Source organism: Theobroma cacao, chromosome 2 (genome assembly GCF_053813885.1).
Source record: "Theobroma cacao isolate CCN51 chromosome 2, ASM5381388v1, whole genome shotgun sequence".
Classification (NCBI taxonomy): domain Eukaryota; kingdom Viridiplantae; phylum Streptophyta; class Magnoliopsida; order Malvales; family Malvaceae; genus Theobroma; species Theobroma cacao.
In genome coordinates, this window is record NC_142640.1 from 12,865,139 (window position 1) to 12,937,227 (window position 72,089).

Sequence of the window (72,089 nt, forward strand, 5' to 3'; positions counted from 1 at the left end):
TTGTTTTCACAAGAAGGTTCCTTTTTCCTTTGAACACTGTCAATTATGACATGATATTTTATCATTTCTGTAGTTTGTTGCTCATTTTATGTATTTTGCTTTGTGCATATTATGCTTGCATCATGAAATGCCTTTTTTCCTTGTCTATGTTGTCATTATTTGCATTTTTACTGCTTTCTGATTAACAGTGCTGGTTAGTCTGAGTAATTTCTTTACTACTTTTAAACAATGATTAGGAGTTTAGATGCATCGTAGTTTCAACTTCAACTGAAAGAAGGATGTCTTTATCAAATCAACATATTCCAGATTAATGACAAGAAAACCTCTTTTAATCTTATTGCCTCAAATATTATGGGTATGTTTACGAAAAATGCTATCATCCACCCAATCCAGGAAGATTTGAGTTCATACCTTGCACGGTACATTAATTTTGTATCCATTGATCAACTCAATACTTGAATATGCAATGACACAATTTTGACAAGTAAGCTACACTTCTAAAGTGCTCACTTATACTCTTAATTTCATGTCCTCAATAGTTATTATTATTCTTATTTTTATTCATATTTCTGTTTTTGGCAGATTTTATTAGAGCTTTTAAGCCAATGACCACCATCGAAAAGGTCCATTTGCAGAATTGGATAAATGAAGTCAAGAAATGTGACCTCTATATTGAACACCTCAAGTATAAAAAAACACAGACATGTTTTTTACTAATCAAAACACTCCAAATTGCAATATGTCTTATCAATAGTTTATTTTAATTACAGTGATAAAAGCATTAAAGTTATTCTATATGGAGATAAAACTGAAACGATCGATCAAGATCAACTTTTTGATGATGTCATCAGTTTGATTATCATTGTGACTATAACAATTGTGAAAAAATACATGAGAATATAATACATATAAGGATGGTAATGGGTACCTTGTTACAGGGTACCCGCGAGTACCCAATCTGGTTACTCGCGAGTATTCGATCTGGTTATGTAAGGTTAACGTACTTTATAATTGGGTTCAGATAAAGTTCGTGTAGTAATTTTATTACCTGTATCAGGTTCGGATATCACTCTTGGGTACCCAATACTCAAACTCCATTATGGCTTTTTTTAATTTCATCTAATTAAACACAAAATCATATTATTAATTAAATTAATTCATGAAATTGTGATTATTAATTAACTTCTAATTTCTTTTAATACGTATGGTTTACATATTGTGCTAATTTATAAGGAATATAATTACTATTATATATATACTTTTAGTATATATACTTTAAATATAAAAATATTTACTTTCTATTTTATGTTAAAATTATAAAAATTATAACTTATAAAATTATTATTTATAATATATATTTTTGTGTATATAAACTTATAAAATATATACCTAAAAAGAAATTGTGAGATTAGAATAATTTGGGAACTTAGTTCTTTTTTTTTATTTCATGGGCAAACCCATATAGTTAATTAAATTTGTAATGTTTAAGTTGTTGTTTGAATATTGTTTTTAGTTATTTAAGTTGATATTTGAGATATTTATTTTTTATTATTTAAATCTAAATTTTATTATTTGTGTGTTTTTATAAATTTAATTATTGGTGAATTATATAAAATATGTATAAAAATATTATTATATATAGATACGGGTACGGATTCGAGTTCGAATAATTGGATACCCATGAAGAGAATTTTAATAATTTTTTATATAATCAGGTTTTTAAACAAGTTCGGGTAATTATTGGAGGGTGTGTATGAATTAGAGTTTAGGTTAAGGTAGTAAATTTAAAAAATATTCGAGTAATTATAAGGTTCAGGTACTCCATTTATTAATCGGGTTTAGTTTGAGTACCTCAAAATTAACAAGTATCTTACTCGTTGACATCTCTAAATACATACCAACACTTGAATTGATTCATCTGAATCAAGATGTCTTTAATTTTTTAGTATTTATGTGGAGACGCTTTACCTTACTTCTTGCTCAGCCACCAAATTTTATGTTGATCTTAACATACCAGAAACTATGCTCAACAAATAAAAGTAATATTTATATCTAAAATGATTCAAATTATATTACAACTAGACTATTATCTAATAACAAATCAACATACAGGTATGAAAAAAAAACCATTCAATATCTAGATTATTGATATGCAAATGCTTCCCCACTAGTCAATGGCAAAAGGAAATGAAATCAAAGCTCAACTAAAGCAGATATCAATTCTGCTGACCGAATAAAAGAATAAGTAAAAACAATTTTCCTCGTAGCATTAGAAACTTAACTATTTAATAGAAATATACTAACGACTCACACACATTCCAAGAAACTAAATACAAAATCAAAGTAACAATTATTGACATTGATTGCTTTAATGATTGGTACTATAATTTCTGTAATGAATGTGGAGCGACACTAGAATTCTATGCTAACAAATAAGCAACATAAGCAAACCAAGATCCTTTTACGTATCTTATTCCTATCATATAATAAAAAAAACATCATAGCACCTCATTCAAATGTTTACTATCCTTTGATTGTCAACACTAGTACAAACTTGGTTTGATGTCCTGAACTGACTCCTTATAATCTTTCTATTATCATTTATTGCACCAATAGATTATACAATAATCTAATATGATTGTCTAGAAATCTATTATTGTCTTATGTGTTTAAGATGAAGCCTTGTAGAAAAATTGGTTTATACATTGATTGGTATGTTTATACATTACCTAATGGATTTAAAATAAAGCATGATTATTATAAACTTTAACATAAATTATGCATTACATCTGTTTGGTTCCAGATACGAAGGACCATACTGGACAAATGGACTTGGTGGCCTTTGGTAGGCCAATAGAGAAGTTGGTTGGTGTGACAATTATTAAACTTGTAGCATTGCAGGCTATCAGCCGAATGACGCTACCTAGACCTGTTAAGGCATTGATTAGCTAAGTAAGAATTTTTACTGTGGGGTTAACAAGCAAGGCAATCAAAATAGGAATTGCCAACTACAAAATGTTTGACTGTGATGAACTGCAACATCAAGAATGGTGCACTGCAATTTCTAGTAATGTCTCGAGATCATTAACACCTCCAACTGTTAACTCAGAATCATAGACACCCATAGCAACAATAAAACAACCAGAAGAATAAGTTTTGCCATCACCAATCAAAAGTCAAGTAGTTAGAGAACTTTTCCCACAATCTACACCATAAAAGCAACCCACCACTAGCAAAGAAGAAAAGTCACCCACCAAGAAATACAAAACTAAGTACAATTGATAAATTTCTCTATTTTCTAATCCATTATCACTTGAGATGAACTTACATACTAGTTGTTTCAAATTGTTTTTTACTGCTTGAAAGTGATTCATTCTATGGTTTTTTTTCCTTATATGTGTAGATACTAGATTTTGGTTAATACTGTTACTCTAAAGAATTACGTTACAATATAATGTTGTACAGAGAACAACCAGAACAAGTGAAGTGCTACTTCACGCAGAATAAGTAAAACAAGTGAAGTGCTACTTCACGTAGAATAAGTAGAACAAGTGAAGCGCTACTTCACGCAAAACAACTAAAACAAGTGAAGTGCTACTTAACGTAGAATAACTAGAATAAATAGAACACTACTCCATATGGAACAATTAATGCAAGTAGAACAACTACTTCAAATAGAATAACCACTTCACTTGGATGACAGTAAAAGCAACTCGGAATAAGTGGCAGGGTTCATGGGTTACTTTCATCTTGGGATGTTCCAAAGAGTTTGGCTTGGTGGCTCGGATATGGAGGTAGTTAAGAGGTCTTCCTCTTAACCCTTTCTTGAAGTACAAGTGTTTCACCCTCTTACCTTGTTCTCGTATACTTATTCATGTACAACTTATTCTCTTGTACCTATTCTCGTACAGCTTCTTCTCTTGTACCTATTCTTGTACACCTCTTTTCTATTACTTTTACTTGAGAACAAGTCTTACTACATCCAATTACAGTAACGGTTACTTACATTAATATTCTTCATAATAATGTCATTCATTATGCGCATTAAAGCATATTCTTATGTAACCGTCACTTTTAGCACTATATATAGAGTCTCACAATTCATTTGAAATGACTCTTTTCTCCCCCTCCAAGCTAACACATTCTCAACTTGAGAGCTTCTCTCTCTAAATTCTTTCTCTAATTATCTTGTACTCTCTAAGTCTCTTTAAGTCTCTTTTTATTGTCTTCCACCTGCTACAGCACTTAGTACTTTAGGAACTGCTTCAATCTTCCTCTCTACTGCCTCTAGCACATCCTTTTACTTGTTTGCAACGCTTCCTCTCCCTATCACAAGAACCCCCTTTACATTTTGGCAACTCTGCTAGGGATGAGTGATTGCATTAGGTAAAAGTTTACTAGAAAAACTTTTAAGTTATTGAAAAAGATGGAGAGTTCCACTGGCTTACTCACTTCGATAGAAGGAATACTCCAACAGTGAATGCAATTTAAGGAGGAGGTAGAGAAAGAAGAGATCTTTTTCAAAAGGAAATATTCCACAAAGAAATGCAAGCAGAAGAGTTATTGATTGAGAACAATAGGGTCCAGAACAACCCGCTTCCTGCTCATGTATGATATTACGATGACCTTGACTCTTCATTGCTTTATGAATTGCAATTTGACGTTAAAAAAAAAAATTTCATATTCAGCCGCTAGCTTTATCGCTTATATTTTGGCTGTAATTATATTATACTATTGGTCACAAGCTTTATCGCTTATTCTTTGACCATAGTTCATCATTCTTACTTCAGCCGCAAGCTTTACCGCTCATATTTTGGCTGCAATGATGTTCTGCTTTTGGTCGCGAGCTTTATCGCTTATTCTTTGACCATAATTTAATATTCACATTCCAGTCGCTAGCTTTATCGCTCATAATTTGACTGTAATGATGTTATGCTATTGGCCGCTAGCTTTATCGCTCATTTCTTGGCCCTAGCTTATTACTTACAAATTGGTCGCAGCTCTTATGCTTATTTATTTTAAGGGTTGAATTAATCTCCTTCATATCAAGTTAGAGTTAATCTCCTTGATGTAAAGTTGAGAGTTCCCTTTTGACCATATACAATATAAGAAATGTGAATAAATACACGACAAGCGTATAGCATTATTATTATTGCAAAAGAAAAGAAATATGATATGTCAATAGCGAAGTACTAGCTCAAATGAGCTTTCAAAAATAGTAAAGGAAGGGCAAAGGACTAGTCAACTACATACTCCATAGAGAAGAGTTATTATTTGCAAATACATCTAATTGTTCTTGTACTTCTGTAGACACTATAAAAATTAAAATAAAATTAAAAAAAATCATTAACTAAAAATAAATGAAAAATAAACAAAAAAGAAAAAATGAGAGAGAGGTACGACTGGTAGGGTGCGGACGCACCCTGCCAACCACCACCCTCACCCTGCCAGATGTGAAAAATTCGCGTCTGGCAAGGTAGTGGAAGCGTGCCCCCTTCAACCTAGTATAAAGGGGGCACTGTAGCAACCAGGGGGGAGGAGCCACAACTTACAAACCAAAAAACCCTAAAAAAATCCTAGCAACAAACAGAAAACCAAAATCAAAAATTCTATTCTAGCAGCCAACCAACCAATAAACCACAATCAATAGTCAAAAATCAATAAAAAAATGCAAAAAATAGGAGAAATAGGAAGTGATTTTTTAAAGTGTGGGTTTTGATTTTTAGGGAGAGATCTGGATTTTTAGGAGGGATTTTGGGTAATCGGTGGAGTGTTTTTAGTTTTTGGTGGTTCAAATCTGGTGAGAGAGACCTTTTTTTTTTTTTACCGCCGGTTAAAAGAGATATTTTGGGGTTGGTGTTGCCGGCTAGAAAATAGGGGGTGATTTGGGTTGTTATGGGAGAGCAGATGTAGGCGGCCGATGGTAGAAAGGTCCGATTTGGCCGACGTCGGTGGGAAGGAAGAGAAAAGGATCTGTCTTGAGAGCCGACAACTGTGAGGGACAAAGCCCAATCGACCCTGGTTAGAGGAGAAAGAAGAGTCGGTCCGGGTAGCCAGCAACGTCGCCGGTTGGGGAGAGCCCACCATTGGGGAGCGACACCGGCGTGAAGGTGAGAGGAGTTGAGAGATTTAGGGAGATCTGGTCTAAGCCGGTCAGTGGGGAGAAACGCTGGCGTGAGAGAGAGAGAGGAGAGGGTTCGGTGGAAGAGAGAGAAAATGGGGGCAGAAAATGAAAGCATGAATAAGGAAAAGGGTTTTTATACTTAGGTATAAACCAAAACGGCACCGTTTTGAAAAAAGGTTGCAACCAGAAACGACACCATTTAGAGAGAGAAGGAACTGAGTCCTTGAAGTGGGTAGGCGGGCCGTCTCCCAATCTGGGCTCTCTTTGAACAGGATTCGGGCCGCAGAGAAGCAAGTGGACAAAATTGAGTGGGTATTGGGCCCATAAAGGTAAACTCTTTGCCATGCTATTAAGGTCTGCAATGATTTGGGTTAGTTCATTTTGTTAGCTTTCGGATTTATTATTCAATTATTTAGGATTAGGATTGAAGTACTTTAATATAATGTTTTTAAGATTTTTAAGAGGTTATTTTTCAAATAAAGGGAACAATATATATAAGGGAATATAAATATATATATATATAAATAATATAACATAAAAATAAGAAAACTTGCATATTTAGTTAAGGAAAATTTAAATATAGGAAAATACTTGTTAAAAGTATTTAAACTTAGGAAAGTGAAGTCCATATAAAAAATATATATAATAAAATAATAATAAAATAAATAATAAATAAACAAATATAAATGATATAAAATATCAGAGTATTAATTACGAGTGTAATGAACCAATGATGGGATGGTCGGTCGGGACGCGAGAAGTCGCAATCCCGGGCCCATTTTCCCTAAGTTCGGGATCCGAATTAAGGCTTCACCAGTACGATGGGAGAGCCTCGATTTCGAGATCTCGAAATTTTTGTTGTAAATAAAAATTTTAGCAACACAAAATCTTCAAAAAAAATATAAATAAAAAATAATAAAAATAATAAATAGACAAATAATAAAGAATATCAAAGAATAAATAAAAAATAAAATGATAATAACAATGATTCAAATATATGTATATATATAAATTTATGAAATGTTAATATCCATGACATTAAATAAATAGACAAATAGTATAAACTATCAATGAGAAAATTCCAAATAAATAAATAATTTAAAAATTAAACATTAAATATTTTAATGGTATAAATTATAGATTAATAAAATGTTATGTAAGAAAAAACAAGATAGAAAGTAGAAAGAAAAAATAGAATTAAATATAGATATATAAAATAAAATTTTAGGCATTAGGTTTGAATAAAAGATTGCTTACAAAAAAATATAAAAATATAATAATAATAAAAATATAAAAATAAAAAATAATCAAAAAAATAAGTTTTTCAGTTCACTAAAAATAACATGAAATCATAAATAATTTATCTAATTATAAAAGGAAAATATATGAGAAATTTAGAATAAAAATGTAAGGTATAAAAAATAATAAGGAATAAAATAAAAAATATAATAATAAAAAATATAATAAAATAAAAATAATAATTAAATAATAATAAATAAAAAATAGATAATTGCATTAGCATAGCATATATATATATATATTGCATCATGCATATCATTGTATATAAATATTTCTGTTTTCGAGTTTAAGCCCCGATGATGGGATCTTCCGAGGATCTTGCGAAGGCGGGTATTTCTCGAAAAGTTTTCTAGGTGAAAAGATGTCATCGGGTCCCACTAGTATGATGGGAGGGCTCGAGAAACATCTTTAATAAAAGGCTTTGCCCGAATTAGGTTCATCATGCACGAAAATATAATTTAAAAAAAAAACGTACGATGACCCCGATGACAGGATTTATTCGTTTGCGAAGGCGAATTTATCGAATAATTCCCTAGGTGAGAGAATACCCTAGATCCCACCAATATGATGGGCGGATCTGGGAGAATATCCTCAATAAAAGGCTATTCGTCTAACATATTTTTATCCCACGCCATGCATTTCATCTTGCCTCACATTTGCATTCCATTTCAGGTTAAATAAGAGATAAAATAAGAGAATAATAACTAAAAAAATATAGTGAAATTAAAAATTAAAGCCTAATAAGATAATCTAAAAATGGTACCGTTCATGGAACGGGCCTCCCGAGGGTGCTAATCCTTCCCCGAGCGTAACTGTACTCCCGAACTTAGATCTAGAAAAACGTAGACTAATTTAGGGTTCTTTTCGGTGGGCTTAAAATTAATTTAAGGCTTCATCGATTAGAATCGAGTCAATAGGTGGCCAATCGCACCTAGTAAAAAAAATTGGTGGCGACTCCTAGTTTTTTAGAGTTTTCACTAGCGTTTGGCAATCTGGTTCCCGGACCCGCACGTTACAACAACTTCAGCTTCACATTTTTTCAGTAAAGCTATCTTCGCTACAATGTCTTCTAACTCATTTTCCAAGGAAGACTTGTTGAGAAATATCTTGGCTTTGGATCTACAATCACGGAGGCACTCAAGCTTGAATCCAAAGTTACAAGCATCATCGAAATCCTGTAACATCTTTTGCAATTCCTCTAGTGAAGTACTCATTAGTGGAGCATGAGAAATGGCTAAAGCTCTACCCAACACTTCTATCATTAAGCAAATGACGTCTACGTTCTTTACAAATGAGGTACTCCAAAACTCTCTCTCTATATTGAAAACATGCTCCAAGTATGCCACATACTCCAATGAAACTTGAAAGCCATGGAAGTCAACTTTCTTACCACTTTGTTCAGTGTGTGCTACTTGAGTGCCAGAAGCACTACTTGCATCTTTGTGTTATGGCACTAGGGAAGACGAAGCACGAGGAGTCATTGAAATAGCTCTAACATCATCAGTATTAACTCCAACGTCATGAATAACCTCAAGATTTGGGGTAGCCTCAAGAACAACTTCAACAGCAGGAATAGTCTCAGTGTTAGGAACAACCTCATCTTGAGTAGCCTGCGGAGTAAGAACAATCTTAATTCAAAAAAAAAAAACGGAACAACATCAATCGAAGTAACATAATAATATGTTTATACTTGGCTCATGGTAGAATTCTAAACATGATTTGGAAATAAAACATCCAAATCAATGAAATCATCAAAAGGGATTGGCTCACCCTCAACTTCAGCTTTATCAACATCAACCGATTCATCATCAGATTCATCACTACGTTCAGAGTCACATGATTCTTCCTCAGTCTCAGCTTCAAAAGTCTCTTCCTCTTCAATCGAGTTAAAGTTCTACTCTTGCAGTTGTTTCTCTCTACAAAAAAAAAAGTATGATGAGGAAATGAATTTAAAACAAAAAAAAGAAGTAGAAGAAGAAGTAAAAGATAAACTTACTTTTCGATGCACATGTTTTGTTTGATGAGTAAAAGCGCGAGGAGCATCATCTTCTTCTTCATTTACATTTCTTTTCTTTTTGAGAGAAATCAAGCGTAAGGATACATTGGAGTTACTTATAGGAGGAGTGTAGAGACAAGCCCTGGGATTAGTCAAAGGCATAATAAAATATCTCCATTCTTCAACACACTCCATCCAATAAGCAAACCATCAAGAAGTGTGAGTACCAACTCTATCAAAAGCTAGGACAGTACAACTCTTAAGTTTATCTAAACGGAGTTGAAGTCCTGCCATGAGGAATAAAGAAACGCAAGAAGAAAAACTTATAGTTGAAGAAGAGTCAGGCAGAGCTGGTTGATCAAACCCAAATTGACATGCCACTCTAAAAGAAAAATATATCTCAACAGAAAGAATATTTCTATCTCCACTTGAATTGGAACTCTCAATCATAAATGGCAATTGGGAACTGTGAACCCATACACAAAAGTTAATACCTTGTGAACTCATTCTTCTAAACTGTAGAGGGTAGCGATCATAATAAATTCCAGGATCATTGAATCCATTTATGGGCTGCACTTAAGGTCTGGGATTGAATTCTTTTGTCACATCCATCACTTCAAGAACATTACCTCTCGAGAGTCGATCATGCCTTGCCCAAGCTCTGTAGTTATTCCTGGATAAAGGGTTATTCACAGAAAAAGATGCAAAAGGATATGCATTAGGCACAGGAGCGCAAGTACCAAACTTTTCCCATAGGCACATCTGAATGAAGGAAACGTCCACATAAGTCAAAACCTTGTAACGCCCAGCTGATTCAACAGTTTTGAGTTGGTACAAGTCTAATCTCTTATATAAGGAGCTTAAATATAGTGGAGCTTAAATATAGTGGAGCAAGAGGAAAATGTATTCCCTTAACAATTTTTATTGCTAAAGGAACAACTGCTAAAGAGATACCATCATCTGGACACCTTGGGAGTACGTGTCGTGCCAAACAAAAAATTGTTAAAGCTACTAGCTCATACTTATGGTTTGGGTATTCAGGAGAACCGATCTCAATACCCTTAGCATTGAACTTTTTATAAAAAACTCTTATCTAATTAGAAAATTGTGCAGCCTTCGAAGTTTTACTCAAACTCTTAAGTAGATCGAAAAAAAAGTCTCGAGTACATACCTCTTCTTCAGAAAGCTTAATAGAGTGAAAATCATCCTTTCCTATACAAGGAAGTTCCAAGAGAACACATACATCTTTCAGAGTGAAGGTAAATTCCCCTCATGCAGTAATCATAGTATGAGAAAACGTGCTCCACCTCGCAAGAATAGCACGCCACACATTTATTCTTTTTTCTCTACGAATATTGAGCTTGGAAGTGATACGTATAGCATCAAGTATCCTAGCAGAAGAGAGAAGTTTAACATAAGAAGAATTCTTCAACACCTTAGTTACCCATTCATCCCAACCATAAACAAATTGAGAATTGGAGCCTAACTTAGTAGCAGAAAAGGGAAACTCACCACGTTCAAACCTGAATTTCAGAATAGATGGTCTTGGAATACCACTTCTTCTATGAGGAGGTGCTTCTGAGCATAAACGATTCCAATCATATCCAACAGACTCAGAGGGATGTTCGTCAACTTGTTTGGCACGAGCCTCTTCCCAAAAACGATATTTTCCTCTTTCTTTAATAATTTCATCTTCCCAATTTTCAGAAACAATAGGAACTTCACCACTCTTTTCTACTATAATTTTCTTGGGAGCAATTAATTTGGAATCACTATTCTTCTTTTTATGTGTAGTGGTTTTTTTCCTTGTTGCAGCCCTTCCAGACTCACCATAATTGATCTTCGAAGGGACACGCGTCCTAGGTATAGAGGATGATGAAAAAAATTGCCTACAAACATGATCATGGAAAAAGAGATAAGTATACATACTCAATAATTTTTTATTTTTACTTATTTATTATGCATTAAAAAATCACAAATAAAACTTATCAAAATTATAGATTTTGATATTATTATTTTAATATTCAAAAACAAACAGAAATCATACCTGTCGTGCAACGAGCCAAGTAAATAAAGGATTGAAACAAAGTTAGAGTAACATAAATATTCTTGCTTTGTGATTTTCTTCTATAATTAAAATATTTCATGCATAAATTTTTTTCTCATATTTTAATTAAAAAAAATTTCATGTAAGGGCAACAAGTAAGAAAAATTCAACTAATTAAGTCAATTGATTGAAAACAAAATTAAAATATATATATATAAATAAGAAAAAAAAAACAAACTTACTTGAAAATATTCGCAAAAGAATCGACTTTACTCTAAAATTTGTTTTGCTTTACTTTTAATATGAATGAAGAAAATTGTTCATAGTCACTTGATATTTATAAGCCACATTGAATCAAGGTTTTTATGGAAAATATATTAAATATTATTACATAATCAATAAAATATTACGAATAGAATCAAGGTTTTTTATGAAAAAGATATTAAATATTATTGCATAATCAATAAAATATTACAAAAGATATTGAAATTAAAAAAATACAATCAAATATTATGAAAGACATTAAATATTATTGCATAATCAATCAAATATTACAAAAAGATATTGACATTACAAAAAAAAAAAATAGTATTACACCTTACACAAGATAGTAACATGTTACTATCTAAAGTATTACTGGCTAAGGTGTTACTGTCTAAAACAATACTGCCCAAAGCATTACTGCTTAAAATGATACAGTACAAAAAAAAATTTGCTTTAAATTAATACATAAGAATTATTTTTAACAATAAATTCTTATGCAGGGGGCAAAATGTAGATACTAGATTTTGGTTAATACTGTTACTCTAAAGAATTATGTTACAATATAATGTTGTACAGAGAACAACCAGAACAAGTGAAGTGCTACTTCACGCAGAATAAGTAAAACAAGTGAAGTGCTACTTCACGTAAAATAAGTAGAACAAGTGAAGCGCTACTTCACGCAAAACAACTAGAACAAGTGAAGTGCTACTTAACGCAGAATAACTAGAATAAATAGAACACTACTTCATATGGAATAATTAATGCAAGTATAACAACTACTTCGAATAGAATAACCACTTCACTTGGATGACAGTGAAAGCAACTCGGAATAAGTGGCAGGTTCATGGGTTACTTTCATCTTGGGATGTTCTAGAAAGTTTGGCTTGGTGGCTCAGATATGGAGGTAGTTAAGAGGTCTTCCTCTTAACCCTTTCTTGAAGTACAAGTGTGTCACGACCCAAATTTTTGAGCCATGACCGATGCAAGGGCCCAATAAACGTAGTTTATTAAGCCCAAGCAAGCCTATCGATTTATCCTACTTATCATTCCATCAAATATCGCTAAGTCATATTTCATACTTTTGAATCAAAATAGTGATATACATTGCCAACTCGTACTGGCATTATTTCTTATAATTTACATACAATGTCTACAACATGTATTCTAATAATTTACATTAAGTTTGTTTATACAAAATAAAACAACACTCGACTTCCAGCGGAGGGACTCGGATGAATGTACAGCTACTGAATGCCGAGACACCTACCAAAAGATGGACACAGGTCTACAAGGACACATCGTCCTAGTTATCAGCTGCCTCGTGATCTGAAAACATGAATTTGAAAACGGTGAGTATAAACCCAGTGAGTGAACAAGGAAGGGAACAAGTATACCATAAGGAATCTTTAATGAAATCATGATGCATTCTTTTTCAAAACAATGCAATTTGTTTTTATTCTTATTAAAAACCCCTCATCAAGCATTTAAATGATTAATCATTTGAAAATCATTAACCCATACATAACGAACCATTTGAAGAATAAAAGCTTCAATATTACACAAGTAAGTCAAATACGACAACGAATCTTCGCTGCAGCAGAAAGGCATTCTCGCTGCAGCTACGCTACAGCGAGAATGAATTTTTGTTGCAGCGACGTTGGGATTTAGTTATTAACCGAACGAGGCTTTCTCAACTGGCTGAGGATTTCTCACTAAACCTCCTCATTTTAAACTTAACTCATTTAATCCTTAATGTTGAAAGTCCATGCTCTGATATGGTAGCAAAGAAGTGAAAGATAGGACAACAATTGAACAAGATAGGAGACCAAAACAGAAAGTTTTTTGCTGCAGCGAGATTGAGCGAAATTGTAACCCAGAAACAAAATGTTTCTCGCTGCAATGAAATTTAATCTCGCTACAGCAAATTGCAACCCAGAAACAGAAAGTTTCTCATTGCAGCGAAAATTGTTACCCAGAAACAAAAAGTTTCTCGCTGCAGCGAGAAGCTACGGTGTCATTCTCGCTGCAGCGAAAATGCATCCTCGCTGCAGCGAGTTTTCGACCAGCCTACCCTTTCAAAACTCGAAAGTTTCTCGCTGCAGCGAGAATGATTCTGGCTGCAGCGAAATACAGGCCATCAAATGAAAATTTCCCTTTCTCCCAAAGAAAACCACCCTGCTTGAAATGTTCAAAACCAATATGAAACACATAACAATTTCTCAAGGTTTAACATGTCAAGTTTCACATGCATTACAACCATAAACCATTATCTATCAATTTCCTATAACACACATATATACATATATATGTATATCAACATAATGCAGCCACATAGAAATCCATAATAACCACATATCATAACATAAATCATTTCTCAAAAGCTTGTTCCCAAGGCATTCATTTTCATGAAAAATCATATAAAATCATTCAAACGTTTGTCAAATACATTATATTCCCAAAATAAGTTTTGAAGGCAGTCCACTCACCAATTGATTGTAAAGCCTTTAGATGACTCCAATTCTCCTAATTGTCCAAATGAGATGATGGGGCTTCCTTAAAACCTAGGATCACATTAACATAAATAATAGATCAATTTACACACTATGAACTCTAAAAGCTATCTCTTAGCTAGTTTTCAATTGCCACATTAAATGGCTATCTATGTTCACTATCTTAATCACTAAAAAGTAATGAACGTAGTCAACAATAAAACAGCTCATAAATCCCAATTACTAGACATTTTCTACAGTTAAAAATCGAGCTTAGTTTATCACTTACCCTAAGGGTCCTTTATAGTCAAATTCTCTTCCAATTGCTTCCAAATCAATAGAGTAATTCTCTCTTTCTCTCTCTAGAACGCTCAACTAGTGAGAGAAAGTCTGGAAATAAGCTTTATCAAGGGTTTTGAAGTGAGAGGATGAAAGAATTCAAAGGTTCTAGTCAAAAGGGTTCAAAGGTGTGAAAACTAGAGCTAGAGAGAGAAAATCATTCAAGCTTCAAATCAAGCTTCCATGGAGTTTTGAAGAAACGTGAGAGAGGAGAAGAAGAAGAAGACCAGCTGCTAGAAAATCTCTAGAAGCTGCTGGAAATTCAAGGTATTTATAGGCAATCTTATCATTTCCCTTAAAATTACAAAAATGCCCCTCCACCAATTTACTTATTCTCCTCCAATCTTTTATGTAATCTTTTTGCTCTTTTAACACTGAGACAAGATCCATAATGGTCTAGACATGTTCGGGTTCATAAAAACTTAAAATTTTAACTCGAGGTGAAAAATGACCATTTTGCCCCTATTATGAAAATTGTTGAAACTTCTAGTTTTCTTCGTGTTTTCATCAGCACACATCATTTATGCAGTTTTATACCCATTTAAGCCTTAAAATATCATAAAACTTTCTTCTGGAAGCTTATTAGAGAAAATGACGAAACCACCCCTAGCTCGTATTATTACATCTATACTTAGTTACAAGCCTATAGAGGTTGAGGTCTCACAAAGTGTTTCACCCTTTTACCTTGTTCTCGTATACTGATTCATGTACAACTTACTCTCTTGTACCTATTCTCGTACAACTTCTTCTCTTGTACCTATTCTTGTACACCTCTTTTCTATTACCTTTACTCGAGAACAAGTCTTACTACATCCAATTACAGTAACGGTTACTTACATTAATATTCTTCATAATAATGTCATTCATTAGGCACATTAAAGCCTATTCTTATGTAACCGTCACTTTTAGCACTATATATAGAGCCTCACAATTCATTTGGAAGGACTCTTCTCTCCCCCTCCAAGCTAACACATTCTCAACTTGAGAGCTTCTCTCTCTAAATTCTTTCTCTAATTATCTTGTACTCTCTAAGTCTCTTTAAGTCTCTTCTTATTGTCTTCCACCTGCCACAACACTTAGTACTTCAGGAACTGCTTCAATCTTCCTCTCTGCTGCCTCTGGCACATCTTTTTACTTGTTTGCAACACTTCTTCTCACTATCACAAGAACCCCCTTTACAATATGTTACAGTGGAAACTCAGCTTGATACTGATGTTCAACTTGAACAAGCTCATATGTTTGTTTATTTTTTTATTTTTCTTCCCCTATTGTTGTCTCAGAAAAATGGAGTAGGCAAACATACGAAGCTTTTATGTTAAAATCTATTATAGTTAAACCTCTATAAATTAATACTCAATAAATTAATAACCTGAATTAAATAATATTTTTGGTCGGTCCCAACTTGGGACCAACATGGTAGATTAATAATTTGCTAAAATTATAATACATTTTTAAAAAAAAAAACATAAGTCCCACTTATATATAAATTAATAATCTCTTTATATATAAAAATTATATATATATATATATATACATGACTCAATTAAGAGGTCTTTATAAAATATGATTCTAATACTACTTGTTTCTTCTTAAAATTGATGTCTCTTTGAACTTCATCTTTAACTTTTTTTAGTGCATTAAGAAGCTCTGATGTAGAGTTCTTGTATTGCAAGAGAAAATTATGTAATGTAATTGTTATTTTAAGTGCATCTTTGCAAAAGATAGGCTCAAATACAGAACTATCGTCTTCAACTTCATCTTCTTTGTTATTTCTCATGACGTTTTCAATAATTTGCTTGTCACGAATAATAATAATTTGTAGTTTGGTAATTAGGAAATATTCGTATAATCACAATACACAATACATGTATTGAATTCAATGTTTTGAAAAAAAATTAAAAATACCTCAGTGAATTATTATTTTATTAATTAATGTATAAATTAATATTTTTTTTAATTGAGAAATGGAGATTCGAACCCTGCTCATACACCAGCCAATAAATCAAATGCTCGGATGCATGTATAGATTAATAAATTATTAATTGATTGATTAAACAATATCTCGATTAATTAATAACTGTTCATGGTTCTGAAGGTATTAATTTAGAAAAGTTTTACTGTAAATTGAGGTTTATTACAGTATTCAACAAAACAAATGGAGTGATGTTCTTTTACAGATCTGTTATTGATAATTTTATGTTTAAGAAGTTGTAAAGTTCATTTTCTGGAAAGATTTCTTCTTTATTGCTGAAGTTTGATAAATCTGTTGTCATTGGGTACCGCTAATTACGACTGATTCAGAGCATTACATGTTAACAGCATATGTATTTCATTTCCATAACTACTTTATTTTTACTCTCTATATATGATTGACTCATGTTTATTTTGTTCTTACAATCCTGTTCCTTCTTTTATATTTTACCAAATATTATTATCTCATTTCACTTTAATATCATAGCTTATCTACTCATTACGATACCAAGTTTTGATTTCTTTTTACCCCTATAAAGGATCCTCCAAAACAATCCAATCATCGAAGAATAGCCTCACTGAAGACTCTTCGGCCACCCCTTAATCGCAAGAAATTCTGCAACTTTACTCGCAACCATGCCCAACACTACCTTATATTTTTTGTTGACAGGCAACATTGTTATAATGTTTAACTTTTGTGTCTATACAAAGATCTGCAAAAACACACCAATCACATCATGATCTTTATTTTGTTCATGCACACTAACTTTTTGTTAACCGGATGGATGGCAATGAATGTATAAAATTAAAAACATCGTCTCATATTTTTTATTCACAAACAGTGTGATAAATTCAACATTAAAATGTTAACTTTTATATATAAATAAAGATATGCAAGAACACAACAGTAGATCATGATCTTAACTTTGTTTGCAAGCGTTAACTTTTCCTTAAGCTAGTAGCAATGAAAGCAAGCATTATAAACCGGACAGCATATCATCATCTAAATTTTATTCATGAACATTCACTTTTTCATATATATATATACATGTGCAAACGAATGCAAACAATTACAAAAAACTATAACAAACTCTTCCTCATAGTAATCAAAACTGTAACAACACTTTTGTATTTATGTTTTGTCATCCACACGCCTTCTGAAGTGTTTTATTGAACCGAACACATCGCACTAGACCAATTCTCGTATTCACGTAATAAGGGCCAGTCTTATGTGGGTCCTAATTAAAGAACTCGTTCGGACTTTTAACATTCCGAAAGAGGCCCAACCAAACCTTCATTTTGTGGATATAACTGAACACCCGATTTCGCAATTTAAACGAATTCTGCCAAAATTGAAAATCCTACAACACAGTAACAACATCCAGAAGATGAACATGCAGTATTAAACTGGGGAATTCTGGACCTTGTATAAGTATTGAACTGAATTGTAAAAGCAAGAACTAGTATTCCCAAAAACATGAACAGCTTCTTGGCCGCAAATATAAATGCACATTTTTCAATAATGTAGTCACCCTTGAAATCATCATGACATTGTAAGATACTCCACATATTGGATATTGTGTTGTTATGTCAACAGTGTGCTGGAATTTCTCAAGACTCAATCATCTGCTGAGCCAGATGTGTGATGGGCGTAATTTGCCCACACATCCTCCCATGTTCTCTGTCCATCAGTTACAGACTTAACAACAGATGCTGCCTCTTCTACATCAACACGGACTTGAAGCTTGCTGTCTCTCTCCCGGATTGTCACATCTTTTGTTGAATCAACAGTTATGGCAAATGGTACACCAAGTTCATCTGTTCTTGCATACCGTTTTCCTATTGAGGTACCTGCAAATATCGTAAGGGAAATAGGGATGAGTTGAAGTTCATCAACAACTGAAAGGGTGGATATGCCTGGCTCTACAATTATAGAACCAATAATGTTTATAGTTGCATACTTAAGTTGAAGTCCAATATGTCAATAAGGACTTCATTTTTCAGTTTACTTCCTGAAACTTTTTAAGCAGAGCTTTCTGAACAAGCAAAGAGAATTTTAAAATTCACAGAGATGCATAGAAATGAATCAAGTGTTTTAAGTTTATGTACATCCATATGCAGGACCATGCAAGTGTGGGAAGAAGATGATTAAAGAGTTATCATTCATCTTAGTCGCATACCTGTGATATCTATCTTATGCGAGATTCCAGCAGCTGTCAATGACTTTGAAATGACTTTGGCAACATCCTCATATTGTTGATTTTGAACAAGTGGAAATACAGTACATTTGATAGGTGCCACAAGAGGAGGAAACCGAAACACATTCAACTGCTCATCCCCAGCTTTACTTGGCCTCGTGTAGAAAGAGTGCTCAAAAAGGCAATAAATTATCCGTCCAATTCCAAAGGATGGTTCAATCACAGATGGCGTAAAAACTCTCTGGTGTTCTTTCTTTATCTCCTTTGAAATAGAGACCATGTTCTTTTTAATGGGCACATTTTTCCCAAGAGTGCAGACATAGAATTCCACCTCCCCTTTGGATTCCAAAGCAGCCTTCATTTCCAAAGCCTCTTTTTCATTCATTGCCTAACAAAAAAAGAAATTCACGCATTAAAGTGATATGGGCAACACATGGCATTAAATATTTAAGAGTTTTCATCATTTACCTCTAAAGCTTCAACCACCTTCTTTTGGTTCCCCTTGAATGCAAGGCCGAGTTCTTTCTTCACAGGAGCTATAACCAGTTTCTGAAAATATGAACCATGAGAATTACTTTTAACCTCAAGCAGCATCACTTTAAGGATCTTTTGTTGCATTATAAGTCATGTGATCTCAAAATTAGTATATGATAAAGATGGGGGGTTATTAGCAATAAAGTAGTACCTCCACTTCTCTAGGTTCTAAAAATTTCTCAGCAGCCACCAGTGGGACACCACTTTTCTCCTGTCATACAAAACAAATCCATGCTACATGAGGATTCAGTATACTACTACTTTTCGGTAGAAAGGACGATATAGTTTTAATCTTTTTCTTCCTATTTATCTAGCTTTTGATAGCATGGCTATTATTAGATTAGTCATTAACATAGCTAAGATCATAACCGTTGGATGAATAAGCACCAAATTTGTTATGATAAAATTACAGTCATAACCCCTCTTTTGTTGCACATAGTATAGTCTCTTGACCAGAAGCTCCTATATATAATTAAGCTGACAGCTTACCTCATGAGTCATAAATTCTGCTAGTAAGTTACTTTAAAATAATTGCCTTAACAATAAAAAGAAAGATCGAATGATGATATAACCAAGATCTTACTGAATGAGCACGCAAGTCATAAGCAGACCTATCTGCAATACCAACACATTCAATCCAACCATATGAACACTCAATCTCAGCATCCCAACAGTCTGCAGCATAATGTGCCATTTCATTTGCAAGATGCTGCCGGAACCGTAAACGGTCTTTGTCTATACCAAGGCAAGTTAGGAAGAGATAAACTCTACCAATAAAGTAGCCAAGGGTTTCATTGTTGACAATTCCCTAAATGACAATGAAGGACAGCACCATCACAAAGAGTAGGAAGAGAGATGTAGAAAGCAAAGAGAAATAGTCAAGCTTAAACCAACCTTTGAAACTGCATCACCAAGACGTGTTCTCTTTGCAGATTGCCCAGACATTTGCTCTTCCCTTGTGAACATCAGAAACTCCAAGTTCACAACTTCAGAGTATTTTGGATGAGATTTGTCTTCAGGATCGACAAAGTGCTCAATCTCTGCTAGAGTAAATTCTCGAACCCTCAGAAGCCCTTGGCGTGGGGATATCTGTACATACAGAAATTATATCATCGAATTTGAAATCTATCCCATGTTACATGATTTAATGTGCATTCATCAGGACAATCATCTCAACAGCCAAGAAATAAACCAAAAAGCACCAGTGTATAGCAGAGATGAGGCAACTTTATTTAGGCTCCCTATAGTTAATGCTTTTGCTATTTGCTTTTTTTTTTTTGCAAAAAATGAATAGAAAGCAAAGTGCAAAAAATAATAAAAAAATAGAAAAGAAAAGCAAATAGCTAAAGCGCCAATTATACAGAGCCTCAGAAAATTATCCCAGCTTCACACTGGCAGCAATTTCCAGAAAACAGAGAAAAAAATCCATCCAACAAGGGCACAAATTGACATCTTCTTCAGATTCAAAGACAGATTTTCAAGACCTCATTTCGGAAAGCCTGACCGATTTGGGCTGCAGCAAAGGGAAGCTTGTTCCCATTGTAATAGTACAAGTCTTTAAAATTCACAAATATTCCTTGTGCTGTTTCAGGACGCATATACCTGCAGTAAACAAAATGAAACATAATTCTTTAGGTACTTACAGAGGCTAGAAACAATGCTACATTTATGTTGAGCACTTGCAAGAAAAAGAAATCATTAAGTCAGCAAATCCCTGCACCAGTAAAATAAGTAAAATATATATTTTCACATTCAAACCCAAATATTTCACAAACAACATCCCAAAAATGACTAGAGTAAAAACACTGACCCAGGGCTCAAACCAGATGGACCAATTGATGTTTGGAACATTAAGTTGAATGGAAAAGGATCCGAGAGCGGATTTTTTGTGTCTGGAGCAGTAATACCATACTCCTTGATCTTTGCACCTAGCTCTTCAGCTGACAGGTCATCCAAAGTAGCAAGGACATGTTTAAGCTCAGCAGCCTTCTCTGCACTAATGCTGAGGTCTTTCTGAAGCTTCTCGTTGCAGAAATCCTTAAGCAAGTGATCAGCCCGATAGCAGGTCCCAGTTTTTTCATCCTTAACCATAAGGTCAGTAAATTTATCCACATGACCAGATGCCTTTAGGACAACCTCTGGTGTCACACAGGGGCAGTCAACCTCCAACATGTTCTCCTCAAGGACAAAGTGCTGAAAAAGTGGTAATACAAACAAGCTAAATTAGAATTGTTTGGACTATCCTATGATCTTACATCAATGCAACAATGCAAGTATGAACCATCACAATGTCTTTAATTTGCTTTGGACTAGTCATTTGACCTGAACAAAGTACGTCAATATCTAAAATATTCAGCTTTTATTCTAATTGGGGCTCTGTTGCTCTAATGGCATTTTGCTTCCTCATATTTTCTACTATAAAATAAAAAGGCAAATAATACTATAATAAGTAAAACTTTTCATTCTTTGCCCACTCAATCTCCTCACGTCCCAAAATATACAAATTTGAAGCTTCAAAATTCTGCTCAAATGCACTGCTTAAACCAGCTAGTTCTCCTCATCCCTAGTCAAGTTTACATACTACATTTCTCCCATCTTCCAATTTGCCGAAAACTTAATTAAGCACGTCAGTCCATTTAAGTGGACCATTACTGAAAGTACTAAACAGTTGAAACTAAAACAGCTCCGATTCAAACCAGTGTCAATTTGCATCACCCACTCAGCAAACATCCGCGTTTGTCTTAATTCTTCACAATTGCTGTCAGAATAAATAAACATCTCTATAACTGCTAGAGCTAAAAGCATACCTGACGCCAGAAAGCAAGAACGTTAGATTTAACGGCGCAACCGGGCGGTCCATAGTCATAAAGCCCAGCAACACCCCGATAAATCTTGAAAGACGGGATGTAAAACAAACGCCGTTCTAAAGTATTCACAGCGGCTTGACGGAAAGCTTCCCTGCTAAGGGAGGCATCCCCATCGTTACCACTAACAGCAGCCTGCAGCTGCTTCTCTATCGACGATTTCTCCAACTTCAAGCTGTTCAAGGCTTCGATTGCAGCGTCGATTTCAGGCTTAGAGGCCTTGGCGGCTTTCAGAGCTCTCACCGCGTTGCCCTGCGCTTCAACAGCCGATTGCTTCTCGGCTAGTGCTCTGCGGAGCGATTCCTCGGCTGTGGCCATTGGTGGTTGCCAATTAAAAAAGGTGGTTAGGGTTGATCGCTGGGATTTGCTGGAGAGGGCGTGTAAGTGGCGTAATGTTAATCGGGAGGAGGAATTGAGACCAAAGGAAACAGATGAGGAAATGAGAGCGAAGAGAAAGCGCATGCGAACCGGGCAACAGTTATAATAGTACGTGTAAGCCAAAAAGCCCTAGGGTTTTAAAAGGGTGTTGATTTTATAGTGCGGATTGTTTGGATAGTAATTTAATAGGAGCCACTTACACGATTTGGTAACTCTATGCCGGGTGTAGCTTAGTAAAACTAGTTATGGTGGAATCCTAAAAAAAAATTCACCTACTAATTTTTTATTGGTCTAAATACTTGAAAGGTCTTGTAATCATGCAATTTGTTCAATTTAATTCATATACTCTAATTTAAAACAATTTAATCTCTCAATTTTAAAAATTATTTTAATTTAATTCTTCTCTTAATAGCATCCAATTTAATTCTTAAATAAAAAGATGTTAGGACATGAGGTGGTTGACATGATGGTGTGGCACAACCACATCCCCGTAACATGTTGACATGGTAGTATCACATCATCCTTTAAGTTCGGATTGTTGACATGGCACTACCACGTCAACATGTCAAAATAACATGACGATGCCACATCAACATTAAGGCTCTACGTTAACATGTCAAAATGACATGGAAATCCACATTAGCCTCTCGATTTGAGTTACCACGTGAAATGTTAGTAGGTTGCCACATGATTTAGTCCTTCGATTTTAAAAATTACTCCAATTTAATTTTTTTTTTAACGACATTCAATTTAGCTGTTAAATAGGATGATATCAATATTGACATAGCACTTTTTTATTGACATGGCGATATAAGGTGGTTGACATGATGATGTGGCATTGCCACGTCACCTCAACATGCTAACATCGTAGTGTCACATCATTATTTAAGTTCGAGTTATTGATGTGGCATTACCATGTCAACATATCAAAGTAAGGTGGGCATTAAGGCTCCACGTCAACATGTCTAAATGACGTGGACATTTTTACTAACATGGTGGCATGGGGTGGTTGACATGATAACGTGGCACTGCCACGTCACCTCAATATGCTAACGTAGTAGTGTCACATCACTCTTTAAGTTCGAGTTATTGATGTGGCACTATCATGTCAATGTGTCAAAACAAGGTGGGCATTAAGGTCTGCGTCAACATGTCAAAATGACATGGCAATATCATGTTAGCCTCTGGGTTCGGGGTTATATGCTTTTGTTTCGAACCCAAGACCTATAATAAGCATATCAAAATGGGGAAAAAAAATTTTTAACTTTTAAAAATAACGTGTTTTTGAAAAATGCCTCCAGATAATTTTAACTGTTTTTAGCCACAAGAATATATTTTGGGACAAAAATGCCCTTAATGAGCCATCTTTGTTGACGCGCACTCTCAAACAGGCGAAAAATAGGAAAATAAATATGCAAAGAATTTGCGAACATCTAATTTTGTGCAAAACATCCATTTTTTTTTCCTAAAGCTTGTGCAAAACAAAATAATGTTGCATGAGATGGTTTTTCAGATATTTCAGACATGGCATTTAGATAATAGGAAAAGAGCGATATTAAACTGAAAAAGGAACCGGTCGTGATGAATCGAAAGCTTGGAGAATGATGTGAAACCAAAAATCCCTAATTCGGTGGTGAATCAAAAGGAGAAAGATGTGAATCCAAAGCACAAAATGGTCGTACTATAACAAGACATATGTGACACGGTTGTAGTAGGGTAGGGTTTAGAGTTTGTGAAACGGCATATTGGGAATGTGTGACACGGCATAATGGGAATGTGTGACACGACTGTGACATGGCAGGGTTTAAAGTTTGTGACACGCCATTGAGGGAATCTATGACACGACAAAGTTCAAAGTTTGTGACATGCCATGAAGGGAATCTGTGACACGACAGTGTTAAGAGTTTGTGACACGCCATGGAGGGAATCTGTGACATAGCAATGTTTAGAGTTTGTGACACGCCATGGAGGGAATCTGTGACATAGTAGGGTTCAGAGTTTGTCAGACTCCATGGAGATTTGTGACACGATAGGGTTTAGAGTGTGTGACACAGCATGGCTTGAACATGTGACACGACATGATTTGAAAAAGGAAAAAAAGGGCAAATAATGAGGAAACTGATTAGACATCCACTGAATAAATGAATATTTATAGAGGAAATTGTGAGGCCATTTCATTTTAATTAAATATTTTCCAAAAATCATAAAAGTCTGTGTGAAGGAACTCAAAGAGTTTGATTTGATTCATTCCTCATTACCAAAGGTACCAGAGTATTTGACTTTGTTCTTTGCCAGCTTGAAGACACCACAACAACAATGTCGGTTATCAGTGAAAAGGTCAGTTAGTCTGAAAATAAAACTTTCTTCCATTTGTTAATTTTTTGCTAAGTTTGTGTGATATATTCTTGTTTTTTCAATCTTTTTCAGTTGTTATGTTTAAACTGTTTTCTTCCCGATTTTATGGTCGTATCAAAGTTTTGAACTACAACAGATATAGCGTGTAGTGGGTTAACTGCTTTTTGGAGTTTTTAGCGTGTCACGACATTGGTTATTTTAGGATAGTTCGTGTAACGAGTTAGTAATTACACTGATTGGCGTCTCACACGCTATGGGTATTTTAGGCCAGTTCGTGTAAAAAGACAGTAATTATAGTGATTGGTGTGTCAGCGTTGGCGTGTAACAACATTTGACTTGATATGCATAGCGTATAACAACATTTGACTTGATACGCATGGCGTGTAATGACATTTGACTTGATACGCATGGCGTGTAACAACATTTTACATTATACGCATGACATGTAACAACATTTTACGTTATATGCATGGCGTGTAACAACATTTTACGTTATATGCATGGCGTGTAACAACATTTTACTTGATATGCATGGCGTGTAATAACATTTTACTTGATATGCATGGCATGTAACAACATTTATTTCTTTCTTCAGTATACCTTGTTGCACATTATGGGTTAACTCACTCGTGCATGTGTGCCATGTTTTGCAAATGCAGTCCAAACAGTATGAGAATCTTGACAGTTTGCTTATTGTGCCGAGGGAGAAGTGAGCATTCAATGTCTCTATTAACACCCACTGGAAGTGGTCGCAACTGCATTACATCAACAAGACTCTCCAAGAGGAAGGGGAGTACGATGCAGTGAAGTGTACGTGCTTCGGAATGCTGCTGGACGTATATCCACAAGGCTACTTTTGCGCTGGTCTCCTGCATAACATCATGATTCGTCGAATCACTATGATAGATTCAATGAAGCATGAGCTATGGTTTGCCATTGGCAAAAGCAAAGCGCGCATATCAAAGCAAGAGTTCTGCCTTATCATCGGATTGAAGTTTGATCGAATACCCAATGTGTTCACACAGTCGTGCGAGGTTATTACGGAAGAAATTCATGTGAGATACTGGAACAGGTAGCAGAGCGTTAAGCTGCAAGCGTTGCTTGATATGTTCCACGGAGGCAACTTTTAGCGACCAAGATGGCACTCGTCTTGATCGCGAATAACATTTTATTTGGTCAAGACTACCATATACGGTTGACACCTTGGCTCTTGTCATTGGTGGAGGACATCGATGCTTGGAATGTCTTCCTATGGGGTCACTATATTTGGAGGCTAACCTTAGACTACCTTGTGCACAAACTCTTGTGCATACGTCAATTGCCATTGTTGTAGATTATGGATCGAATGCTGTGGTATATGTGAAGCATTGTAAATCTCATTTTGATTGAGCTTATTACTATGTTGTTTAGCTTCTTAATGTGACATAACATTTGTTTGGCATCCCTTAATGCCGACATACATAGCCAGAACATTCCTCTGTTCTAGCAAAATTAATGCAACATCTTCATCGTCCTTGATAATTGGCCATAATAGCTCTCCGGGTGTACTGATCAATGCATGTAACTCAATCTCATCAATTTCTGAGTTTATCCCAACAACATCTTCAACCAGTCTCATCAAGCCCACAAACGACAAATCACTCCTAACCCCCCGCATTCGTGACTCACCACCCTTGTAAATGCCATCCACCTATTGACCACCGTGTCTTAGCACAAGTTGCACAATTGGAACCCCACTGAAATTTTGAAAACAAAAAAATTTGTTAATCATTTTACACATTACATGACATGCCGTGTTTTAGAATTTGTCAGTCATGTTGTTACACACCATGCATATAATGTAAAATGTTGTTACACGCCATGCGTATCAAGTCAAATGTTGTTACACACCATGCATATCAAGTAAAATGTTGTTATATGTCATGCATATCAAGTCAAATGTTGTTATACACCAATACTGATACGTCAATCACTATAATTACTGTCTCCTTACACGAACTGGCCTAAAATACCCATGACGTTTGACACGTCAATCAGTGTAATTATTGACTTGTTACACGAATTGTCCTAAAATAACCAATGTCGTGACATGCTAAAATAACGCTAACACATGTTATAGATGCATGGTGTGTAACAACTCTGGGCAATGTTTCTAATTCATGTTTTAATTTACATAAAAAGTTTCAGAAATTTATGTGTTGTAGCAATAAACCCAATAACATACCTTGATATCATCTCTGCTATAGGGTTTGTTTATCGACGACAATATGACCAGATGCCGAGAGATAGACCATAGCCCGATGATGATGGTGCTCAACAGAGACTTGACAGAGCTCATATAGTTTAGAGAGCTGAAAGAGCTGATGACGATGGTACTCAACAGAGAGTTGATAGAGTTGATACAGTTCAAAGAGCTAAGAGAGAAATATGAGCGAGCTCAAACAATTGAACATTTATTTTTATTTTCTCTCTAGCGGGAGGGAAATATTAGGAGCTTAATTTGCCATGATGTTTTTAAATGGCATTTTAGTCTACTCATGCCTTTTTTTTTGCTAGAAATAGATAACTTTATATGGGTGATTATTTCTGAAATTATCTTATGAGGAAGCCTATTTCTCACAATTTCCTTCATCAAAATACTTACCACCAGACCTAAGCATTTACTTATAATTATTTTTTGCTTTCATTTCTTTTTCTCATTTTTCCTTTTCTTTCTCTCTCCTCTTACCTTCTCCCTTAAAAGTTGGCCACCGTTGACCTCTGTCAGAGATCGTTGATCGTTGATGATCTTTTAAGAGAGAAGATGAGAGGAGAAAGAGACCGGTGATTGACTATTGACTATCGATTGTTGGTGACCAGCGATTGCTTGTCAGTTGTCGATGGTTGACGACCACCTATCGATTGTTGACGATAGTGGTCTACGATGGCCAGCCTTTAAGGGAGATGTGGGAGGAGAGAGAATGGAAGGCAAAATGAAAAAAATATGTTTTTATAACTAGAGCTTTTAAGAGTATGAAAATTTTAAAACGATATAATTTTAAACAATAAAAAATAAAAAAATTATTAAAAACAAGAGCTTAGGCAGGACATGGTAAGTGCCTTGCTCTACTTGTTAGAGGCCCGAGTTTGCACTTCCGCAATAGCACATTTTCTTTTGACGTGGCAAAAATTATCACTTCTTGTTATACTCATTAACTACAATAGAGTTGGAGAATTACAGTTTGAAAGACCAAATCCACTGAAAGTAAGAACTATAACAGAGGTTAAAACCAAAGGAAAGCTTAAAACATAAAAAAAAGGAAGGAAAAAGATAAATGTGCTTGAATCTGGTTTTTATAACTCCTAATTCTTCTTCAAAACTTGTCTTTAAACTAAACTGAAGGCTCTTATTAAGTCTTTCTGTTAAGTTGGATATCATTTCATCGTCTAGAAAGTGTTGAACATGGTTGACACCCGCAAAGGATCTACTGAAATTTAAAATTGCAAACATTAGAAAGAAACACAAGAAAAGTAGAATTGTTCAGTTAGCTTACTTGACATTATTCAGCTAATATTGTAACTTTCAAGTTTGAAATTGTCAAACTGTGAGTTGACTTGAGCCTAAACTTATATAGTTTGCTTTGGTTATAATATAATGCTGAAACTTGTGAAATATCACCAACTCAAGCACCATGCCTCATTAACGTTCTTTGTCTAACTTTCATAATTAGCTTGGAAATTTACAAAATTAAATTAAATTCAGATAAATTCAAATTCCCAAGCTCACTTGTCTACAATCTTGATAAAGTTCAAGTTATCAAGCTTGACAACTTGCAAGCTTAAGGACTTAATTATCAAGCTTGAGAATTTGCAGGTTTAGAATTTGACTTGCATTTAATTAGTTAAACTAACTATGTTGAAAATACATCTCAACGTATATATGAGAAAATTGCACTGTTGTGCCAACCTGGTCCTAGTAAAAATTATTAGCATTAGTTAAAGGGGGATTTGGCATTTATTATTAGATAATTAAATGTTTCTTAACTAGGAAAGTTTCCTCGCATAATCATCAAATGGAGCCTTTTTCTTTGGCCAGAAAAAGAGCCTTTAAAATTAGACGAAAAACTAGTATGTGACTCAAGCTTTGTTGCAGGTGCGATTTTTTTTTTTTGACTAATATGAGCAAATAATTTTTGTGATTTCTTAAAAATATTTGTATTTTTTTTCTTGTTTAAGCACATTTTAATATTAATGTAATCAAAATTTGTGACTAATGATTTTTTTTATTGAGAAATAAAGTTAAAAAGAAGCTCATGATATGTATAGAAAATGATTATTTGTATATTATATAATTGAAAATTTTCACATTTGTAATTGGTCTGTTGAAGTTAGTTAACTATATTTACATTGATTTTTTTGAACATATTTTCATGAATTTTAATGGATATTAATATTTACATGCTTGCATAATGTATTAAGTTTCAAATTAATAATTTCTTTTAAGGATGATGGTGTAATAGAAAAAATAAAATAATAATCAAATGCATAATATTAAAATAAATGTAAATATATATTATATATAAAGCATTTTTTTCATTTTATATGACTTTATAACCCAAAAATATAAACATATCAGTCATATTATATAATTTATATTATATTTTATTCTACATGTGAAATTATTAAAAAGAGAAGTTATACATAAATAGTCTGAAATAAAAAAAATTGTTAAAAGAATGGCCATGCGTCCAATCAAAGGCCTGTTAAATGCCATTGAAAGACCACATTTTGAAACAATTTTAATATAAATATATTTATTTTTTCTCATTTCCCCCTTTCTCTCTTCTTTCACGATTTTTCCTTTTGCTGTCTCTCGTCCTTTTATTTTTTAAATTTTAATAAGGCAATTTATTTTTTTTTAAAATACCATATGATGAGTACATAATCACCGTGTGTCAATAAAAAAACTTTTAAAAAATTATTTACATGAGCTGAAGAAAAAATAACAAAAAATTCTAGATGGCTAAGTAAAAGACTCATCACTTGTTAATTTTCCCAAAAAAAAAAAAATCAGCGCATGTCAATGAAAGAATCCTTAACATTGTTTTAATATATAGTAAGTATTAATAAAAAAATATTTTTCAATATTTTAATAATAATTATAATTTAAATGAGGCGAACTAACTAAGTTTTAGAAGGATAGCATCAAGTGAGTCAAATTCGAGCCATGAATCTAAGTTTTTGAAGCATCAACCGAGTTGATGAGTCAAATCGGATTGGCCAGGCGTACATTTTTTTTTGGCAAAGAAGTTAGTTCTGAATTTTCATTATTTAGCAAATACAAAAAAAACGAATTTTCATATCTCAACTGACAGGGAAGACCTCATTCCACATTTGTCATGTACAGTAACAAATGCCTTGTGCTACTACTAGTTAAGAAACAAAAGATTTGGCATTTGGGGTGAAAAGTCAAAAGGCAAACCGTACTGAAAAATTGGTAGCAAAAATTTCCCTTTATATAGCAGCAAAGGATGAAGAGGGAAATCAAAAAATTTCAAAAGTTATTCTCAACAAAAATTCCATTACAGAACCGCGCCCCTTTCTCACTCACCCTTTCCCCCTAAAAATGTTTTCCCCATTTTGACCCGAAAACACTCGCTCCCTCTTTTTCCTCGAAAGAAGAAAAGAGAGCCATCGTCCTCACCGGACAGAGACCCGCGATCTTCGTTCTTCATTCTTAAGATATTTTCTTCTTACTCTGATGGCGCTTGTTAGCCAGCTTCCTTGCGATGGAGACGGCATTTGCATGATCTGCAAGAACAAGCCGTCGCCGGAAGACACCCTCACGTGCAAGACATGTGCCACTCCATGGCATGTGACTTGCCTCCCCTCCTCCGCTCGTCCTCAAACTATTGCCGAGGCCCTCCGATGGGACTGCCCCGATTGCTCCCTCACGGATCATCCTCATCCCCCGATCGCCGAAAAGACTGGAAGCTCCGACGAACTCGTTGCGGCTGTAAGGGCTATTCAGTCGGATGATTCGCTAACCGAGTTGGAGAAAGCCAGGAGGAGGCAGGAGCTGGTCAGCGGTGGCGGAGCTCGATCATCGAGCGACGACGGTGAAAAAGCGAAAAACAAGGAGGGGATCAACGATGATAACGATGTCCTCGCTATACTCGATGAAAACATTAACTGTTCAATTTGCATGCAGTTACCGGAGAGACCTGTAACGGTTAGCTTCAGTATCCATTCTTCTTTTTCTTTCTTGTTTTAAGATTTTTGTTTGCTCATTGATTTTGAATTTTCTTTTTTTTTTTTTTATGTTTCCCTTCTTTTGTTTATTTAGATAAAAACACTAATAAAAAAAGAGCTAAACGACACGTTTTCTGGATATAGCGATTACAATTCAGTTCACAAGCAAAACAGGGTAGTTTCCGGTGGAGGCTAACAAGAGATTTTCTATGACAAAATGATTGCTAGGAGTATCTTTTTAGCTATCATGACGCTACTAATTTCGTTTTACTTTTCCGCTTTTTGACATTTTAGTTTGTGGTTGTAGATAAAGTGAAGAAAGATTTAACTCTGTACACTGAATATAATTTATTGCGCTGTTTTTATTTTTATCTTACATCTAATGGCAATTGCAACAATTGAAATCTTGAATAATGAACTAATAGATGCGTAGTGCTTACTATTTGTTTGATCTTATTAGAAAGCAAAAAAAGTTACTTGCATAATTTCACTTTTTTCTTACCCCCCTTTTTTTATTGGTCTCGTATGCTTTCAACTTATTCTGAAAATAACTCTAAATTAGTATATCATTATGCTATTTACCAATGCTACATATCAAGGGAGATAAGCCTACTAAATTGGATTATATCTTTCAAAAAAACTAAAATCTTACAGTGAAACCTGTTTATTTGCTGCTTTCTTCCTTTCTGAATTCTAAATTGCTTTATGCCTTATTTCTCTATGGGTTGCTGGTGCAAAGTGCACATAAAGATTGAATGGTCATAAACCAGTTCATAACTGAAAATGTTTTTTCTGCATGTGTCTATAGCTTGCTGGTAAAAAGTAGGCTAAGTCTACTGTTGCTGTTTGGCAAATGCTTATGATATTCTCTTTCCTTGTTTTAGACACCATGTGGCCACAACTTCTGCCTGAAGTGTTTTCAGAAATGGGTTGCGCAAGGAAAGCGCACATGTGCAAATTGTCGCAGTCAGATTCCATCAGCAATGGCTAGCCAACCTCGAATTAACTCTGCATTGGTCATTGCCATCCGAATGGCAAAGCTGGAAAAAGCGAACATTGCAGGGGGAGCACCAAAAGTATATCATTTTGTCCACAATCAAAACCGGCCAGATAAGGCATACACCACTGAGCGAGCTAAGAAACCTGGAAAGGCCAATGCTTGTAGTGGAAAGATCTTTGTCACAGCCCCTCCTGATCACTTTGGTCCAATTCTAGCAGAAAATGATCCTCTTAGAAAGCAGGGTGTGTTGGTGGGTGAGACCTGGGAGGATAGGATGGAATGCAGACAATGGGGCGCTCATCTTCCTCATGTTGCAGGGATTGCTGGTCAGTCAAAGTATGGTGCACAGTCAGTTGCCCTTTCTGGGGGATATATTGATGATGAGGACCATGGTGAATGGTTCCTTTACACAGGGAGGTATGTTGTAGCTGTTTGCCATATACTTCGCTTCCATCTTGCGTTATTATTGTGTTGTGATATTATTTATTATATTATTATTATCTTGCGGTGTACAGTGGAGGAAGGGACCTTAGCGGCAATAAACGCACAAATAAGACTCAGTCCTTTGATCAGAAGTTTGAGAAGTTGAATGAAGCATTGCGACTAAGTTGTCAAAAAGGCTACCCTGTCCGAGTAGTAAGGTAGGTTCAACTGATAAAGTTCATCCTTGTTCAGAATCATTTCTAGCATATCCTAACACCTAAATAGTTGATAATTTTTGTTTCCTGTATTTAATTCCCTTGCATACTGCACACATTCTCATTTTATTCTTTTTTTGCTCGTGGATTGATGAGAAGTACAAATCTAGGGGTTCTATGCCCAGATCTTAATGGAAGGAATGATGTTTTAGAAGTGTGAATCAATGTGAGAGAATAATGTTTTTTTGAAAGGAAAGCTGTATGTTTATGAGCATTAAGATCAGTTCACAGAATGCAGATCTGGGTTTTCTACAAATAAGGGAAATATAATATGGCAGGCATATTTTTAAGTCACTAGTCACTAGCATTCCTCCAAAGGGGTTTATCTTCTTCCTTGGTTTCTTAATTTTTTAGTGCTCAGTAGCTGACCTAACATGTCAAACAATAAAAAATGGAATTTTCGTTTTTGTTACACACAAGAGCATGCCTAGTGATCTGTTCTAATTCATGGGAGTGCTGATAATTATACAAAAGCTTAAAAATTAAAACGTGATGTCAAAGCTTGTAAGGCAGAGTAAAATGCTACATCATGACTTCAACGTTACTTACTTGCTATAAAATTTCAGCTGTCATTGGATAGCTGGGTATGTTACTTAGCTCTGTGTCATCCATCTTTTTGCATACATATATAAAGGGAGAATCTGGATCTTCCAAAACAAAGTTGGCAGGAAGTTAGCCCTTGTCAATGATAGGAATAGGCTCCAAGTATGACTTTGTTGATGAACAACCTCCAGGCCTCTTAAAATGTGAGAGAATAATCAGTTATGAACTGCAATGTATGTTGTTTACAGTGCATTCTAAGATATTAAAATGGATAAAAATCTAGTGAAACTATTACACGTGAATGTAATCAATGTGTTTGCAAATTTTAGAAATATATGTTATATGTTATAAATCAACCAAGAAAAAGCAGTAATTTTCTGTGAAAAGGTGGATTATTTTCAAGATAATTAAATTAAATAATGTCTCCTTAATGCATTATGGCATGTGTGGTTTATTATTGTTCTTTTTCAACTTGTTTATTGTCCCCTGGATTCCTTGACCTTTTCGTGGGTGTTGTTTGCAAATTGATGTCATGTGTCCATGTTTGATCTGTGCTGTTGCTCAATATAATCCAGAATTTAGAAGCAAGAAGTTGCTGGTCCATTTCTTTTATTTAGAATCATTTCCCCTTTTTCATGGGCAGATCCCACAAGGAAAAACGTTCTTCTTATGCCCCAGAAGCAGGAGTACGTTATGATGGAGTTTATAGAATTGAGAAATGCTGGCGTAAAAATGGAATACAGGTAGTATGATTTCTTTGGTTATGTTCCAATAACTAGATATAGTCAGTAGGTCTTGCTATTGCTAACTATGTTTGCTCACTGTGTTGGGTGTGTTAGGGTTATAAGGTATGTAGATATCTTTTTGTTAGGTGTGACAATGATCCTGCCCCGTGGACAAGGTCTGTTTCCCATCTCCTTGTCTCTTTTCTTCTATGTATGTTGCTATATGTGTAGAATAATGTCTCCAATGAATCTGCAGTGATATTCATGGAGACTGCCCAAGGCCTCTTCCTGCTATCAAGGAGTTGAAGAATGCAATTGATATAACTGAAAGGAAGGGATCTGCATCCTGGGACTACGATGTAAGCTAATGCTGTTTTATTTCACATGCTCAATGGGGTTCTGTATCTCCAAAAAAGAGAAAAAAAACCCTAGTTTCACTGTTTGGTTCCAACAATGTAAATTGTATCTTGGTAGAAAAGATGTTAAAATCTGTTGCAATTTAATCATAATTCTGCCTTTTGGTATTGGGAATTCAGTCTGGCTCCTAGCTATGCATTCAAAATGTCCTGAAATTCACTTCTGCTTCTCAGGAGGTAAAAAGTTGCTGGATGTGGAAGAATCCTCCACCTTGTAGTAGAAAACAGGTGGATGATGGAAATATTGTGGAGGGGAAGAAAAGGAGGAGAGCTGTGAAAAATTTGTCTGCTAGAGAAAAACTTCTCAAAGGTTTAGTTCTCTAATCATTTCCACAGTTACAACCTTTTTCAGTTATATTCATCTCAATATCAGATGGTTCTTTTCCTTTGATGATATCAAATAACAATTACTAATGAAGCTATTCTTGCTGATGGATGCTTGGCCATGTAGAGTTTAGCTGTCAAATCTGTAGGGATGTGATGACTTCACCACTTACAACCCCTTGTGCTCACAATTTTTGCAAAGCATGCCTAGAGGGTGCTTTTGCTGGTCAAAGTTTCACCAGAGAGAGGACTTGTGAAGGCAGGAGAACACTTCGAGACCAGAAGAATGTAATGAAATGCCCTTCCTGTTTGAATGATATAGCTGAATTTCTTCAGAATCCTCAGGTATTAGAGGCTGTGTCAGTGTACTCTTGATCATTAGAGAGCACAGCATGCATAACATGTGAATTTCATCCTTGCTGAAGTGTCATGTGCTATCTAAGAAGAGCTCCTTTTCAAGATCCATTTGATTTTAATAATTTACGTAAGGAGTGTGGTGAATGGATCTGATAGAATTGTGTACTGCAATATAAACAATTAAATGATGCCAGCTTTGTTCTTCTCTGATCAAAATGCAATGGCAATAATAAATTGCAGCAATGAACTTTATACTAATAACATCTGGTCTACTGGCAGGTTAACAGGGAACTAATGAGCGTGATAGAGTCGCTACATCAAAGAAGTGTAGGGGAGGAACAGTCTGGTGAGGCCAGTAAAGAAGTTGATAGTAGGCATGAAGGAGATGCAGCTGCTGATGATACTGAAATGTTTTGTGGAAATAGTGAAATTTTGGAAAATAACAATTTGAAATCTCGTATGGAAGGTAAAGCCCAGCAAACAGACAAGTTCAAAAGAGCTCGTAAGGGCAAGTCAACTTTTCAAGAAAGGTCAATGCTTGAGCAACTTGATGTTGAAAAAGGTCGGAATGAAGGTGGTTCCGTTAAACCTCGAGTGGCTGAGAGTAGAGCATTGCAAACCAATGCAGCGGAGCGCAAAATAAAGCAGACTAACAAGCGGAAGAAATCAAGCACTGCAGGCAGTCCACCAATTGCAACTGTTGGTGTGATGACCAGAAGCAAAAGAGCTAAACTGATAGCAAAATGAATTTCTGTGCCTCAAGTTTGCTTTTCCTTTTAGCCATCATATTTCAAGTTATGCAGCTATGGTTGTCCTCAGGGTGGACACGGTTTGAATACCAATATTTTTGTATATTAAATATATATTATTAATAATATAATATTAGTCATATGAAGTAAATCCAATTCCATTTATTTTTTGACAATGAGCTGTAGCACAGTTCCCTTACATTCCACTGTAAAATAAATTTAAAATATTACTATAAGTAACTATTCCTAGTAAATATTTAAAAGCAAAATAAGTTTATAATTTCCCTTTTCAGTAGGCACAAAGTTGAAAAGATATTCAATAAATGAAAATAAAAGGAAGTACTAACTTTTATTTTTACTACTCATTATGGTAACTAACATCTCAATTCTGAAGCATGCTTCACTATTTTCATTACAAGTTAGTAATAATTTTCTTCTTCATTAGCATTAGTAATAATTTTCTTCTTCATTAGCATACTTGGTACAGGGTTTCCTGTTTCTTCAAGAACAATATCCAGATATTGTCAAACCCTCTGCAGATGGCAACTGTCACACTAATAAATATCCTCTTCGATGTTATTCATGTAGCAAACTACATTCATCAAAAGGACCATGTCCTCTATAATTAAAATTCTACAATTCTATACTTGTTGTCTGTAAAGGGTATAAGTATTTGGTTATGTTATTTACAGTAACAGCTATTTTCACACATTTATTTTCAAGATGAAGTGAAGACACCCATCATCTGGAGGCTGAAAAGTTTCCATGCTATACATATATGCTAACTAAAGAAACATCACACGCAACATTCAGAGGAAACAAACAAAATTATCTACCTCAAAACTTTTTTCCTCATTTTAATTAACACAACGTCCTATTTAAGTGTGACTTCTTAAGTATCCGACTGCAATTTCTGTAGCTCAAGTTTCTCAGCCAAGGCCTTCTTTTCATCCTCGGGAAGAGAATTGAACATGAAGACAGATTTGTCACCGATATCATCCTTGAATGCGAACAAGAGAGCATTAGAACAATGACATTTGTTGTTTCATAAAACAAAAGCTAATCGGCTTGGACATGCCTAAACATTAATATTTGATCAAGTAATAAGGTACCTTAATGGGCTGAGTAAACTTCCTTCCAGCAAATATAACAAAGAGAGCCATCCAGGAAGCCAGTAATGTAAGTTTCACTCCATCATCCATCAAACCAGTCTGCATTTCAAGTACAGCTCGTCAGGAGCTTCATCAATCAGAGCTCAAAAGCTACAATAATTAAGATGTTAAACAGTTTGATGATCATGTTGTCAATCAATACACTGACCCGAGCCCCAACAAAGGTAGCAAAAGTAAAAGTATCAAGTTGCAAGATAAATACCAGGTGCCCAAGCAGAACTGTCGGTATAATGAAAGTTAGAATACCAGCTTCCAACTTCCCATAGCAGAGGCCTGTTTGCAGATTAAAGCTAATGATATAAGAATGAGCTGATAGTGTGTTACTAATTCACAACAACACACTATTAGGCAATTAAATGCACATATGAAGTCAGAACATACAATTTCTGTAGTAAAGCTTGATTGAATGAGAATGGGGGCTTGACTATGACATTACCTTCTTTGAAAACAAGTCCTGTCAATGAAGCAAAGAGAGGGCCGACAAACCAGACAGCCGTCGGGTTATCAACAACATACTGCACCAAGTTCTCCCCAGCTGGTTGAGCAAGTGCTATGTACGTTGCCAATGACCCAACAACACCCAGTGCCCATAATGCTTGAAGGGTACGTTTAAGCTCAGTTACATAGATGTGAATCAAATATAAGGATAGGCCCAGTCCACCGGCACCAATCAGGTAAAACAGATTAAGATTTTGCTCAATAATTTCTTTCAACGCAAAGTTGTCAGGCAAAATTGCAGCTGATGCAGCAATTACAAATGATGAAGCAGCAGTCACTAAACCTGATCTGTACAAGACAACCTGCCAAGTTCCAGCTTAAGATAAGGTAAGGAATTATTTCATTTCGAATAAGTTTCCACAAAATTTCACTAATAACTTAGGATCTACAGCAGAGACAAAAAAATTCATTACCTCGCGGACGTCTTCAGGATCAACGGTCCAGGGGCCAAAAGCGCCTTGATAAACCGTTCGATCAATGGACCCCTGAGAGCTTTCACTCACAGCTTTGCACGTTATCTTCCCATTTCTAACTCCAACCTTAAACAACGATGACGATGAGTAGGAGGATGGTTTCTGGGAGCTTGTTGAGGGCTTAACTCGGGATTTGGTAAGTGTGGTAGGAGGCGCGACTAAGGTTGTCGACAACACGCGCGACGCCATAACCATGCGGCTCGGGCTTGCTCGATTTCGTTCTCGTAATTAATTAATTTTAATTTTTTTTTCTGGTCCTGTAAACATTTTGATATCACGCCGGGCCTACTGGAGTTGTTTAAAATGTGTTGCTACTGGCTGTTGAATGAATTGGATAAATCTAGATTACATTCCGTACTTGTCTGTTTCTAACAGCGAGTATTCGTATATTACACTCGCAATAAGATTTTTCTTTTTGTTAAAAAAATATCATTAATTTCTGGTAGCGATATTTTAAATAGTGTTGAGATGGCCGAGTTGGTCCAAGGCGCCAGATTAAGGTTCTGGTCCGAAAGGGCGTGGGTTCAAATCCCACTCTCAACAATAAATTTTTCTTAAAATGGGCTAACCGAAGTTTGTTCAGAGCCCATCCGTAATTGGGTCTTCAAATTCATATGGCCATCCTTAATTGTGTGTGCAAATTCATGTACGAGCCTGGGCCTACAAACTTAGCCCGTGCACGGGCTCCATCTCCACAGTACATCTTGGCAACATAGAAAAAGTTCATTTTAATGTTATTTCAGGGCATACAGGTAAAGTTTCTTTTTCCTATGTTATATTATTGACACCATATTTTGAAAGAGGATTCGGCTAATGGTGCTATAAGCAATTTTTAAAATTAGTTAAAATTTCTTTTTAGAAATATACTTTTTTTATTTATTATATTATTCTCATCAAATTTAAGAACAGACAATATAGAAATTGTAAGTTTTGTTTATAAATGTTATCTTAACAAGTACATATAAATATTCTTTAACATTTTACCTTTTAAAGATTATTCTGGGAATCATTAAAAATTTTCAATATATATATATATATATTAATGAATAAGGGTATGGCATTGGATACAAAATCAACTCGTATAAGATTGGACCAATATATTGATTGTTTTACCTGGGTTTGTGTGTGTCACAGATTTTTTTTTTTTGCAATTAAATGGGGTGTATAATAAGTTAAATTTAAAGACAATTGTTAACTAAATATAATGTCATAGGGACTTCAGGTGCTCTATTTTGGATCGTATTAATTGGTTGGTCCAGTAATAATATTCCTTAGGATGTCTAATTCTGTATTCAATTCTTCTTATCCGTCATGATCAACTCACCAAATTAAAACATTCTCAATTAGAAGGTGAACCACTATGCTGAGATCCCATCACATTTTATCATTTTGGATCGTTGGATATGCTTCAACATTTTTGGAACCGTTAGATGCTTTTGCTGCTGCGGCAACCGGCCGGGACGAAGGTAAATCAGCCCGAGGAGTTCAAAAAACACAAACAAAAGAGAGACGGGGAAAGAGGGGCAGTACCGACAGGCGTTAGGGTCCGGCCACCGGAGCAGTGAAATCCGACCGGTCTAAAACTGTATCCGTCATTGTTTGCTTTTGGTCTTCACCAGAAAAAATCTCAATTAAAGTGGTCACCGAAAAGAAGGCCCAAGCTTTGACCACGACTTCACTCGTATTATTTTCCATTTCATGATCAAAACGACGCTAAAATCTATCCTCTCAGGCTCAAATTGATTCACTTTCTCCTTTCCATTTTGTCACGCATGTCCTTTGCAATCATCTTTTTATGATTTTTGTTTCGAAACCCTTTTTCCCTCTACCGCACGATGAACAGAGAAAATTAAATTTGTTCGCCACTTTTGCAGAAAACAAAAAAGAGAAAAAACAAGAGAAGCCCACACCCCACCTAAAATCGTTTTCCATCAAATCAGTTGCAGAGAAGAAGAAGCATAGGCCAAGCCTTTCATGTGCATGCGGGCAGAGCCTGATATTTCCAAAACGCTCAATAGAAATCAAGATGGATCATAATTGTACTTTTCTTTGATGGAGGGCGAGGGAATCAAAAAGCAAGCAGGCAAAGAGCCGAAGCCGCAAAATTTGACGTCGGGAAGCCGAAAGCACGGTACGCCACGTCACGATCGATAAAAATGGTCCCCTACAAAAAAGGCTCTTTCTTTGTCGTGGCATTGGGAAGAGGAGCGGCCCATCACGTCATATTTCACGCGGCTTACGTTGGGTTCTTTTTTGGACTTTCAATTATTTATTTATTTTTTTAAAAAAGAAGAAGCTTCGCTTATTTTTGTCGGCTTGTCAGTTCTTGGGCTTTGGACGATCTGGGGTGGCCCACTAAAGTTCGCTTTCTGGAGCAACTTGGCCAAGGCCCACTGCTGCTTCTGCATGCGTTTTGCTTAAAGTTCATCATCAACACCGAGGACGCTTCCGCCAAACACCAAAAAAAAGGAAAAAAAGAACAAGGCTAAATCCCCACCACTTTCAACTCTTTTAAAGATCAATACAAACAATGCTATACCTTAGAAAGAGATTGGGTTCGGACCCGTGTCCCAAAGCATGCAAATTCTGTGCTACGATATTATTATTTAATATTGAAAGAATATTCTTGTTCAATGTTTACTTCACTTCCAACCTTTGGTGTCTGGCAAGTGTGTGTCGTGTTGGCCCACTTTGGTAAAGAGGAACAAACGAGTCACGGGACGGGACAAAAAACAAGTCACTGCCGTCCAATGTGGGAGGGTTTAAAAGGAATATTTAAGGTAAAGGCATTAGTTCATGCATGAGGATGATGATGCTAATAAATGGGGTAATGGCTTGTTACTATTTTGGTTATGGTTTTTATCAAAGAAACCATGATTAGTGGACAGTTTTTGATGAGGATTAATATGTCATACTGATTTGATTAAAGGAAAAGCCAAAATGCAGGCGCCATCAATATTATATATATATATATATATATATATATATATATAGATATTCCTCCACATATCTTTGACATATACTGCAAGTCACGCCCCCACCTTTTGATTTTGATTGACAGTAAAAACGTCATGAAATGCGACCAAGATTTTTGTTCTGCTTCATCATAATCAAGACGGTGGCTTACTGATTGTTCCTCATATAATTATCGCAGTTGAACGCTTGTATTAGTCCTCGTTGACATGCTGAGCCTTTAGCTCCATTCTCCACCGCACTTCTTTGCTTAAAAAAGAAAGATACTGCGTACGAGAAAATTATAAGCCAATGGGAAATGCCAATGTTTGGCTCCAAATTACTGCTTTTATTGTCCTTTTTCCCTTGTTCGCAGAGTTGCTTTCAAAACCCATCTCCAATGTGACGACCACGTTCTATGGATAAATTGCATACCCTACATTTCTATTACTAGTAAATAATTGAAACGAGTTGGCATAAAGACTTTTCGCTTTCTTTTACTCATACTCTTCTTCTTCCTCGACTACTACTACTACTACTACTAATCTTTTCTTTCACTCTTTCCAACTACGGCCATGTGTATCCAACCAATTAAGTCAAAACTAAGATTTGCTTCACCCTATCTTATTCGCCAAGTCCAGACAACCGTTGATTTGGTTAACTCCCGAGGTGGTGCACAGTCAAGAAAGTCAACTACCGCACATGGTGCTGGAGTTTTAGCAGTGGAGGAAAAATTAAGGAATTTTAAAATGAAAAAAATATTTGATATAATGACAATGTATAACTTCTATACATTATCAACTTACTATATCTTCGACACTTTTGTTTGTTTTTTTTTTTTTGAAAAGCAATAGTAATATTAGTTATTCAAAAAAGAAAATTTAACAGGACTAATTCTGATGTACAAAACTGCAGAACTTTTCAAACAAATGTAGTAAAAATCCAAACTCAGAAGGTCTCAGGAAGCAAAACAAATACAGAGAAGAGGTAAACAAGCCTCAATCTTTCCAAGCCCAGAAAATAATGAGGTATTATTTTCGAAAGAAATAAAGAGTTGATATTAAAACTTGATTTCATTTTGAGATCTTATTAATCTTTTATTTTTTTCAAAATAATATCTGTAAAAATTTGATAACTTGTCCATATACAGAAATGATATATTGTCAGTACATCACATATTAATCTTTTTAAAATATGCATAAACAATGGAGTATAGAAATTCCCAATGCATGCAATCCCTTTTGAAAAGAATAATCTATTTTCTTGATTCCATTTCGCTTGTACATCTCATTAAGGTCATGGATGTATGATGGTGCATGCTTAATTAGTATAATTTTATGTTGAGGTCTTGACCCTCTAGAGAATTGGATGCGAAGACCGCCACCTTAGCTCAAAAAGGATTAGGTAAAGACTACCATAATAAGCTGAGAGAAAACAAAATACTACCATAACAATAAGACACTTTTCCACAAAGTTAAGTGTAACTTTATCTTTTGAAAATTGGAATAAAAGAGCAAAAGACAATCACAGGCGTGTTAAAATATAGATAAACTCATTTGAAGGTTACAAATATATACATATATATATATATATATCTAATCACAAGAATGATAAAGGGCAGTCCTTTTATTCTACAGTACATTCTCCACTACATAATTAATTAGTACCATCCCTCATAAGAATCAGAACACAAGTGGCTTAGAATACTTGAAAAAGACATTAATTAAGCAAACTCATGATCTCTAGCTTACAATCAAAAGAGCTATAACATGCTCAATTTAATGTTTGATCCAACCATTCCTTTTTAAGGTGGAACGAGGAAAGAAGGGAAAAGATGAGAGAATATTAAGAAAAGGAAGTGCAAGGGCTAGACGAGCTCCCAGTCGCCGAAAATTACTTGGAAGCTGACCTTTAACGTCTTTGTCCATGTTGCTTCTTCTATTCAAACTCAGTAGGCCTCCAGCTCTAAAAACAACAATAGATATAGTGGCGGTGCTACTTGAAAAGGTGCTCATAGGAAAATGAATCATGCACTTCCCACTAACCAATTCTTCTGTATTTCTAACTCATAATATTTTGCAAGGAGTGCCACCAGTTGGAATCATGTGTTGGAAGTAACAAATGGGAGTGCTTGCGGCATTATCCTATTGCCTAATATCAAAATGGTAGCATAGTAGAATTTTCAATGACCTCTTGATATAGAACTCGAAAAACAACTACTCGCTTCGGTTACTTGGATCAGAGTCCTTCCCATATTGCTCCGGATAATCAGAACCAGAAGAGCTCTCATACTTGGTTGAAAATCTTGTCTGGTCTTGATGGTGGTATTGTGATGAGATGTTGGGTGACGCCGCCATTGACGGAAACTGTGGAGATAGAGGTTCTTGATTGAAGAGATTTGAAGTGTAATAAGAGATATCAGCATCATTACTACTTGAAAGTAGTTGTGCGTATTGAAACAAGTGGGGATATGAATCCTGCGACCATGATGGAGGAGTAGCTGCTGGCGTAGGATTTTGGTCAGGACGGACAGTACTTGAATCTCCATGACCCGTGAAATAGCTTACCTCCGTATTCCCTTGAACTCGTTCAGGAAAATTTAGTTTTGCCTTGGTTCCTTTGAACTTAAGAGCAGCTCTATCATATGCAAGGGCTGCATCCTCAGCTGTGTCAAAAGTGCCAAGCCAGACTCGGGCTGCTTTCTTGGGGTCGCGTATTTCAGCTGCCCATTTGCCCCATGGCCTTTGCCTCACTCCTCTGTAATGTCTTCTCCTTGTATTTTCTTCACATACGGAAAGCCAATGCATGACATCGCATATAAATGCCACCAAATTATAAATGTCAAGAAATTTACTCATAGCCTCTGATTCTTCAGCATTTAGCAACATAGATAAACAATATAAAATTTAGCTTGAATTATGAGTGTATCTGAAGTAGGAAAAATGAAAAATGACACTGTTAATTAGCAGACTACGATTCGATGCATGAACTAAAGTTTATAGTTATATATATGCTATTATGTCCAAGTCTTTTGCATGGTTTTGCATGCAATCACGACACAAAGGGCAGCAAGAAGTGGTGGGGGCATTAGGCAGTGCTCTATTTTATAATCATATATTAATGACATTATGTGTGTGAAAGTAGAGTTTTATGTCCTAACTTGGTGATCACAGTTTGTTTCCTTTTCTTCCCTAGTGGTCGAAATGATACACTATAGTTAACGAAAGCCTTAGGGATAAACACGAGAAAGCGGTTGGTACTAAGTTTAATACTAAAGAATAAACTGCACTTCTGATCCGTGGTTTCTGACTACCATACCTTTGGCAAATGCATTGAAAAAGAAGGAAAGATGCATGCAATCATGATGGTTCAATGTATTTTGTTTCCCTATACTTTTCTTCTTCCAATTAACTAGCTAAAGCTTTTAAACGACTAGTGTTCTAACACCACAAGGACTTAAAAATCGAGTTTACTAGGCATTGTTTTGGCTTTAGTGGGGTTTAAGTGTCCATCTTCCAAGGCCACAAGTCCAAGGAATGATGAAGAAAGCGGGAATTGAAACCCAGATTTCTTGGTAGAATAATAGAAACCCCAGTAGTCAATTTTCAAAGTTAGGCAGAATTTTAAAGCAAAGAATGTAAAGATTGGTTGCTCGGTCAAAGAAGAAAATAAAATGGAATGAGAGTATCCCACGCAAGGGACACTGGCCCTTCTTTTTCATAATTTTGACAATCAGAAGCATATAGCTTAACCAGTAGTAACTAGATAACAAGAAGCTATCTCGCTGACTAGCTCGCTATTCGACCAGAACACTTCCACTACAAAACAATAAAATAAATAAAAGGTTTGGTTTTCGGTCATGTGGGAAAACTTAGAAAAAGCTTGGAAGAATGTCTTGTGCAAACACAGTACAATCATTTATTTTATAGACAGGGGCAGGGAGAGAGGAGAGACACTTCTTTACGGAAAGTAGCTGGAGCCCCTAGATACATTGAACTTGACTAACCCTAAATTTCCATTTCCGTCCTGACGAGTTACACACTAAAAAGAAAAGAGGTAAAATCAAGACAGGTAGATCTCTCTCTCTCTCAAGGGGAAATTTTGAAGGCAAACAAAAAGGAAAACTTAAGATAGAGATAGATCACGACTGCTACGACCAAACAAAAGTTAATATCCGAAAGACGGACAAAAGAAGCACAACCAGCAAAACGTTGACAATCGATCTTTAACGAGTACTAACACGTATTCTTAACTGCTTGCTTTTGCTTACAGAAACAACCCTAGCTGGCTACCTTACCATTAAAATTTAATTAAAGAGATGATAGTCAAAGATATATGTATCTACCTTGATCTTGAACAGGTTGAGGAGGGTCAGGCTCTTCTTTCACCGCAGATTGTGATAAGGGCACCGACGATGGTGTGAAACTAAGCTGCTCATCGCTCCCGCCGGTTCCCATCACATGAGTAAGAGCTGTAACCATGGCTGTCATATCCGCTGCTTCAGGCCAAGAAGTTGCAGCATAATTTTCAGCTGCAGCTGTGAAGTCATCACGTCCTTTGTCTTTCTCCTCCGATGTTTCGGATGGAAGCGGCCGTTTTCCATGCCTCCGATCCACCTTTTCTGAAAGATTTAGAAAACTAATAAATACTGATATCTATTCTGCAAATTTATGAAACTGCTTTGTGATGAAGACAGGGCTAGCTGGCTAGCTAGCTGCCAAGGTAATGCATATGAATTGAGAGAAGTTGGGGAGAATAAGACAGGGAAGTTGAAGGATCGGATCAAAGAGTGTGGGGGTGTAATTTGGGTTAATATATAGGGAGGAAAGTAGAAGAGGAGAATAGGGTTTTACTAGGACTGTGGATTGCAGTTGTATCTTTATTTATTTTTTCTGGGTTACTATAAATGTTTTTGAGATCGAGAAAGTTTGAAAATATTTACTCAAAAAAATGCTCCCCCACTCCTGTGTTACTACTTGGCCGAAAAGAGAAATTTGAACCCAAAAATTAAAATAAAGGTAAAGGGGATACGTACAAAGGTGACCCGACGGTGCACATGTTTCTCACGTGCACGCATCTTATATTGGGTATTGACATGTGGTCGGATCCATTATTTGTGTTCAACACGAGGGAGGGAAAAAATTGAAAAAGGGAAGACATCTTTTTTTTCCTTTCAAACAAGTCCATTTTATTTATAGAAACATAGCGTGTCCAACATAAAGAACTGGAACAACAGCACAAACCCCAGTTGATGCTAAAACAGCCAAAAATAAAATTACAAACACTATGCAGCTCGTTACATCATAAACAACAAGGTAAAGGTCATGAACAGAAACATCAATCCTAGTGGGAATCATGTCACTCCGAGCCCCTTTTCACCAACATACGCTAAACATATTAGGTCTATCAATCCCCATTTTTTGCTACAGAATCGATGAAGCATGTGGCCTCCCTGTAAGTGACTTCTCTGATCACTCTTTGCAAACTGTCAATGTTAGCAAACACTTTCCACATCCCCTATGACTATCATTCCGTTTAGATATCCATGATAGAGCAACACAAATATCTAATTCTAACACCAAAGATTATAAACGTTTCCATGAATAGGAAGTAAAAAATTGTAAGACAGTTTTAATTGCTAAAATTTCAGGCTCACGTTCACCCTAGGGATCAAAGAAAAGGCTTACCACATACCTTCGCTATCCTTAAGGACACATCCACAATCTGCCGATTCGAGCTTATCTTTCACAGAACCGTCAATGTTAAATTTTAACTTATCTTCCTTTGGGGTAATCCAACAAATCCCTCTCTTTGGCTCTTTTGTTATCAAGGACCTTTTCGACATCCAATGCATGGCACGTCCACCAACCAACTTCCGTTAAAGCCCCTCATTCTCTATTGCATTGATCTAAAACTTCAATCTCATTTTGATCATGAAAACCACCTCTCTCTCATTTCTTAGAATTGAATATCAAATAGTTCCTAGCTAACCATAATGACCACACCATAGCCTTCACCATTGTCATCCACCTTTTTTGCAACCAATTGTTTGTCATAAGACCTTCACAATACTTTATCATTTTCGAGATTGATGATAACATCACCCGATTATAACCCCACCACTCAAAATCGCAACACCATATTGTCCCTGAAAACTAACACGTTAAGAGCATGTGTACACACTTTTCCTCTACAACACCACACCAAGCACACATAGAGTTCTCATGATAAAGGAAATACCCCTAGCTTTTAAGAAACTTTTTGTGGGAATGCTCTCCAGTAGCACTAACCACAGAAAATATTGTATTTTAGGGGAAACCATAAATTCCCAAATTGAAGAGTACCACATTATATTACCGCCTATATGAGTTTGCCCACCGAACATTGCCATCACCTTTGTAATTGAAAATTTACTTTTATTGTCTAATTCCTCTATGGAAGGGTCCTTCTTATCATTATCAATGTAAACCTTTTGGAAAGTAGTTAACAGTTTTTAAAAATCTCTTTCTTTCACCCAAAAAGAGGACGCCTAAGTCAAACTCCCACTTCTCATATCCCACCTATACATCTTCCATTATAGCTCTCTTATCTTTCACTATGGCGAAAAGTCTTGAAAAGATCTCTATTAAGGGGGAGTTTGAAACCTATTTACGAAACTAAAACAAAATGAGACGTCCATCACCCATTACCCACCTATAACTCTCCATGTTTACTACTTTATCAACCCTTTCCAAATCTGCTAAGCAGATTATATTTTTTTCAAATATTCGATATCTTACCCTTGTGGTGACAGAACGATAACCAACTCAAAACACATTCACCGTATTTCTCACATAACAATCTCCTCCAAAGAGTATTATGGTCCTAACGATACCATTACACCATTTACTTAATAATGTCACATTTTTTTTGCACAAGATTAACAACACTTAAACCTTTTGCCTTTTTTAGTTGACACACTACCTTCACTTCAATTTGGCAATCCTTTTATTGTTTTTCTCCCCTTTTCCACAAAAAAGATCTCCTCAGTCTTTTCAGTTGCTTAATCACTCCTTTTGGCGCTTGAAAAATAAAAAGATAGTATAAATGTAAAGAATTCAATATTGGGTTAATCAATGTAATGAGTCCACCAAATGATAGGTATTGATTTAGCCAACGTACCAATTGATCCCTAAACTTTTTCAGCACAGGCTCCCAAGTCTTCATGCTCCTAGGATTTGCACCAATAAGGATTCCCAAATAGATAAAAGGAAAGGAATTTAATCTATAGCCTAGGATTTTCATGATTTCTCTTTCTTTGCTCCCCTCAATACCTATTGGGAAAACTTTAGATCTGCCAAAGTTGATTTTTAGCGTCGAGGTCATTGTGAAACACCTAAGTAGCCTTCTTTCATTCTTTGCCCCTTTCGCATTTGTTTCTAAGAAATTCACAATATCGTTAACAAAATGCAAATATGAAAAGGTAATACTTAAGTAGGAAGCCTTGACTCCTCTGAAAAGATTAAGATCTTTAGCCTTCACAATAAGCATATGAAAGGCCTCAACTGCAACAATGGAAAAAAAAAAAAAGATAATGAGTCTTCCTGTTGAAGTCTTTTAGATGTGGAAAAGTCTCTCGTTGCGACCTATTGAGTAAAATGGCAACTTTCACAATGAAGACACACTAAAAAAATTCATTGGCACCATTTTGCCCTAAATCCCGTACTCCTTATAACGACTATTAAGAACTTCCATTCCAACAAATTAAAGGCTTTCTCAAAGTCAGTCTTCAAAATAACCATTCGTTATTGAAAAGTTTCTTCTTCATATTGTGAGTGATTTTGCTCGCCAACAAAGTATCATCCATGATCGAAATACACATCGATTGTCACTCACCACCTTATCAGTGACATGTTTCAACCTATTAGTGAGAATTTTAGCCAATATCTTGTATAAAGAATTGACTAAACTAATAGGCTTGAACTCTTTAAAAGAAAAAGGGTTATCCCACCTATGGGATAATAGTTATGAAGTTTGAATTGATATCTTTTTCCAATTTCTCTATATGGGAAAAATCTATCATGAATTCCAAAAATTCACCATTTAACAGTGATCACATCTTTTACTAGAAGTTAAAGTTATAACCATTATGTCCCGGGGCCTTAAATATTCCATTCTCCCAAATTGTTGCCTTCATTTCCTCCATAGTGAAAGTTTGTTTCAAAAAGTTCACATCTTGGGTGGAAAGTACCTTGAAATATAAATCTCTAATCGTTGGTCTCATGATCGCGATACTCGTGGACAATTGTTCAAAGTATTCCACTGATGCTTCCTTCACCTTTTTTGAGTTTGAAATCCAGTACTCTTTCCACATAACCCTTCTAAGTGGTTTCATTAGCCCTAGCTTTGATTTTACTATGAAAGAATTTTGTATTAGGATCTCCTTAAGTAATCCAATAAACTCTAATTTTTATCTCCATTGTGACTCTTTTGGTCTTACCACCATCCATAATTCATTGATAAACTTTTTCTTCTTTTAATTTCATCTGTCGATAAGGTGTCTCAAATCACCCACTTTGTCCAATTCTTCAATTTACTTTTCAAGAATATCAACTTTTCATTCATATTCCCAAAAGTTGTTTTGTTCTATTGTTTCAAAAAGTGTTTTAATTTCCCTAATTTCGAATGCAGTTTAAAACCCCGATACCTTTTGGATCTTAATAGCTTCTATTGGTCTCCAATTTCTTTATTGAAGTCCTTATGGTTCAACCAATAGTCAATAAAAAGAAAAAGACATGGGCCTCGATCTTTCTCTTCCGATAAAAGTAGAATAGGGTAATGATATGAACATAATCTCTTCAACCTTCTTTAAGAGAGGTCCCTAAAATGCATCATTCATTCTAGTGACACCAAAAACTTGTCTAATCTACTTTTTTTTGATTGGCCACTATATCATGTAAATTTTTTATGTATCAAGGGTAGATCCTTCTCCTTTACTAATGAAGCCATTAAAATTCACAACCCAAGTTCTTTCCATTGAGCATAATTTTATCTTTTTAGCATTATGGTTTGCATTAAAATCACCTACCATGCACTAAATTATCTGTTTATTTGCCATAAAGATCCAAGATCGCATTCCATAATAGTTTTTTCTCCACTGTCTCACAAGATGCATACACATTATTATGTTACATTCAAACTTCACTATTATCTATCAACCGCACAAATAGATAAAACTATCAATTGTGTCTACCATATTCTTGGAAAATCTACTCTTATTTCATACTACCAATAAACCCTCAAATATTCCTACAGATGGCAATAATCCCAATCAAAATTATGTTCTCCCCAAATTCTCCCAACCATCTATCATCCAATGTTTCGTTTTCATTTCTTGCATTAACACTATATTTGACTTAGCACTAGTAATCATTCTCCCAAGGGTTTTGATCTTCACGTCACTGTTAAAACCTTTAATATTCCAATCTAAGATCCTCATTCTTGTTGATAAAAAAACCTCCCCTTTATTGAACAGAATCTTTAACTTAAGCAATAACCATGGCCAACTTAGTAAACATATAAAATCATATCGATGATAAAACTTATCATTGCAATAGGAATAATAGATAAAGAGACAACTAAACTCAACCAACAACCAAAACCACAAACAAACCAACACCATACAACTTAAAAATAATAAGCTAATTAAAAAAATTAAAAAAAGATCAGAAAAAGTTATCCACACCAGACCTATCTTTAGTTTCAAATTGTGCTAACTCCTCAATAATTCTTTCTTCATAATTTCCTAGATTAATTAAGTTAAGCTTCTTGCCCACCAACCAAGTTTCTTTAGCTCCCATCCTTATGACCCAATTTCCATTTTCGATGTTCTCATTCAAGAGTGAGCCATTGACAATGTTGGTGTATTTTCAAAATAAAATATTGTATCTTTATTTGAAAAGCTATATTAGCTTAAAGGCTATGTTACATAGTGTGACATAGTGCAAATATTGAATTGTAGGTGGTTTTTCATATGAATAGTTATGTCTTTTGGTAAAGTGACATATTGGAAAAATAATTTTAAATAAAAAGGTTATGATACAATTGGAAAAACACTACAGCTCAAAAGTTTGAATACGAAAAGTTATGTTTTTATATTATAGTTCAAAGATTATGTCTTATGAAATGAATGGTTGTCTTTTCATAAGTTGATTATTGAAACAATACCTTTATCTAAGGATTGTGTCTTGCAAAATGCAAAAGAATCTTTAAGACAAAGAGGTGCCTCGATGAAAGGATTGTGTCCTTGAGAAGAGACATTTGCAAGCCTATATAAATGACTTGTTACTATCAATTTTGACATACCAAAACAAATAAGACAAGAGTAGAAAAATCAAGAGAGATAAAAGTGTTATGTTCTAAAAGTAAACATAAACACTTGAGTTCCCATCATTTATCAAAGGAATCCAAATTTCTTATAATCTACTTGTTGTAAAAAGTAGGCTTTAAGGCCAATTAACTTTGCAAACTCTCGATTGTATCTAGCGATTTGCTTTCATAAAGTGCAAAAACGAAGTTAGACGTTGACTTCACTGTATCTTTAAAGTTATTCGCATAATTTCCATTTTGCATACCAAGTGGTGAGGGCGAAATAAGTTTTAAAGATAGCGTCTATTGAAAAGCTTGCCTTGAAGTCAATTTTTCTGATTCCTTACATTAATAGACAATTGACTATTTTTTAATTTGCTTGGCTTTCCTGCCTATTCTTATTTCTTTTTTTTTTGTCTTGTTTCTTATTTCTAAATCACCACTTTTTCCACTTTATGCATCTCTTTGTTTTGTTGGCATCTTTTTTTCTTTCTTCTTTTGTATCCAAATCAATAAATACCTAATTTTCCCTTTCTTATTCAAGGGTTTTAGGTTCACAAGTTAAAATTCTTTTCAAATTGCCATTATCTTTTCTTTCTTGATGACCCACAATTGATTAGTCATTTGGTTCTAACCTCATTACTAAGTTAGGGCCTTTACTAATTCTAATCTCAACTTCATTGTCTTGGCCCAACTTAGATAACTCTTTAAGGTCGACTAATTTTGGGCTCTCCACAACTACTAGGCTTTCCAACTAAGATTAGTTTTGTTTATTTGTTACCCACACTAGTCATTAAGGATGAGAGGGATCGAAACACTTTTCTAGGCTTTTCCATCTCAAGTGTAAACATTGGGCTCCTTGTTACACTTTACTATAGCCTAATGGCTTATTTTGTTAAGGCCTTTAGAGCTCCACGTCGTCGTTTCGTTTATTACCCATCCATTACATGCAATTACCGCTGCTTGTTGACAAAACTCCATTGCTCCTGCTACATCCCTGTGACCCCAGTAAAGTTCACATTTTTAGCTTCCCTTTGCATGTTGGTTTCTACGTTGTTCACATCAATAAGTGCCATTTTTGGACCGACATCCCTCTTTCTTCATTCTTTTTTGTCAAAACTTTGCTAGTTATCCGTTATTTGCCCGGGGTTACTCATTTTTGAGCTTTTCATGCTACCCACCTAGTAACCATTGTTGGATGTCCTCAATGCTACCTTTACCTCATTCCGCAACAAATTGAGAAGAACATTGACCCTTCAAAAAAATTCTAGAACTTGATCCAAATGTGTCCAAGTGCATAAGGTTTACCAACTTTTGTTCCATTTTTAATAATTTAATAGGATACTCCCCGTTTCCAAGCCTCAACTAAACTTTTTCATGGATGTTGTCTTCTTGCTCTATAACGATTTGCATTACCCCCATTTGTAAAAGATTAAAATTTCAATAAATCATCGTTCGTAAACATAAATTCACCTAATGCTTTGGCAATGCTATTAACAGTAAACATGTTGCAAGTGTGGAAAGCCAACCACATTTGTTTGCTCCTAATTATCGTGTTTTTATCCCAGTCTTTATTATCTTGCAACCAAGTTGAATTTGATTTCCCCATAGCTTTGAAAAAGCCTCTATCTTGAAAAGTAACCAAGTAAATTTTTCCTTATATCCTCCTTACATCAAGGCTCTAGACATTGTCCCATCTTATATGCTTTAAGATAATCTTTTGGCTTTGTTAAGTTCTTACATTTTTTTCACTACACTCAACCTTAGCCATTGAACTTTTGCTTTCTTTATACAAACTATACAAGTTTTTATTCGACCTTTTTTCCTTACCAATTTTGAGGTTTCATTTTTTTTTTTGCTTTTGATTACTTTGACCCCTGAGCACCTAGATAAGATGTAGTTATTGCATTTGTTAGATTTCACCCTCTTCCCATAACTTGTAAGCCTTGCCTTTGTAGCATTGTTGAAGCTTCATTGTGGTTGTGCCTACTTTCTTCTCTAATTAGAGCTCTTAGATCCAAAATGAGCAAGGTTGGCCTCGATATTATAGTTCATCGGCTATGTGTGCCACTAAGACTTCATATGGCTCTCTTTGCTTCACTCAACGTAGGATACTTCGCAAAACCTATTCTTCACCCACTTTTGCTCCTTCTCATGGGAAGAAACACATCTACCACTTTACCCTATTGTTAACATAGATCCTTTAACTAGTTCTATCTAATTCTAGGGGGAAGATTGTTAAAAAAGACTGTGATAACCTCTTCACCATTTTTCGCATTCGTCACACATGGTTTCTCCATGAATTTAATTGACTTGGCTTGTCGAAGAATATACTCTAATGATCCCAACCCTTGATCTTGATGGCTAGATGCACTTGTTGTCTTCCTTGAGATCTTGGCTTCGAGGGCTACCAACAGCGTTGGTGGCAATTGTTGAAACCCTACAAAAAAAAAAAAAAAGACTAAAAAAAAAAGCATGTACTCTAATGGTTCTTTGAGGTTGTAATTTGATTCATCATGTTTCTAAAAATGGTAAGAAAGAAAAATTTTATTGGATTTTTAAAACATTATATGGTAGAGTTGTAGCCAAGAACACATTTACTTTGCACTTGAGTTATATTACCAACAAGAAATAACAAAACAATTGACTTTTCTCAAAATGAATTGAAAGACATCTTGCATGCACCATTTTATTTCTCCCAATCCCAAATTCCAATCCCTCTACAAGTACATAAACAAATTATTATTAATTATATAAAAAAAACTATGATTCATTTAAGTGATTATGCATTTCACAATGTTGGAGTGATCAATTGTAGATATTTTATACTTTCCATTTTATACCAAACAATTAAAAGGAAAAAACCATACGCTTTTCCTTCAAGTTTTATTATCATCATATGTACTGATAGTTTTATTTTTGGCGTCTTCAATGTGCTTTTTAAAGTGTTTTGTTTTGAAGCTTGCCTTTAGACCCATTACATTAGCAGAAGAGGTAAGGCATATTCTCAAAAAAAGAAAAAAGAGCACAAAATATGAAAACAAGAATGAGCATATTCAAAATGACAAAATGCAAGAGTTTTTTTTTCTTTTTTATTTACAACTAACTCTATATGTTTTTTATGATAACAAAATATTTCTCATTCATTAATGTCTAACTTCACTATTTAAGTGTGCAAAATAAAGCTAATCCCCTCAATAAAATTAATGTTTAAAGAAAAGATCATGTAAATGATAAGTTAATCAGTTAGAGTGAGAAAGATGAAATGAGTTAGTAAAGACATAACTTTTATAACTGATTAATAAGAAGCCTTAATCAGTTAAGGCATGACTGTGTAACAAGTTAAAGTAAAACAAAAAAATTCTTATTCAGTTAGCACTAGGCTTAACTGATTAGGAAGGTTCTAGACAAAGGAAAATAGAGACGTGCTAATCGGTTAAAGCATGGGGATAATTGATTAGAGCACAACACTTATAGATCCTTCAAGCATCGAAATTCGATTTCAAAGTAAAGTTGACTGTTTAAAGGAGTCAAAATGAAGAAGTACAAATTCAAAGAATTTTTAATTGATTAGAGCCTACGTTAATCGGTTAAGATTGAAGGAAGTGAAGCTTCAATCAGTTAAAGGGAGAGTTAACCAATTAGAGAAAGTTTGCTGAAGTAGAGAGGCTTGAAGACAGAGATCTCTTAATTGGTTAGAGCCTCATGTAATTGGTTAACGAAGAGCATATAGCAACAAGACAGTACATGATAGAGAAGCTGTAATCGGTTAGAGCCTCATGCAATTAGTTAATGCAAAACACATAGTAATAAGACAATGCAAGGCAGAGAAGCTGTAATCAGTTAGAGCTGCCTGTAACCAGAAAGTCGAACTTTGTTTACCCTTTTAAATTTAAACACTAGAGGACAAGATAACGGCTAGAATGACATCAGAGTTGTTTCTAATAGCTAAAATCTATCTTGAACAGTAAAATCTATCTTCTCAATATAAATTAAAGCTCCAACAGTCAAAGAAGGTAGATTGGAGCACTAAAGAGCCATTTTGAGTGGAAAAGCTAAAGTACCTTCACCTAAAACACTTGTTCTTCATTCTTATCCTTGAAAAAGTTTTTGGGCTTGATTGTAATCTTTTTAGATCTGTAAAAGTAATTAGTTGTACTTTTTTTCATCTCTTTCTTAAAAAATTAGAATGTGAGAAGTATTCTAAAGCTTGTTGTAAGGGATTAGAGCTTGGGTTAGAAGCCCACCTTGTAAAAGCTTGGTGAAAGTTGTTAATTCGATTGGTATAGTGAAGTTAGGTTGAAAATCCTTGATTGGAAGATTAAGGTAGTGGATTTAAGTCAAAGGGACTTAACCATTTTAAATACTCTTGCATTGTCCACTTCTTTTTACCCTTCCTTACTTGGTGTCTTGTAATTTTATCAAGTTCTAGTCCTTCCCTTCATTTACTTGATTAAGAGCTCTATAAGTTCTAAAGGGCTAAACAAATTTTTAATACTATTCATCTCTCTTCTAGCACTCTAGCGAGACCAACAAGTGGTATTAGCGTCAAACTCTCAAGATTAAGGCTTAACATCCTTAGGGAAGATTCACATGGCTTTACAAAAGTTTGCTGTTACTGAGGGTTAATCCACAAATAGGCCTCCTCTATTTAATGGATCAAATTATGCCTATTAGAGCATTAAGCTGTCTATATACATTAGAGCTCTTGATTATGAGATGTGGGATGTGATTACGGAACGACCCTTTATTCCCACATCACCTAGCTTTGTCACGGGACGAAAAATTCCCAAACCAAGGGCAGAGCAGTTTAAAGCTGAAGTTAAAAAAGTTCAAATTAATTTCATAGCTATCAACACTTTCCATTGTGTGTTGACTTCCATTGAGTTCAATAAGATCTTTGGTTGTACCACAGCCAAAGAGATTTAGGGAAAACTTAAAGTCATCCATAAAGGGACTTCTAAAGTTAAGGAGTCCAAAATTGCTTTACTCACCCATAACTATAAAATGTTTAAAATGGAATTGGGTGAAAATATCTTTAGCATGTTTGGTAGGTTTACCAATATTACAAACAAGCTTAATCCACTTGACAAATCTATCCCTGAACATGAGTTAGTCAAGAGATTGCTTAGATGCCTTCCAAAAGGTTGGAAGCCTAAAGTCACTACCATCCATGAAGCTAAAGATTTAAATACCATCACTTTTGATAAAATCTATGGCTCTCTTCTCACACATGAACTTAAGCTGAAGGAAAAAGAAAAAGGAAAAAAAAGAGTAATGGTGGTAGTAAATTGGTCTGATAGTGACTCCTCAAGTTCAGAGGAAAGAAACGAAAAAATGGAAGAAAGAACAAATTTTTGCTTAATGGCAAAAAAAGAAAAATTTGAGATAACATCTAATTCTTGTGATATTTCATATGATGAACTCCAAGATAAATATGATTGTGTATATGCTGAATTTGAAAAACTTACATTGAAATATAAAGCTATGAGAAAGAAAGTTGTGGCATTAGATGATGAATTGGGAAAAATCAAGCATGATTTTAATTTTATTGTTGATCAAAGAAATATTTTTCAAATAGAACTTGAGCACTCCAAAACAAACTTTGAACTTATGAAGTTGGAATTAGAAAGCAAAAATTTTGAATTACAAAGAGAATTTCAAAACTAAAAATGAAAATTAAAGAATAACCAAAAAGAAATGCAAATTTTAGCAAGAAACTCAATGCATTTTTAGGTTATTGCTATGTGTGTGGCAAAAAAGGTCATTTATCTTATGATTGCTACCATGATGGATATAACCCTTCCAAAACCAAATTGCTTTGGGTACCCAAAAGTTCTCATGTATTAACTAACTCTTAAGGATCCAGCAAAGTATGGGTACTTTTGAAAAAGAAATAAAAACTTGTTTTGTCGGTTGAGTAAGAGCAAAAGGAACTGTAGTACCTCGTATTTTGATACAGTGGCTAATAAAGTTTACGGATGCCAATTGAGGTTAATTACCGAGTTAAAAAGGGTAATTCAGAAGTGAACTTGTGAAATCTCGATCTCCATAGACACATAACTAGAAGTAGACGCGATAATGCGGACTAGGGGTAATTTCGTAATTTCTCTTGGTGAGCTCCTACGAGTGGGTTTTTTTGGTTGATGCTATTAAGGTCTAAATAGGCCTAAGGAATGAATAAATGATGTTTATGATGGTAAATAAATGAAGAAGATAAAAATAATGATAATTTTCACGGTAGGGGAAAATGGTCATTTTGCATCTCGGGTCTAAATTTTTATGTTTTTGTGAACCCGAGTATTTCTAAACTATTATGGACCTTGTCCTAGTGTCAAAAGAGTAAAAGGTTACACAAAGGATGAGAGGAAGACAAAGTCACCATGTTAAGGGCATTTTGGTAATTTAAGTGAGAAATGGATAAACTTTAGATATAAATATCTAAAGCTCCAGCAATTTTCAGCAGCTTCTAGCCATTTCTTCTTCCTTTCCTCTATCATGTTTCTTCATCTCCATGGGAGCCTCCCTTAAAGCTTCCATAACTTTTTCTCTCTAGCTTCAATTTCATGCTTTTAAGCACTTTTTCATAGAACCTTTTGTGCTCTTTCACCCTCTCACCTTAAAACCCTTAAAAGTCTTACTTCTATCTTCCTCTCACTAGCTGGACATGTAGAGAGAGAGAGAGAGTGATTTCCCTTGTTAGCTTGAAGAATTTTGAAAGAGAATTCAACTACGAAGACCATCAAGGTGAGTATAAGTTAAGGTTAAATTTCTTTAGTTGTTGATAATGGCTAACAATGGGGTTTGTGAGTGTTTTATCATTGAGGTTGTTTATTCACTCTTAGGGTGACTAGAGTAGTGTGAATAACTAGCCATTTAATGGTAATTGGAAGCTAGTTAGGAATAACTAGTGGAACTTGATTAGGAAAGAGCTTTTGGATTTTATTAATGCCAATTTGGGTTGGTTGTGATGTTGTGTGTGTATAGGTTCCAACAAGGCCTCACATGTCCATTTGAAGTATTATTTGAGGTTAGAGTCAAGCAAAAGAATCAATAAGACTGGTGAGTGAACTTGCATTTCAAAATTTCTTTGGGAAATGTAATGTATTTGAATGATTTTATCCAACTTTTCTTTAAAAATGTGTGCCAGGGAACAAGCCCTTGATAAAATGTTTTGATGCTGTGAAAAATGTTAAATGTGTAAAAGGATGAATCCATGTGCTTTTATATTATGTTGGCAGGTATATATATGAATATATGTTTTGTATTAATGAATAATGTTCTGTGATGATGTTGAAGTGTGTGAGTAGGGAGTGCACACATGATAATGCTATTGCATTGAGTTGAGTGTGGTGGGATGGTATGCATGATGATGTATGTATATACAAACATATATATGTTATAGAAAGTTTATGAAAATAATTGTGATTATGTTGTGTGTTGGTATTGTTAATTGCTCCCAAATTGCTTTTCATTTGAAAAATAAAATGGCTTTTGATGTAACAAGACCCATTTCACTTAAAATGCTCTATTTTTCACTGCAACAAGATTCATTTTCGCTGCAGCGAGAAACTCTGGGGTTTTGGGGGTCACATTGGCCTAATTCTCGCTGCAACGAGAAACTCTCAGGTTTTGGTGCAGTACTTTCAATTCGATGAAGATTTTGACCACCTTCCCTTCCTAACTAGAAAAAATGGTAAACATAAAAGTTTTATTCCTTCTTCTTAGCTTTCTAATGGTCTAAAAATCAGGTCAATTGGACTTCTGTAGTGGGAGATATGATAGAAAAAATAAAACATATGCAAACTAAGACTGTTTCTCACTACAGTGAGAAACTTGCTGCCATGCTTGCTACCTTGCTTGATTTTGACATATTTTTCACCCATTTAACTTCATGGATTGATCATGGGTTTTTGCAACACTATGAGGTTATTGATAAAAGTTTGAAATGAGGGGTTTTTAGTAAGAAATTAAATCAATTGCATTGCTTTTGAAACAAGTGCATCATGATTTCCAAATTCCTTCTATCGATTGTTTGTTTCCTTCTTATGTTCACTCACTGAGTTTTATACTCACGTTTTTAAACTTCACGTTTTCAGATTTGGAGGTAGTTGGGACCTAGATTGAGTTGTCCACATATGCTTGCCTTCTTGGTAGGTACTATGGCATCTTAGTAGCTGTACCTTCACCCATGGTCACTCCACTGACAATCAAGGGTCTGTTACCTGTGAACGCGTATATGTAATGTAATCCGCTAGGATCCATATTATAAGTCAATTATGTATATTTGATTACCGATGCCACTATGAGTTGGCAAATGAGTGACATTATTTTGATATAATAAAATTGTGAGTTTTGGGTCACTATAGAATATTATTGAAATATTTTTAGTTCATAATTTCAATATGTGGTTTTAGAAATGATGGTTGGGAATGATGATCGGGTTTGCATAAAAAGGCTTGCTTGGGCTTAGTGGGCTGTGATAGGAACAATGTTTGAAAGTTTAACCAAAAGAAAAGTAGCCTTGGTACTTGGATTGTGGCTGCTCAAGGCACATGACTAGAATTGAATATTTGTTTGTCAAGCTTGATAAAAAAAAAACGATAGTGTCTCTTTTGATTGCAACTCCAAAGGTATCACTCAAGGAATTAGAACCATTGGTAACACTTCTCAAACTATAATCAAGCATGTTTTATTTGTTGAAAGTCTAAATCATAACTTGTTAAGCATTAGTCAACGTAGTGATAAAGGATTTAGAATTTTCTTTGATTGTCATGTATGCCATGTGATTGACATTGACACTAACAAAGTTGTATTCATTAGCATAGGATTTGAAAATGTTTAAGTGATTTTTCTTGATGAAATTAATATTCAAAATGAGTCTTGTCTTGTGGCCAATGATGTGTGTGATAGTTGGTTGTGGCATAGAAAACTAGGACATGATAGCATGGACACATTTTCAAAGATTTTAAGAAAAGATGTGGTTATTGAACTTTCAAAGTTTTTTTTTTAAATAATAAAATTCGTGTTGCATTTCAATTTGGAAAACAAGTAAAAAGTTCTTTTAAATGAAAGAAAGTGATTTCAACTTTTAGACTACTTGAATTATTGCACATTGGCTTGTTTGGATCTATTGATGTTACTAGCATGGGGGCAAGTCATATGGTTTTGTTATTGTTGATGATTACTCTAGGTATACTTGGTTGTATTTCCTTGCTTACGAAGATTGTGCATTGCATGCTTTGGTTAAACATTATAAGAAAGTGCAAAATAAGAAAGGGATTTCCATTGTTAGCCTTAGAAGTGACCAGGGTGATGACTTTGAAAATTGTTATTTTAAAATATTTAGCAATAAAAATTGTTTTGATCACAATTTTTCAGCCTTTAGAACTCCACAACATAATAGAGTTGTAGAGAAAAAAATAGGACTTTGAAAGAAATGACAAGAACATTGCCTTGTGAAAACAATTTGTCAAAATACTTTTGAGTTGAAGTTGTAAATACAGACTCCTATTTTTTTAAAGTTTCCACTAGGCTTATGATTTCAAAAAACTCCTTATGAGCCTTACAAAGGAAGAAAATCGAACATCTCACACTTAAGGAGATTTGTATGCAAATGTTTTGTTTTAAATAATGAAAAACACACATTGGAAAAATTTGATGTTAAGAGAGATGAATATCTTTTCTTAGATTATGGACTAAATTCTAAAGTGTATAGAGTGTTTAACAAAAGATCTTTAGTTATAAAAGAGTTTTTCATGTTTTTTTATGAGACTAATGCCATACCAAGAAAGGTAGTTCTCGATGGTGATGATGCAGATGAAATTAAGAAGAGAATGAAAAGAATGAGCTTGGTGAACATAGAAGAACCACCATTAAAGGACTTAGAAAGAACATAAAATTAACATAATGATTTTCCTAGAAGTTGAAAATTTTTAAAAAATCATCCTCTAGAGTAAATCATTGGAGATCCATCGGAAGGTGTAAAAACTAAAAGAGGATTAAGGGAAGCTTGTGAATATGTAGCATTCATTTCACAAGTAAAACCCAAGGACTTTAAGGAAGATGAAAAGGAAGAAAGTTGGATGATTGCATTACATGAAGAACTAAGCCACTTTGAAAGGAACAAGGTTTGAACATTAGTTCCAAGGCCAACCAACCATCCTACTATTGGTACCAAGTGGGTATTTGGGAACAAATCGGATAAGTTAGGTAATACGGTATGAAACAAAGTAAGGTTAGTCGCTTAAGGTTACAATTAAGAGAAAGGTATTGATTATGATAAAACTTTTGCTTTCGTAGCTAGATTAGATGCAACTAGACTCTTGCTTGCATATGCACGTTATATGAATATCAAATTGTTCCAACTGGTTGTTAAAAATGCATTTTATAAATGGTTTAATTCAAAATAAGTATATGTGAAACAACCCTCGATTTTGAAGATTTTGAAAATATTGATCATGTTTATAAATTATACAAAGCATTACATGGATTGAAGCAAGCTTCTAGAGCTTGGTATGAAAAGCTTTCAAAAATTTTGATTGAAAAAGGATTTTCTAAGGGGAGTGTAGATATTATACTCTTTATTAAGAAAAGAAAAAATGATTTACTTGTTATTCAAATATATGTGGATGATATAGTCTTTGGTACTACTAATGAAAAATTTCGTGAGAATTTTGCTAAGAAAATGCAAGGTGAGTTTGAAATGATTATGATGGGAGAATTAAATTTCTTCCTTGGTCTACAAATCAAGTAATGTGAGGATGAGATTTTCATCAACCAAGCAAAATGCATTTAGAAAATGCTGAAGAAGTTTGCTGTGTTGAATCTAAAGTCAATTGAAACACCTACGCATCATTCTACAAAATTTGATAGAGATGAAAAAGGAAAAGAATGTGGATCAAAAACTTTATATAGGTATGGTTGGTTCACTACTTTATTTAACAGAAAGTAGACCTAATATATTATTTAATCTATGCCTACATGCAAGATTTCAATCATGTTGTTGAAGCTAAATAAATTTCACTAGGTAGTAAACAACATGAATGCCATAAATATCTAAAAAAATCCTATTCAACATTTTAAAACTAAACACATAGAAATTAAACATCACTTCATTAGAGATCATGTGCTTAACGAAGATATTAAAATAGATTTTGTGGACACCTTGCATCAATTAACTGATATTTTCACAAAACCATTGAATGAAGATCAATTTTGTAGAATTAGAAGAGAACTAGGAATGCTAGATATTAATGAAATGTGACTGAGCTAAATTGATCATGTTTTTGATGATATGTTTCATGATGATTGTATTCATTCCTTGATGTAATTAATTAGGAAATGTTTTGATTAGTTAAAGGGACATTAGAAAGGAAATGAAGTTCATATTAATCAGTTAGGACCCCCTTTAATCAATTAAAACATCTCTATCTTAAGTTGGCTAAGCTAAGTCATTAAACTTTTAATCAGTTAAAGGTTTCTCTAATCAATTAATAAAAGTTTGATACCTTGAAAAGCCTTAAGTCAAGGACACAGTAGTCAGTTAAGACATAGGCTAATCGATTAGAGCACCTCTGCCAGTAAAAAATTATCGCATGGGAAAATCTTTAAAAAAAAAAAATACTGAGCAGCTGGTATAGGAAACCACTTACCAAAACATGAGATAACCGATTATTAAACTCTCTCTTAAAACCCCTTCATCTACGTAGAAAATCCATTCCCCACAAAATCAAAGACCCAAAAAAAAAAAGAAAATTCAAACTCTCATTAGCTTTTGAGAATCAGACTGTGACGCCTCACTCATAAAAAAGAAAAAAAAGGAAGAAGAAGTAAGTGGGGTACTGGCCAAAAAGAGAAGGAAAAAAGGATAGAGAAGAAAAAAAGTCAAATTGCCAAAAAGGGAGAAAAGACAAAAAAGAAAGAGAAGAGGGAAGAGAAAGAAGAGAGTAGAGGGCCCAAGGGAGAGAAAGAAGAGAAAAAAAATAAAAAAAAGAGAGAGGGGGAGCAACATCTCAAGGAGAAGAAAAAGAAAGAGAAAGAGAAGAAGAAAGAAAAAGGGAGCAGCAGCGGTGCCGAAGAGAAAAAGAAGAAAGAAAAAAAGAAAGAAGAAAGAGAAAAAGAGCAGCGACATGTCGAGGAGAAGAAGAAGAAAAAATAAAAAGAAAAAGGAAGAAGAAAAAAGAAAGAAGAAAAAGAAGAAGAAAGAGAAAAGGAGCAGCAGCGTGTCGAGGGAAAAAAAAGAGAGAAAAAAAAGAGAAAAAAGGAAAAAAAATATAAATATAAATAAATATATATATATATTAAGTGGGTATCAATATTTAAGAGTAAGAAGTAAAGATGGTGCGCTGTGGTGGCAAGCTGAAGGAAATAACGAACCATTGACAAGTAAAAATAGTGATGTAGCGTCCCGCTATTTTAAGGTGAGTGGGTGCTAGATTTTAAAATTATTTTCCAATAATATATCATATATGTTACATTTGATAGTTGACGAAATTATGGACGGCATGAGTTGGTAGAAAGCTTTAGGTTGTTTGTGTTTGTGACAAAGATTTTAAATCCATTTTTTTATAATATATATAAATATATATATCTATATGCTTTTAAATACGGGAAAACAAACCTTTGATTGGCTTTTCACTTCAAAATCATACTTTGCAAGTTTGTGTGATGTTGAGGCCAATGGCCTTTTGTATTAATTCATGAAATTTGAGGATAAATTATCTATTTCACTTAGCATGCTGATTTGGTAAATATACCATGCTTTGAGATACAATATACACAACATTGATTTATGATTATATTGTTTACAAACTATTATGTTTTGCAAATGCATTAAAAGGGCAATGATTTTTATTTGAACGTGATTGATATTTGATTTAAAAAGGGGGACCTGAAGCTCCGATTCATATTGGGTGGCGTGGGTAGTTCCCACGAGTAGGTAAAGGGGGACTTGAAGCCCCGATTCATATTGGGTGGCGTGGGTAGTTCCTATGAGTAGGTAAAGGGAGACTTGAAGCCCGATTTATGTATGATGGCATGGGTAGTTCCCACGAGTAGGTAAAGGGGGACCTGAAGTCCCGATTTATGTATGGTGGCGTGGGTAGTTCCCACAAGTAGGTAAAGGGGGACCTGAAGCCCCGATTCATATGGTGGCGTGGGCAGTTCCCACGAGTAGGTGATGATGTCTGAGAGAGTAAGCCTAAGGGCTATATTAAACTTACCCGAGGATGATGTTCCCTTGTGGATTTTTATTTTACTATAAATGGCATTAATACTTGAAAATTTTTATTTATTTAATGGTAATTGAAATTTATCTATTCATTGGTGATCAATTAATTCACTTTTTTTTTTATATTTAAGAATTTTCATTTTTCACTTGCCATTGAATTTAATGTTGACTGGATGTCGGGGTTGAAAGATTTTCTAGTATCTTAAATACAATTGTCTTCATACATGTTTACTTGGGAATTATTATTTTTAAGAATTGCAAGGTATAAAAACAAATCTCTTGGTTTTATGGAATGTATTTTCTACGCTTACTCAAGTTTATAGACATTCCACTTTTATGTTTGTTTCCCCTCCTCGCTTGCTCATGGGGTCGATGATGATCACTGAGTCTACGAGACTCACACCCCTTTTATTTTCCCTTTTTCAGGCAGGGATCAGCCTAGCGTGTACTCATAGGCATGTTCAATCTACTGAGAATAGGTAAAGGCATCTCTTAACCTGCTCCGAGTTGCTCCGCTGTCTAGGGTTAAGTTACATAAGATTTTTAGATGTTGTGAATTATTGTAATTCATGGATATGTATTGTTAAGAACTTGGTGGTTGACATTTAATTGTTATAATTTAAAAAGAAATATCAGTAGTACGACTATTATTATTAATCGTTTATGCACGTGAAAGCATTTTTAATAAATGTCTCGAGAATTTCATAGAGGCTTGTTCGGGACTTTGTAAGATCTCTCGGAGGTCTCGAAAGCAGGTAGCGACCGAGGTTGGGTCGTTGCAAAGGTGGTATAAGAGCCTTAGGTTTAGTCGAGTCCTAAAAATTCTTGTGTCAGTCAGCGGAGTTGTCAGAGTTAATATAGAGTCTTATTTATGGTTTGTGGATGCAGCACAAGTCATAGACAAGAGGCTATATAAACTCTTATTCCTAGTAACCTACCCTTTTGCTATCGTCATGTAACGATCATAAGTGGTGCCGTTGTTCGGGTTTGAGATGCCACCCGAGACACGAGCTATTGTTGGAAGGATTTTAAAGCAAATGCTCCTAATGAACAGTTACTATAATAACGCATTCCTCCAACGAAGTATGGAGGAGAGTGGAGTAGGACTAATAGGTCCGAAATAACTTAGTCATTTGGTAGAGTTATAACTTGAGCCCATGATTGTCAATGAGAAGAGAATTAGGGGACTATGGGTTGTATTTGAGGCTAATATAAAGGAAGACATACGATAATGGTAATAAGGGGCATATTTTGACTAGAATAAATAGCGATTGTTAAGATTCAGTTGAGATTTATAAATCTAAGCCTTGTGGGAGGTGTAACCCAATACTTATGTGCACGGAGGTAAGTGCACTATGATAATTAAGCTTGTTATGCCCGTATATGAATGGTGTTGAACTTTCACAATTATGATTTTTGGATATGCTCTAAGAGGGAGTTTCTACATCCGAAGTTAAGGCAACTTTCATCTTATGACCGTAAAGGCGAGATGCAGTAATTAAGTGAATTATTCACTGTATCGATGTGATTGGTTAAGGATCGATGAGTAAAGTCAATATCTTAATATTAGGTGGTGTATTATTTGATATTTATGTATTTAAGAGTTATTTGGAGACAATTGCCTAATCAAATTTGCACTAAATGTTATGGTAAAGGAATATGATTGCTAGTAGTGAAATATGCCTAAACGACGATTTTGGCATACCACAAAAAAAGGGTGAAATACATATGTTGAAATTAATGTTCTGATAACATGCGTATGATAAAAAGTTAGTTTTGCAAATTGTAGTTTTTATGATCATGAAATATATATATACATATATATATATATATATATATATATAAAGGTTATCAAAATGTGGGCATGCACTTGGAGTTGTAATTTACGAGTTTGGAGTATTTAAGATAATCTACAATGTGCTAAATTAAGAGGGATATTGAGTGGATTAAAGATGAATTTTGAGAAATAAAGAAAACTCTAAGACCAAGTGAGGAAATTGTGAATGAATTTGAGGTTGGCATAACAACAGAACAAAGTTATAGTATCGTTAGGAGGATTTGCAATCTTATTTGATATCGTTGAAACAAAAGAGATTAGTAATAAGACAAGGTCAATTATGTGGTGTATTAGAAGCCTAAGAACATAAATAGAGGTATGATTGTGTCACGACTTGGTACTCTCCTCGAACTCGTGACAACTGCCGCGATGTCCCGATAGACATTCATTACCCTGAATGCCAACCGAAACCTTTACAAGGCTCTCGCATCAATTTTACATCTCCATTGTGAGCAATAGTTACTAAATATCATGTTTTAAGGGAAAATAAACTATTTTTAAGTCAAAACAAACAAAAAAATAATTTCGGCCACACAGGGGTATTTTGGCCATTTTTACCCAAAAATTTTGAAACTTGGTAAAAATACAGCATACGATCGAAAAATATACATTTCTTATCTAAAAATAATTTTAGTAATCTAAATCATCCCTTTATAATGAAATTATGGCTAATCAAACTAAATAAAAATATTAAATAAAATATTCTATTTTCTTATAAAACAATATTTATAGAACTCTGCGTAAATAATTTTTGCAGCATAAAAGCAAAATAAATTCGTACATACAGTGGCACACACAGCCAGGTATACAAAATATTCTACAATGACATGTGGGCCCCGATATAACAGAAAATATGCAAGACTGTAGACCTTCAATTTCTAAGAATGCAGATCCAAAAGCAATCCTCGACAAAATCGGCTATCTACAAACTATCTTAAGCTTGAAATGGGTAAAAAGAAGGGGTGAGTTTTTATAAACCCAATGAGTAAACAAACATTATCTAAAATATCTAAAGTTGAGTAAATAGAGACAATTTAAAATAGTTCATCGTACTATGATTCATAACGTTTCAAACTCATTTCAACTAAATAAAATAATTTCATTTCACTCAAATAATCAACATGGCTTATGAATTTCTTAAAAATTTGGCTCGTGCCAAAACTCATTCTCGGGGATACCTTGGCCGGGGCATCCAATTGAGTCCGCCAAGGCTGTTAAAGAAAAGTTCATATACACATAAAACACATTTTTACGTTTAATAGCATAGCAGTTCCTTAGCGTTGGCTGAGTTCACCCTCACGTGGTGGTTTTGCTGTAGTGAACTCTAAAGCTTTACCTCAGGAGATACCCTCTGTGCCTCTTGTACCGAGGCAAAATATAACTGAGTTTACCGTGCCCCTCTCTAATAGGTTGGTCCACGAAAACCCACCACTGCAGTGACTAATCAATATCCCACCAAATCATTAAAAGTTTCGACAGCATGACATGACAATTATATTACTACCCAGCCTGTTAAGGCAAAACAAACAGTTCATACAATTTCAACACAATTTCCAATTCAGCCATTCATGCCAATATCACTATAAGCCATTCAATTCAAACCATAAATTTACAACACAATCAAACAATCTCCAATTACTCAATTTCTAAAATCATCATTCAATTTAAAAATGATTTATAAAACTCATTTCATTTAATCACATTTTACTTATAAAACATAAGGATTTACCATTTAAACTCATTTTTCTATAAAATCACAAAAACGAATAAAAACTACTTTAGATAATTAAGACGATAATAAGGTTACTCACAATATTGAGAGTCGAAGTACTCTTAGTCCTGATCTTCGGGTACAATCTCCTTACCCTTATCGAAAGTTTCACCACCTAAACATAATGCACAACAAGCAATTTACTATATTTGTACTAAACCGTTATAAAACTAATTTAGGCTCTATATGAATGCATGAAATGGGATGCGAAATGTTCATATTATTATCTAAATATGGTGTTCTACGTAGCTTCAATTATTTATCGAAATAAAATGGTATTGGCCTAATTCGATCTATACACCGGTTAATTGGCCAATACATCCAATTCAACTCCAATTAACTTGATTCCACTTCCAACACTCCAACTCATCAATTGTAGGTTAAATAATATGTAATATCACAAAAATCCATCATCAATATCTTCCTTGTAAAATTCGGCCATTGAAGGTTTAGTGTAGAACATGTAATTTTCATGTTTGATTTTTACACCTTACATCATAAAACAACTAAAAACACCTAAATAGCATGAAATTCATCAAAGTCCATTATCCAATTTCTCTCTTTAAAATTTCAGCCAAGGAGTGTGGGTGAAGGGCACGAAATTTCTTGCTTGTTTTTCATGCTAAACATCTCCAAACAACTAAAAACACTAAGATACCTTGAAATCTAACCAAATAAATCATCAAATCTTCTCTCCCTAAATTCGGTCAGCCATGAATCCTTCATGAGATCTTGAATTTTAACCATGGTAATTGAAAAAGAATGCATAGGAAAAGTAGATCACAAGCTAGAATTAAGAAATTTTACCTTTACTTGCTTAATTCCTTGAAATCCAATGAATTTTCTCTTGATTTTCTTCTCTAGGGTTTGTTCTATGCTTTTTCCCTTTTGTTCTTGCCTTGGTCGGCCAAGAGAAATGAGATGGGAGAGTTTTAGTTGTGTTTATAAAGGAAAATATAATAATATTATAGCTTGACACTTGTCACCATACGATTGGTCTATACATAAAACTTAATAATTAAGCATTTCTTCTCCACCACATAAAATCTCTCAATTATCCAAAGTATAAAATGAATTTCATGGATTTGACAAGTGTCAAGGTGGTGTAAAATTTCAAAAATTCTAATTATGTCTTTGTGGACATGTGAAATGACCTTTTTGCCCTTATGTTTGAAAAATATTCAGAATTAAAATTTTTCACTTCTCAAGCTCAAATTATGTTCCAAATAGTCAAACTTGATCAAAAATTTATCCACCATCCCAAATTTGCCCTCGGGTGGAAAAATGACCATTTTACCCCTACGTTATGAAAATTCCAATTGAACTCCAAATCAATCCCCGAATTTTGAATCACCATATTAAGTCATTCTAAGATTCAATAACTCTCAATTGCATCTTAAAATCTTTATTTGAACTAGTTTGAGGCTTAAATCAACTTAGTTGTACCACTAGGTACACTACCGACTTTTGATGATTTTTTCGAGGTATTCAAGTATACAAGCATGTTGTCAAATACATGAATGACATGGCAAGTATATTATAGCGCTAGGCTTGACAGAATGGATGAGGACACATCCAAATATTTCAGAGGATAAGTGCATGCTTTTGGATTGAATGTGTTTGAAGGATTAATGAATACGTAAACTTGTGCATTGGCATAATGTGAGTTCACATGGACTATATGAGGGACAAAGTATGGTCGAATGCAAGATGAATGATAACTTAAATGTTCAGAGAGTAATTTGGAAATTGATTATAATCTAGTGTTCATGGACTAAATATGATCTTTGAAAGTGAAATAAAAGGATAAACTAGAAATATCAGAATTTAGAAAAGTAAAAAAGGAATCCAATCCGAGTATAGTGGACAAGGGTCCCTAAATATGGTGATGAAAGTTGACATTTAAATGAGTATATATATGTGTATATGTGGAGTTTCGTATGTAACCAGTGGAAGTGAAGAATTATTTTTAGTGATTGAGTTTTGAACACAATATGTCTGATGAGTTGCATAAATGATACAATGATAAGAGATACCATTAGAAATTCAACTATGTGGATATAAAGAGAATTCCGGAACAATATTCAAGATGGAATGATATGATCGAGATGCAAGAGTAAATAAAGAGTTATTTCATAATGATGCTAAATTCTTTATGCGGTAATAATACGATGGATGAAGAATAAATGGTGCTAGTGTTATAATGTGAGCATTTGAAGGGAATTGAGTAAGAAGGATAAAATCTAATTTAGACAAGGATGGTTAGAAAGTTCCAAGTCATAATAATGATAAATATTTTAAAGCATGAAGGACTAGAACTACTGAAAAGAATTAAATGGTGAATGAAAGAATTTCAATTAAAGATAAAGATTGAAGTGAATTGCTTTTCCATATAATTTGGATCATATTAAATTAAGAATGATATATAGAAATGTGAATCTTCAAACGTGTAATTAACGGAAAGATGGAGATGATTAGAGTGCATAAGTGTAGGATAAACATGAGGTATGTGGGGATAATTGAAGATGTTAATTTTCCCCCAATGTTGAGAATGCGTACAAGATGGGTTGAAGTACCAATAGCAGCTTGTAGCTATAGTGGACTATCAAGTAAAGAGGCTTCACTCTAAGGATATCGTCTTAGTGAAAGTAGTATGGCAAAACCACTCGGTAGAAGAGGCGACTTGGGAACCGAAGAGAAAATGCTAGCAGAATATCCATATTTATTTAAGAGTTTTTATGTTGATGTAATTTGAGGAAGAATTTGTTTTAAGTGGGGGAGACTGTGATGCCTCACTCATAAAAAGGAAAAAAAAAGGAAGAAGATGTAAGTGGGGGGCTAGCCAAAAAGAGAAGGAAAAAAGGAGAGAGAAGAAGAAAAGTCAAGCTGCCAAAAAAGGAGAAAAGATAAGAAAGAAATAGAAGAAGAAAGTGAAGGAAGAGAGTAGGGGGCCCGAGGGAGAGAAATGAGAGAAAAAAAAAAGAAAAAAAGAGAGAGGGGAGCAGCATCTCGGGGAGAAGAAAAAGAAAGAGAAAGAGAAGAAGAAAGAAAAAGGGAGCAGTAGCGGTGCCGAGGAGAAGAAGAAGAAAGAAGAAAAAGGAAGAAAAAAGAGAAAGAAAGCAGCAGAATGCCGAGGAGAAGAAGAAGAAAGAAAAAAAAGGAAGAAGAAAGAGAAAAGAAGCAGCGACGTGCCAAGGAGAAAAAGGAGAAAGAAGAAAAAGAAGAAGGAATAAGAAAGAAGAAAGAAGAAAAAGAAGAAGAAAGAGAAAGTGAGCAGTATCGTGCCGAGGAAAAAAAAAGAGAAAAGAGGAAAAAAATATAAATAAATAAATAAATAAATAAATAAATAAATAAATAAATAAATAAATAAATAAATATATATATATATATATATATTAAGTGGGTATCAATATTTAAGAGTAATAAGTAAAGATAGTGCGCTGTGGTGACAAGCTGAAGGAAATAACGAACCATTGACAAGTAGAAATAGCGATGTAGAGTTTTGCTATTTTAAGGTGAGTGGGTGCTAGATTTTAAAATTATTTTTCTACAATATATTATATATGTTACATTTGATAGTTGACGAAATTGTGGACAGCATGAGTTGGTAGAAAACTTTAGGTTGTTTATGTTTGTGACAAGGATTTTAAATTCATTTTTTTATAATATATATAAATATATATATCTACATGCTTTTAAATACGGGAAAACAAACCTTTGACTGGCTTTTCACTTCAAAATCATACCTTGCAAGTTTGTGTGATGTTTAGGCCAATGGCCTTTTGTATTGATTCATGGAATTTGAGGATAAATTATCTATTTCATTTAGCATGCTGATTTGGTAAATATACCACGTTTTGAGATACAGTATACACAACATTGATTTATGATTATATTGTTTACATAT

At 34.6% G+C, this 72,089-nt stretch overlaps 4 protein-coding genes and 1 non-coding gene across 5 annotated transcripts; 2 read left to right on the plus strand and 3 right to left on the minus strand.

Annotated features, from left to right (window-relative positions):
- Positions 1-17,931: 17,931 nt before the first annotated feature.
- Positions 17,932-22,625, minus strand: LOC18608830 (glycyl-tRNA synthetase / glycine-tRNA ligase). Its single transcript, XM_007043715.3, has 9 exons — positions 22,069-22,625; positions 21,072-21,454; positions 20,746-20,863; positions 20,156-20,350; positions 19,845-20,069; positions 19,413-19,472; positions 19,196-19,276; positions 18,710-19,115; positions 17,932-18,380 (listed from the first exon to the last, which is right to left on the minus strand). Exons 1-9 carry the CDS (start codon positions 22,585-22,587, stop codon positions 18,148-18,150), a joined length of 2,220 nt encoding a protein of 739 aa, XP_007043777.2. The 5' UTR covers positions 22,588-22,625; the 3' UTR covers positions 17,932-18,147.
- Positions 22,626-30,310: 7,685 nt separating this feature from the next.
- LOC18608831 (E3 ubiquitin-protein ligase ORTHRUS 2-like) lies at positions 30,311-36,052 on the plus strand. Its single transcript, XM_007043716.3, has 9 exons — positions 30,311-31,069; positions 31,974-32,506; positions 32,605-32,730; positions 33,974-34,073; positions 34,170-34,231; positions 34,312-34,414; positions 34,646-34,781; positions 34,923-35,140; positions 35,432-36,052. The coding sequence occupies exons 1-9, from the start codon at positions 30,599-30,601 to the stop codon at positions 35,897-35,899; spliced, it is 2,217 nt and encodes a 738-aa protein (XP_007043778.2). The 5' UTR covers positions 30,311-30,598; the 3' UTR covers positions 35,900-36,052.
- Positions 36,053-36,647: 595 nt separating this feature from the next.
- LOC18608832 (integral membrane family protein) lies at positions 36,648-38,317 on the minus strand. Its single transcript, XM_018116609.2, has 5 exons — positions 37,985-38,317; positions 37,510-37,873; positions 37,276-37,346; positions 37,014-37,112; positions 36,648-36,901 (listed from the first exon to the last, which is right to left on the minus strand). Exons 1-5 carry the CDS (start codon positions 38,237-38,239, stop codon positions 36,794-36,796), a joined length of 897 nt encoding a protein of 298 aa, XP_017972098.1. The 5' UTR covers positions 38,240-38,317; the 3' UTR covers positions 36,648-36,793.
- A 189-nt stretch (positions 38,318-38,506) lies between these two features.
- On the plus strand, positions 38,507-38,587 carry TRNAL-AAG (transfer RNA leucine (anticodon AAG)). The gene has a single exon. It is a non-coding gene; the product is annotated as a tRNA-Leu (tRNA).
- Positions 38,588-42,604: 4,017 nt separating this feature from the next.
- LOC18608834 (ethylene-responsive transcription factor ERF113) lies at positions 42,605-45,976 on the minus strand. The gene is made up of 2 exons (XM_018116550.2): positions 45,342-45,976; positions 42,605-43,778 (listed from the first exon to the last, which is right to left on the minus strand). Exons 1-2 carry the CDS (start codon positions 45,484-45,486, stop codon positions 43,213-43,215), a joined length of 711 nt encoding a protein of 236 aa, XP_017972039.1. The 5' UTR covers positions 45,487-45,976; the 3' UTR covers positions 42,605-43,212.
- Between the last annotated feature and the right edge of the window lie 26,113 nt (positions 45,977-72,089).

Excerpts from the sequence above, each read along its gene's own strand:
- LOC18608834 (XM_018116550.2), bottom strand. The coding sequence starts at position 45,486 with ATGACAGCCATGGTTACAGCTCTTACTCATGTGATGGGAACCGGCGGG. Across the intron at positions 43,779-45,341 it reads TCAACCTGTTCAAGATCAAG|AAAATACAAGGAGAAGACAT; the intron begins GTAGATACATAT and ends CCGTATGTGAAG.
- LOC18608831 (XM_007043716.3), top strand. The coding sequence starts at position 30,599 with ATGGCGCTTGTTAGCCAGCTTCCTTGCGATGGAGACGGCATTTGCATG. Across the intron at positions 32,507-32,604 it reads TGGTTCCTTTACACAGGGAG|TGGAGGAAGGGACCTTAGCG; the intron begins GTATGTTGTAGC and ends TGCGGTGTACAG. Across the intron at positions 34,074-34,169 it reads GGCGTAAAAATGGAATACAG|GGTTATAAGGTATGTAGATA; the intron begins GTAGTATGATTT and ends TGGGTGTGTTAG.
- LOC18608832 (XM_018116609.2), bottom strand. The coding sequence starts at position 38,239 with ATGGTTATGGCGTCGCGCGTGTTGTCGACAACCTTAGTCGCGCCTCCT. Across the intron at positions 37,874-37,984 it reads ATCCTGAAGACGTCCGCGAG|GTTGTCTTGTACAGATCAGG; the intron begins GTAATGAATTTT and ends GGAACTTGGCAG. Across the intron at positions 37,113-37,275 it reads CAGTTCTGCTTGGGCACCTG|ACTGGTTTGATGGATGATGG; the intron begins GTATTTATCTTG and ends CTTGAAATGCAG.
- LOC18608830 (XM_007043715.3), bottom strand. The coding sequence starts at position 22,587 with ATGCGCTTTCTCTTCGCTCTCATTTCCTCATCTGTTTCCTTTGGTCTC. Across the intron at positions 21,455-22,068 it reads TTCTTGCTTTCTGGCGTCAG|CACTTTGTCCTTGAGGAGAA; the intron begins GTATGCTTTTAG and ends CCACTTTTTCAG. Across the intron at positions 20,864-21,071 it reads CCATCTGGTTTGAGCCCTGG|GTATATGCGTCCTGAAACAG; the intron begins GTCAGTGTTTTT and ends TGTTTACTGCAG.